The sequence below is a fragment of the Nicotiana tomentosiformis genome, chromosome 8 (genome assembly GCF_000390325.3).
Source record: "Nicotiana tomentosiformis chromosome 8, ASM39032v3, whole genome shotgun sequence".
Lineage (NCBI taxonomy): Eukaryota > Viridiplantae > Streptophyta > Magnoliopsida > Solanales > Solanaceae > Nicotiana > Nicotiana tomentosiformis.
The window spans coordinates 34,234,086-34,306,174 of NC_090819.1; the positions used below are offsets into that span (position 1 = coordinate 34,234,086).

General features: G+C 38.5%; 1 protein-coding gene across 1 annotated transcript; it reads right to left on the reverse strand.

Annotated features, from left to right (window-relative positions):
* Nucleotides 1–12,895: 12,895 nt before the first annotated feature.
* On the reverse strand, nucleotides 12,896–50,740 carry LOC138897299 (uncharacterized). The gene is made up of 3 exons (XM_070183262.1): nucleotides 50,390–50,740; nucleotides 13,662–13,997; nucleotides 12,896–13,486 (listed from the first exon to the last, which is right to left on the reverse strand). The coding sequence occupies exons 1-3, from the start codon at nucleotides 50,738–50,740 to the stop codon at nucleotides 12,896–12,898; spliced, it is 1,278 nt and encodes a 425-aa protein (XP_070039363.1).
* Nucleotides 50,741–72,089: the final 21,349 nt, after the last annotated feature.

Sequence of the window (72,089 nt, forward strand, 5' to 3'; positions counted from 1 at the left end):
CTCAAGAGGATTGGAGAGGTGGCTTACAAGCTTGCACTGCCACCTAGTCTAGCTGTAGTTCATCCAGTATTCCATGTTTCTATGCTCCGGAAGTATCACAGTGATTCGTCTCATGTGTTGGATTTTAGCTCAGTCCAGTTGGACAATGATTTGTCTTATGTTGAGGAGCCGGTGGCCATTTTTGACAGGCATGTCCGAAAGTTGAGGTCGAAGAACATTGCTTCAGTGATGGTTCAGTGGAGGGGTCAACCAGTTGATGAGGCGACTTGGGAGACCGAGCATGATATACATAGCCATTATCCTCATCTTTTCACCACTTCAGGTATGTGTCTATACTCGTTCAAGGACGAATGTTTGTTGTAAAAAGGGGAGGATGTAACAACCCGGCCAATCATTTTGAGTATTTTAGCCACAATTCCCTTTTTATTGTATCCTCTATGTTGTATTATGGTTATGTGACTTGCTGGGGGTATTTGGTTTTGGTTCGGCTGCGTTTCAGAGTGAAATGGGATACATAGTCCCTAAATTGGAGCTTTAAGGTGAAAGAGTTGACCGTAATTTGACTTTTGTGTAGACGACTCCGGAATGGAGTTTTAACGATTCTAATAGCTCTGTATGGTGATTTAAGACATGGAGTGTGTCCGGATGTTGATTTCGAGGTCCGTAGGTCGTTTTGGCGTAAATTGGAGAAAGTTGGAAAGTTGAAGGTTTGGAAGGTTGGAAAGTTTGACCGAGAGTTGACTTTATTGATATCGTGGTTGGATCCCGATTCCGGAAGTTGGAAGGTCTATTATGTAATTTATGACTTGTGTGAAAAATTTGAAGTCAATCGGAGTTATTTTGGTATGAATCGACATTAATTTTGGAATTCGGAAGTTCATATTTTTCTACGCTTGTATTGGGTTGAGATTCGTAGAATCGATTTTGTTTTATTTGATTTTTGTCCTCGAGTAGGTCCATTATGTGTTTTGGGACTTGGTGGAATATTCAGACGGGGTCCTGGGGGGCCCGGGTGTGATTCAGATTGAATTTGGATCAATTTTGGACATAGCCTCATTGCTGAAGTCCCAGGCCTGCTGGTGTCATCGCACCTATAGAGGGATTGACCGGAGGTGTGGAATCGCGGGTGCGGAAGGTGAAGTGCAAAAGCGAAAAGGAGAGCCCAGGGCTAGGCTCGCAGGTGCGCCTACGCAGGCGCGGACCAGCATACGCAGAAGCAGAATTGGAGGAGGAGGCTTTGGGTAGGACCGCATGTGCCCTTCTCCGCAAAAGTGGGCTCGTAGGTGCGAGCCATGGTCCGCATAAGCAAAATTTCTAGAGTTAAGTGGAATCCGCACCTGTGATGGATTTTTCGCAGGTGCGGCATCGCAGGTGCTACCCCAGGCCTGCAGAAGTGAGGATCGCTAGGCAGAACGGTATTGTTCGAGGGTTTGATCTTCATAATCTATTATTGGACTTAGAGAGCTCGGTGTGAGGCAATGTTTAGGGAGATTTTCCAGAAAAACATTGGGGTAAGGTGTTGTTGTTTTCATCATTAAATTAGTGTTTTGGAGTTGGAATTTGAGAAAGATTTGTGAAACTTCTTAGGCTAAAATTTGGGGATTTGAAAGGCGAATTTAGGTCGGATTTGAGTAATTCTTGTATGGTTAGACTCGTTATCGAATGGGTGTTCGAATTTTGTAATTTTGGTCGGTTTTTGAGGCGCGGATCTGGGTTGACCTTTTGGGTTGACTTTTTATTTCTTTGTAAAGATCATAATTTTATTATTCAAATTAGTTTCCTATAGTTTATATTTATAGTATGAAGTTGTTTTGGCTAGATTCGGGCTGTTCGGAGTTGGATAATTGAGGGAAAGGCCTACTAGTGGATTGAGTTAGCGTGATTTGAGGTAAGTAACTTGCCTAACCCTGTGTGGGGGAATTTTCCCATATGATTTGTGTTGGTTGTGATAATTGTGATAAGTGAAAGTCGTGTACGCAAGGTGACGAGTGTGTACATGGGATAAATGTGGAAATTGCCGGTTTTAGCTATGTAGATTCCTTTTATGCCTTAATTGAATTACCTTAACATGTTATAGTCATCATTTCTAGCCTATGTTCACATGTCTACTTGTCTTATCTCTACATGTTTAGTTTAAGTTCTTGTTTCCTTTATTCCGTATTCATTATTTAACCGTTGAACTCTTTACTTGAAGTTGTTATTCTTGGAATATCTTGTTGTTGAAATTGGTGTTGAGTTATAAAGGCAGTGATTTGTTTTGAGGCAAAGTGTTCAGTTGTGAAATACTATTCTTGTTGAGTTATTCACTACCGGTTATTGTTGTTGAGACTCTTGGGTACATTATGGTTGAGCCATGGGCTCTTTATTGTGAAAACATTGTTATTGTTAATTTCTGTGGCAAGTTGTGATATTGGGCAATTGAGGTGCGATTTGTGATACTTTGTGATATTGATACATATGCGGTGCTATAATGTTTTGGGGTTGAAACGCATGCGGTGAGATAAGGTGAGCTTGATACGTGGGGATAGTAGGGGAACTACTAGAAGTCATGCCGTGTGATAAGGTGGGCTAAAACGCCGGATTTTATTTTGGGAAAATAATTTTCAAAACTAAATTGCAAGGCTCCCGCGGTAATATAAGGAAATATTGTGACTTATTTTTGTGATTTGAGACTACGAGGCGGCACCTCGGTAGTAACTCTTGTTGGTATTTCACCATTGTTGCTCTTGTCTTTGGTTGTTGTTTTCTTAGCATATTATTATTTATTTCTCTCCTTGTTGCACTAATTGCTTTAGTTCCGTGTATCTAACCTTGATATGCTATTTGTTGCTTCAATTTCATTACTGTCATTATTTCACTACCTTACATATGTTCAGTTTTCTTATTTATTCCAGTAGGGCCTTGACCTGACCTCGTCACTACTCTACCGATGTTACTATTGGAAATTATTTTTACCATTATGATTTACTCATGCTACCCTTCTACATATCATTTTGTGTAGATCCAGGTACCTCCTACCGGTCCAGGCAATAGCGAGAGATCAATTTTTGGAGATTTCAAGGTACACCTGCCGGCGTCCGCAGGCCTCGGAGTCTCCCCCCTCCACCTGGATTGTTTTATTTCCTTATCCCTATTTAGACACTAGTGTGTAGAGATATTCAGTATCACTTCATAGAGCTTGTGAGTTGTATATATACTGAGTTGTGGAGATTTTCTTTATATTAGTTATCGAGTTTTGAGACTTTAATTATTATTTTCGTTATTTCCGTATGTTTGATAGGCTTACCTAGTCTTAGAGACTAGGTGCCGTCATGACATTCTACAGAGGAAAATTGGGGTCGTGACATGGGTTGGAAAGTGAAACACATGCAGCTGTAATGACCCGACCGGTTATTTTGAGCTTTAGCGCGTCGTTCGGCGGTTTGAGGCCTTGAGTAGGTTCACTTCATGTATTATGACTTGTATGCGTGGTCGGGGTTGAATTTTGAGAAGTTCAGAGTTGATTCGGAAGGAAAATTCTCAATTCGGAAGCTTTAAGTTGGAAGAGTTGACCAATGTTTGACTTTTGAGTAAACGCCTCAGAATCGGGATTTGACGATTCCAATAAGCTCGTGTGATGATTTCAGACTTGGGCGTATGTTCGGGTTGAGTATCAGGTGGTCCGAAGGCATCTCAACGCTTATTGTGGAATATTGGTATTTTGAAGGTTTTAGAATTTTCTAAGATTGATTTGAAGTGAGCTTTGATTTTATTGATGTCCGTTTTTGAATCCGAGCCTTAGAATAGGTTCGTATCGTGATTTGTGACTTGGACGAAAAGTTTAGCATCATTCTTAATGTTTAAGTGTAATTCGGACGCGTTTGGCGAAGTTTGAAAGTTGAAATAGGTGTTTTGATTGTCGATTCGTAGTTTGGATGTTGTTTTGTGTGATTTGAGGCCTCTAGCAAGTTTTCATGAAGTTTTGGGAATGATTGGTATGATTGGACGGGGTCCCGGGGGGCTTCGGGTGTGTTTCGGATGGGCTACGGGTCTTTTCGCCATGTTTGAGCTGATGTTTTTAAGATCTATGGCATCCTTCTTCGCGATCGCGAAGAAAGGACCACAATCGCGAAGAGCAAAGTGTTGTTCCAGGCCTTGTGAATCGCGATCGCGGAAAAAAATTCGCGATCGCGTAGAAGGATTTTCTGCTGTCAGTGGTCTAACTACGGAAGCTTATAGCTTGCAATCTATAAGTAATTTGGAGATGATCTAAAAATGAAAGTTGTAGATCTTGGTGTCTAGTTTTCAGAAAGTCAAACCACTTGTCATTTAGAGTTTTGTACAAATAGGTATGGCCATTATACTAGAGGCTGCCTGGAGGAGTTGTGCAGCTTGTTCTTCGCGATAGCGAAGGGCAATTTTGAGCTGAGAAAAGTTGTGCTTCGCGATCGCAAAGAATTTTTCTCCATCACAAAGGGTAAATACCTAGACAGAAGCTATATTTCAGGGGTTTGACTCATTTTTACCTCATTCCTTCCACGGGAGCTGACTTTGGGCGATTTTGGAGTGCCATTTTCATCATCAAACTTTGGGTTAAGTGATTTCTACACCTTGTGAGTTAAATACAAGGCTTATATATGGATTTAAACATGAAAATTAGTAGAAATTGTGGGATTTTTGGAAGAAAACCTAGAAATGGTATTTTTAGATTTTGACTACGAAATTCGACATAAAATTAGGAATAAATTATATATTTGAGTTCGTAATATTATGGGTAATGATTATCTTCGAAATTTTTTGGAATCCGGGTACGTGGGCCTGAAGGTTGACTTTATTGACTTTTCGAGCGGAGTTGAGAATTGTTATAAATTGATTAATTATGGGTAATAGAGTATATATTTATGGATTTGCACATTTGTTTGACTAGTTTTGGAGAGACAGGTATCAGTTTGAGGTGTTTAAGTGGCGTTGGAGCTAGTTTTGGAACTTTGGAGCGAGGTAAGTTTCGTGTCTAACTCTGTGAGGGGGAAACTACCCATAGGTGATGTATTTGTTATGTGCTACTTGTTACGGGGGCTACGTACGCATGAGGTGACGAGAGTCCGTAAGTTGCTAGATTCATGTTATGTCCGAGTAGACTTAGGTTCCCGCCATGCTATAACTGTACTATTTTAGTTTTCTCTTGCCTATTAAATTCCTTTATTTTACGTTACCACTTGAGACTAGACTTGTGTAGAGTGATAGACTTTCTATTGTAGAGATTCGACGGGCTTCATGATTAGTCGCAAAATAATTGTACTCCTCTTATGAAGTTCTCCCGCGTTATGCGTTTTCATCAAAAGGTTTTCCTTAAAATTTATAACTCACATGTCTATTCGTGAGTGGGGTCAAAGATCCATTAAATCTTCTTATTCTAATGGGATCGATCTGTTCGCCTCGAAAGTATAATAGATATATCTATGATTCGTGTCATTCGACCCTCGGCAGTGCGCACATTATAATGGGATCGGGTCGTTCGCCTCGGCAGGATTATGTATCACACTCTCATGCAAGCAGGCCGTTCGCCTCGGTAATATAATAGATGTATCTATGGTTCGTGCCATTTGACCCTCGGTAGTGCACATATTATGACGGGATCGGGTCGTATACCTCGGCATTTCTATAAAATACTCTTATAAAATCGTGCGTAATAATTGACAAGAAGCTAATATATCTGTGAATTTTCCTAATTTAAACTGTGACGACCTATCTGGTGAGGTCCATTATATATATACTCCAATTGAGGAGGTAACTACTAGCTGAGAGCTTGAGTTATTGCTGAGAGGAGAATTGTACCACGTATTTATACTTGTTATTTTGTTTATTTACTCTGACTCACATCTATTTACTTCTATTGTATATGTCTTATTGGACCACTAGTAAGTGTCGATGTTGACCCCTCGTCACTACTTCTCTGGGGTTAGGCTAGATACTTACTGGGTACGCGTTGATTTACGTACTCATGCTACACTTGCTACACTTATTGTGCAGGTACATATATGCCTGGTGGCCTTTTGGGTGCAAAGGCACAGCTATTACAGAGACTTCACCGTGAGATGCATTCAATGTTACGATCCGTAGCCTGCAGAGTCTCCATCATAGTTATTTATATTCTCCTCTCTAATTTGTATTCCAGACAGATGTTGTATTTTATTATATTTCCTAGTTGATGCGCATGCACTTGTTACACCGGATTTTTAGGGTTCCTACGAGTTGTTCATTATTGTAGTTCGTGTAAATATTATCATTTACCTGTAAATTCTATTTCATACTATTTAATTAATAAAAAATATGATTTCAAAGTAATAAAATGAGTAATTAAATTGATAAATCACTGTTGGCTTGCTTAACGGCGGCGTTAAGCGCCATCACGACCTATAGTAGATTTTGGGTCGTGACAACAACAGTTGAAGGTGACCAGGATGCTCTGTAGATTCCTGTATTTGTAAAGGCGATCGACGCATCTAAATACAAATTCAGGACTTTTCTATGAAAGCATAGACGTTTCCCGGCTAAAATTAATTTGAGGTCTGGGATCAATGTATTCCATGAGTTCAAAGATAAACTTAGAATAATCATATTGATGGAAAAGTTTAATAGTAGTTGTTTTGGGCAGTTTGCAAAACTTTCAGAGCATTGGACACAGTTCAATGGACAGCTGGTCCATTCCCTATTGACTCGCTGAATTTATTGTACGAAGAAGCGCGAGTTGTGGTTTTTAGTTGGAGACAAGCCTATTCAATTTGGATTGAAAGGAGTTTTACATGATGACTGGATTGAACTGTGGTGCCAAAACCAGTAAAGAAGAAATGAAGAACATGATGGATAATGGCGAAGCATTCTGCGACAAAGTTTGCCAGTCTAGCACGAATGGGGTGGGTGCAGAGCTGCTTTTGAAACAGTTGAAGTCCAAGAGGTTTGACACAGTCGATAGGTTTAAAATTGCATTGGTGTGGTTGTCCATTCAGTCTTGCTTTCAAGGGATAACATAGCGCTCGTCGATAAGAAGTGGATTCGTATGGCTAACAATTTAGACGTTTTCATGAAATATCCATGGGGCAAGGAGTGTTTTGAGCTTACAATTGAGTAATTGAAGAAGGACATGTTTCCAATGTATAAATCATATGTGTGCAAGAGGAAGGAAAACAAAATCTCTGGTAAAAAGTCCAAATCGGCTAGTTTTGCCCTATACGGCTTCCCATGGACATTCATGGTAAGTATTAAAAAAACCTTCTCAAAATTTATTTGTTGTTGAGTACTATTATTTTATTTACTGCAGACGTTGTGCCGAGAAATCAAAGGTCGTAGTGCCGAGAAATCAAAGGTCGTACCTATCACAGACCTCGTGTCTATTTTTTTGTATTTCTTGTCTATTGACTTCTATCTATGCTATATATAAGGAGGTGCACCCTTACCTTATTCCTACCCTACATGAGATGGATATGGACTACATTAAGAATTTGATACCATACGACTATGAGTTAGTGGATCCTATAATCGACAGCTAGCGGTTGATTCGGAATGGGTGACTACCATTAAAAAGGCACATGGTGTAGTGATCTTAGAGACTAATGATGAAGCTGACATTGCTGATGATGAACCTTTGGGTGGGAGTATTCAAGATTCACCACTTGTTGGTGGTTGTTTTAATATTGGTAGAGGAAGACCATGCAGGATGTGCAATGCTCAGCCAAGTGATACGGACGTGCGCAAAGAGTTGAAGGTTGTGAATGAGAAATTAGATAAGTTGTTGAAGATCCTTGGGGAGATGCAAAATCATAATGAGAGCCCTTCTAAAGTAGTTGAGTCACCTTGGTACAGAGTTACAAGATTGCAAAGAAGATTGAGGAATGCTCTAATTTCTGCAAGCATGATGAGGAAGCTAAAACAGATCAAGAAGAAAAAACCAATGGTAGATGTACTCAAATCAGTCTCGGAGGAAGATAAGAAACTATTATGTGAATGGTTTGACAAGAAGGAGAAGTTTCCCAAAAACTTATTGACTGCATCTATGGTTGGAGGTTTTTTGAGCAATTGTGCGGTGCTAACACATCCGTTTTAATTTTTGTAAGTACCTTAATCACTATATGTATTTATTTTTAGTAGCTCCATATTTAACGTACAATCTCTTTAAATATTTATCACGTGGAGGAACTTTTGGCACTGATGCGTGTACGAAACATAAAACGTCCATGCCTTTATGCCCGACATCATTCATTTATGGATGCTTCATTATGCAACAACATGTGCACTGCATGGCATAAGATCAATGAGGCTGCCAGTAAAGAGGGAAAGGATTTGGACTTCTATGAGACAGTTGATGGTTGCCAAGGCTTGTGACTTACACCCCTGATGCTATATCCTCAAAGAAGTATGCCAAAACTTGTGGCTGTGGAGTGGTGCAAGGCTAAGGTGTTGTACTTTGTGTGGCAAATTAATAACAAGTATTTTGTTTTGTTGTTTTCCATTTGGCAGAGGGTTTGATTCGAATTTATGATAGCATTGTCAGTTTGTATGATGATGGTAAACTAGAAGAACTGGTACCACCCCTCGTACTCATGATGCCTAGGATTTTGATGAAAGCTAGCCAGTTTACAAACTTAGGCCAAGATGTACTTACGAAGAAATGGTCCTGGGAGTGTATTATGGATGTGTCATCCATTCACCAAAGGTAAATTAAATGTGCTATCCGTTATGTTTTACTCATTCTTCTTATTTTTTTAATAACTAATTGTGTCTTTGATTATTGTAGTGAAAGTAGTGGAGCATATGCAGTGAAGGTAATTGACTTCCTCCTAACTGATACGCCGTTGGATCAACTTAATGACAAGCGAATGGAGTTGTCCCCTTCAGGGGAAGGATAGACCCTTCTTAGTTTTATAATTGTAATTTAAATTTGTGTTGGTCATGGGACAAATTTATTTTGGGTGAACTTGTAGTAATTTATTATATTTGCATCTACCTCTATGTAATGAAACTACCTTTTTGCTTATTAACTGTTGATGCTGTAATTTTTGTTTCCTTAGTACTTTCTTATTGTATTACAACATGCAGCTACTTTGTTGCGTAACAGACAATGTGTCTAGTAATAAACTAGCTACTTGGTTGCGTAGTAGACAATGTGTCTAGTGCTAATAACTTCATCAAATATAATATTGCATCAGGCATAACCCATAGGTTGCATAATAGACACTGGGTCGATCAATAAACTAGCTACTTGATTACGTAATAGACTCCAAATTGCGTCTAATAACTTCAACAAATTTAACATTAAACCGTACAATATTACTTGATCCAAAATACTTCCCACAAAATAAACTTACAGTAATTAAACTATTCCAACCAACAACAAACCAATATTCCTTCTCACTTCATCATCTAAGCTGCCACAAATAATGATGCACAAGAGCATAACCCACTTATTCAGCCTCATTTCATTCAACTTAACCATCCCTCCGACTATACAATTTATAGAAATATGCCCTCCCTCCACTTCAATTCCCCCACCATCATCATCTTCCTTGTAAACATCCATTGCTAATATATTTTCAAGTTCAGTCACCTTCATCTGCAGAACAATCTTTTCACCTTAAGAGCGTCCTTTTCACACTTCAAACTACTGATAACGCCAGCAATCCTTGGATCTAGCAGATCATCGTCCCATTTCCAAATTAACATCTTTTAGCCTATCGAATCAAATGGGAAAAATAATTTATTTGTAAAATTAAATTCCTAAAATTAAAAATAGGCGAATATGTGGAATTTACCTTACCTTAGTTTTGTAACATTTTGAGAATCGCCGACCAACATTTACAGGAGTTGTAGCTGTAAATTGACGGACAACCATGTCGTAGTGACAATTCTTTCTCTACCCAAAGGATGTACTCGACCCTTGACTCATTTTTCTTCAATTGTTTGAGTAATATTTTTCGGAAGTAAAAATTCGGGTTGAAATGTGATCAATTTTGTTTTGAGAAGGCAGGTGAAATGGGTAATTTAAAATGGGTCAAATGGGTTAATTTGAACGGGTCAAAATAATATTGTTGAAATGTGATCAATTTTATTTTGATCACATGGCCGGTCAAATGGGTAATTTTAAATGGGTCAAATGGGCAATTTTAACGGGTCAAAAAATGTATGGTTAGGGATAGGCCACGTGGACATATTTTAATTTACTGAACAACACGAGTTGTCTTCCATCAACCACTAGTCACTTATAAACTTCTTTAATAGTCTATAAACCCTGAACCCTGACCCCAACCCTGGATATTCAGCATAAATCAATAGACTTTCTTAATGGATGAGTATCAATTTGAGGTTTCGTCCTCAACTCTTATTGCGGTCGAGGGTAAACTAATGGTCGGTAATTCACTAAAATAAGGATTACACCACGTTCGACCTTGGCTTTTTTGATTTTATAATGTTTAAACATCTTATTAAACATCATGGAACATTTAAAGTTATTATACTTGGCGGTGTATTTTATACCATTAAGAGTTGGTCATTCTATAACATGTTACAACTCAAGAAGCAAGACCTCTAAGTATAAGAGTGTTGTCTAGTGAAGTGTTGTCAACAAGTAATGCCTCGAAGTATGAATATTGTATATTGAATATTGGGCTGTAATATCAACATGTGTTGATATTAAGTAATGTTGTGATCGATTATAATAGGTAATTATTCTTCAAATTGCATACACTGCCTTAACATTATGTTTTCATAATAGTCATTGGCTATATAATGAAAGTTGTGTTCACCAATTATAGGCTTAGGTTGATACCGATATAATTGATACGTTATAGTAATCCATTTCATCCCATTCAAAGTTTGCAATTTGTTGAATTAGATGTTTACAACTTTAAGTTATTCACAAATAATTGTCATTTTATGATTTAAGGTAACTAATTGAATACTTTACACTAACGGACAACTAATAATCGAGGGTCTACCCCTATGCATATCCAATTTATGTTTGATATATAATTTTTAATTCTTTACTATGAAATTCTATTGGTTTACATTTACAATGGATCTATAGACCACCAGTAGAGTAGACTGTATACTGTAGGTTTATTCAACAACTCTTGTGAAATTTTCGATTCATTGGCGGGAAATTCAAATATTTAGAAAGCTGAAATTTATATCCCCTGAGTTGTATGTTTCTATTGGAACCTCTTTATTTTGTTTTGAAGCCTTTTTACACTTAAGTGTCGTCAAATGAAAAAAAAACAACCAAAGCATAAAAATAAAAAAATAGGGCAACAAAATTAAAAAAAATAGGGCATAAAAATAAATAGACAAAATCTTAAGTTAAATATTTTTATTAAATAACTCCCATCAGAACATCATACATTATTTTTTATTAACTAAAGAAAAATAAATTAAACTGTAGGGGGAGAAGGATCACGGGGAGGAGAATTTTATGGGCTAGCATAGTGGTGAATGTTCATAGGAAGGAGAATCTGCAACATGTGTGCGATACGATGAATGTTCCTCTTTTACCTCACCCTGTCTTCTTGAATCTCTCGGATGAGCCTATCCAGTGATTCCCTGATGAAAATGACACCCATGCTCGGCCTTGGGCTCGTAGGCATTTCTCTGTTAAGTGATTGGGCTATTTGAAAGATTGATAAATACATATTTCCATCAGATCTAGTGTAGAATTTGACACTAAATGGTGCCTTTCCATATGACTTCTCATAAATGATGTGACTGTTGAGCGTTTTGAGAAACGACTTGATGCTTTGAATCAACATATTCGATGTATTTTAATTAATTAGACAAGTTCCTTTCATACTGGTTGCTAGCGCTTATTAATATTAGACATTAAATTAACTACCTAAATCAGTGATTGTCAATAGACTATCTAAACCAAGGCAACAAGCCTTGGTTAAATTGAAAATATTGATGGGGGTTGACAATAAAACATTGGTTGATTACAAGTGGTTGATTCTAAAACAGTAGTCTAAAACACTAGTATATGACATAGGGTCACATGACTCCTTAAAATAAGGGGGTTGATTATAGATCACAGGTCTACAATAGACAATGTGGCTGATTGACCATAAAACAGTAATCTATGACACAACTTGGTCACATGACTCCTTAAAATAAAGGAGGGTTGACTCTAGATCATTGGTCTGCAATAGACAATGCTGGCGGTTGACCATAAAATAATATTCTATGATGTACAATGCAGCAGTTGATAGTAGAAACAACAAGTGATTACAAACAACTAGTCTAGAATATTAAAAGAGTTAATTATCTTTATTACAACACCAGTAGCTAAAAGATCAAGAATGCTGCAACAATACTTTACAAGTCATTTTCTTGTGGTCTAGTACTTTGCAAATGGAACATTTATTTTTGCCTTTTTTCCTACTGCTAGAAGAACTAGGTTCTAAAATACTTGGACATCTCTTAAACTTCCTCTACCATTTGTAGGATCAACATCGGGTGGAAGAATTTTTGTGTATTGAATCTCGTCCGACACCATATATTTCTCTTCTGTAGGGATTGTGTGAATGGTTCCTTCATATATAGCCAAATATGTTGAAACCTTATAGAACGGAGATGAGTGATCATAAATGGAGGAACCATATCCATCCCCAAAGCTCAATCTCAAAGCTGCCATTGCATGTGGGCAATGTATTTTTTTCAAATCCAGCTGACAACAAGAACATGTGTTCAAATTCAGATCAACTACTGCATCCCTGCCGTGACCGATGATGCTAAATTGGTTTTTCTCTAATTGATGCACCCGGAGCGCGTAGCCGAGAACCATATTATTCCTAATCTTCTTTTCAACAGAAGGAACAAAGAGGGTCAAAATAGTTTTTATTTCATTGCGTTCCTCCTCTAATGTTTCTTCAAACTTTCAAACAATATGATTGAATAGGCCAATGATCGGCATGTCTCTTTGATCCTTAAGCATCACGTTAAGCGATTCTGCAATGTTTGTTGTCAACACGACGTATCGGTTTTCTGGAAAGAAGGTCTTGGTCCAGTTTTGGAACCCAATTTCATTCGCGAGGCAGTTAGCTACTTCCCTACTTTTATCACGCAATTGCTGAAAATGGTCAAAGAATTCCTCAGTATTGTATAAATGTGTGGCAGAAAAGAAATGCTTAATAAAAATTCCACAATGAAACCTCTTGCACATATTTTTAGCAATGTGACGCGTGCAAAAACCATGATGAGCGGCAGTAAAAACATTTTTGAAGTCATTCCCAATAAACAGATGCCGATCAGAGATAATGTACAATTCATCACTGTCGTCAACAATATGCCACAATTGTTCAAAAAAGTAGGTCCAAGAATCATCGCACTCTTTATCAAGTACACATAACGCAATTGGAAAGACGTGATTATCTGTATCTTGTGCTGCAGTAGACAACAAGCAACCTCCATACCTACCACTACGAAATATCCGATCAACAGCACTAACCTTTCTCATATGCGCGAATCCCTTAATAAAAGCTCCAACAGATAAGAAAAAAATATTTAAAATGCAATTTATCATAAACCTTCAAATTAATAATATTTCTTTCATTATAGGACAACATGACATGGTGATATGCTTCCAACAAAGCATACCCCTCTTCCTGAGTACCCCTGATCATAGCCTTAGCTATATCACCTACCTTCCAACTCCTCCAATAAGTAAGATTTTGATAAAAATCTGCAAAATTAGCATCATTCGGATCAGACGGGGATGAGCCTTTACCATTAACGTACCGTTCCTGGTAATATGCACCCAAAGTCTTTGACGTTGCATTAGGATGACATCTTGATATGTGTTGTACCCCGCATGTGTGCCAACCATGGTACTTGGTAATATAAAACCTATTAGAACTCTCATACTTTAAAGCGTGTAACTTCCACGGGCAACTCATATCTCGGTATGCCACTGAAGTTAATGTATTGCTACTCTTCCTCATACAAAATGTAAAATGAATTTTCATAGAAGCAATCTCCAACTGTTTCATTAGATCCAATTTGTAGTCAAAACATTTCCCAAGGAAAAAACCTGTACTATCAGGATGGTTGTGTTGTGTAGCTAACGAGTCCACTAAGCCTTCATGTCACGATCCAAAACCAACCGTCGTGATGGCGCCTATCGTGGAATTAGGAAAGCCAACTACTCAACCAGTTCAACCAAATAAAAGCTTTGAAAATTAAACAGAAGCAGTTAATATTTAAGAAATCATTTAAAAACTGAAATAAAACCACAACGCAATACGAACAACTCCCAAAAATCAGGGTGTCACCGAGTACATGAGCATCTACGTCAGAATATAGTCTATTACGATGTCTAAAGAGTAAATACTGAAGTAGAAATAAAGATAATGAGGAAGAGTCAAGGCCTGTGAATGCCATGCAGCTACCTCGATAGTGTAAGAGATCCTGTCTCCTCAATCAGCAGTCGCCGTAACCAGAAGTACCTGGATCTGCACACGAGGTGCAGGGTGTAGCATGAGTACAACCAACTCAGTAAGTAACAAACCCAATCTGTGGGCTGAAAGTAGTGACGAACTCAACTGGCACAACTCAATACATAAAATAACAGTGCAGAAATGTAGATATGCTTTCAAGTTCGATAGACATCTTAAAACAGTAAAATGGATCGATCTGAATGATATGAAAAATATAACTCCTCTACTTCTACCATGCCAATGCACATGCTGTATATGATGCACCATGCTGACAGCCTCATGTGCTCACACTCTCTCAATCACTCGGTATTGTATATGGCCCAAACGGCCTAGGGAAGATCCATCCTGGAATATATACATCACTGACCCTCAGTCACCCAGTACCGAGTAGGGAAAATCCAGCCCGTGGAGAAGATCCATCTCCAGGTATAAAATGCTTCGGACAAGATCCATGTCCAGGGAAGATCCATCACTCAATAATATCAACCGCGCTCACTGGGGGTGTGTGCAGACTCCGGAGGGGCCCCTTCAGCCTAAGCGCTATCATAAATCAGTTTAACCTCTACGACGTACAACCCGATCCCATAAATGTCACTCATAATCAGGCCCTCGGCCTCACTCAGTCATAAATCTCTCCAATCTCTCTTTTACGGGCTCACAATGTCATGATACTAGCCCAAAAAAAATGATATGATGTATCAATAATTAACCACAGAGACTGAGATATAATATGAAATGAATGAATATGACTGAGTATGAAATATCAATGAAATCAGTAAGACAACAACAAGAAACGACCACTATGGGTCCCAACAGTATCTTCATAAAGCCTAAACATGATATTTAGCAAGAGTGACAACTCAATTACTTTATCACATGATGAAATCACGGATATCAACAAGATAGAACCACTAGACAGTGCCGTGGAATCGACCAGATCACAATTCTCACGGTGCACGCCCTCACGCCCGTCACTTGGCATGTGCATCACCTTAATACCAATTACATAACTTATAATTCGGGGTTTCAAACCCTTAGAACAAAGTTTGAAAGTGTTACTTACCTCAAACCGAGCAAAACTCTACTCTTTGCCTCTCAAATCGGTCTCCAAACGTCGCAAATCTAGCCACAAGTAGTACAAAACAATCAATATAGGCTAAAGGGACTAATTCCACAAAAAAGGAATATATTATAGCCAAAAATCCAAAATCGGCCCGAACCCGGCCCACGGGCCCACATATCGAAATCCGACAAAAGTAACAAAACCCGAAAGCCCATTCACTCACGAGTCTAACCATACCAAATTTATTCAAATCCGATAAAAAATTCCATTCAAAACCTCAAAAATCTAACTCAAGAACACTTCCTCTTTTTCCCAATTTTCCACCCCAAATCACAAATTAGATGATGGAATTAAAGACATAATCATGGAATTTAGCAAAAACCAAGTAAGAATCACTTATCCCAATCAACTCCACGAAAATACCTTCAGGAATCGCCCAGATCAGCGGTCTCTATAAGAAGAATGGGTTCAAACCCTCATTTTTGAAATTAAATATTGTTGCCTAGATTTCCTTCTTCGCGAACGCGACCATCCTCTCACGTTCGTGTAGACCAATTTGACTGCCTCTCAGTTTAACTCTTCACGAACGCGATGCTTTCAACTCTGACCTTCGCGAACGTGACCAATGCCTCGCGAACGCGTAGACCAAAAGGTTGGGGGTCCCTAACTGCCTCACTCCTCTTCGCGAACGCGACACTACTCCCGCGTTCGCGATGCACACATAGACCACACCTTCGTGTTCGCGTCATCTTCTTCACGAACGCGAAGAAAAAAAATTCCCAGATCACAAACACCCTTCACGAATGCGAGGCTCCTCTCGTGAATGCGTAAGAGGAAACTAGAAAAACACAGCACCGGACATCAACCATCAACAAAGGTCCAAAAATGATCCGTTAACCCCCCGAAACTCACTCAAGGCCCCCGGGACCTCAACCAAACATACCATCAAGTCCCAAAACATCATACGAACTTAGTCGAACCCTCAAATCACCTCAAACACCATCAAAACACGAATTACACTCGGATTCAAGTCTAATGAACTTTGAAATTTCCAAATTCTACAAACAACGCCGAAACATATCAAATCACGTCCGATTGACCTCAAATATTTCTCACAAGTCATAAATGACACCACGAACCTACTCCAACTTCCATAAATCCAATCCGACCCTGATATCAAAAAGTCCACTCCCGGTCAAACGTTCCAAAATTCCAACTTTTGGCATTTCAAGCCTAATTCTACTTCGGACCTTCAAATCACAATCCGAACGCATTCCTAAGTCCAAACTCACCTAATAGAGCTAACGGAACCATCAAAATTTAAATCCGAGGTCTTTTACACATGAGTCGACATCTGGTCGACTTTTACAACTTAAGCTTTCAATTAAGAGACTAAGTGTCTCAATTCACCCTGAGTTCTCTCCGGACCCGAACCAACTTACCCGATAAGTCATAATACAACTGTAGAACACAAAAGAAGCAGAAAATGGTGGAACGACGATACAACTCTCGAAATTACCGGCTGGGTCGTTACATCCCCCTCCTCTTAAACAAACGTTCATCCTCGAACGGGTCTAGAAACATACCTGGAGTGTCAAATAGGCATGGATATCTGCTCCGTATCTCCGCCCAGTCTCCCAAGTAGCCTCCTCCACGGGCTGACCTCTCCACTGCACCGTCACTGAGGCTATATCCTTTGACCTCAACTTCCAAACTTACCGATCAAAAATGGCCACCGGCTCCACATCATAAGTCAAATCACCATCCAACTGAACCACGCTGAAATCCAAAACGTGAGACGGACCGCCGATATACTTCCGGAGCATAGAAACATGAAATACTGGATGCACACTTGACAAGCTAGGTGGAAAAGAAAGCTTCTAAGCCACCTACCCAGTACTCTGAAGTACCTCAAAAGGCCCAATGAATCGAGGGCTCAACTTGATCTTATTCCCGAGCCTCATAACACCCTTCATGGGTGAAACCTTTAGCAGAACCTTCTCCCCAACTCAGTACTCTAAAAGCATCCTCAACACTCCAAAAAGTGTCCCTCGCGCAACTGAAACTGCAGAATATCATCAAAGTGCTGAAGTGCTCAAACTTGTTCTAAACTCACCCGAGCCTCCTGACCTCATCCACTAATTCCAACTAGTCTTTTACAAAGGCTCAAAACACCTACAAGAATATTATAACAAAGAATCGAGGCTCAAACTAAATAGAATTTCTCTTAAGTTCTTAAATCTTCATTCTTTTAAAAGAGTATCCAAATCGCACATAGACACTTCAGATTACTTCTAAACTTTTTACACAAGTTCAATTCAATTATATAGAGTTATTCAAAGCCTCAGAACACCAATTTGTCACGATTCAAAATTCACTTAGTCGTAATGGCACATAACCCAACCTTCTAGGTAAGTCACATAATAGCCAACACTATTCTAATGAAGTAAAAGTGGTCAACAAATGAAATAACTGAAATTTCATATAATATCTCAAGGACTGGTAGTACAAGTCACGAGCCACTAAGACTTAGATTTACAAAGCTAGTATAAAATAAATACATTATCTGTTTGAAAAATACATAACAGATTACAAATCTAAAACAACCAAGGAAAAGTGAGAGCTATATCCGGAAAGCAAGTACATCTTCAATGCCACCTCTCGTCATCCACAACGTCTCAGCTCCAAGATCTGCACACAAGGTGCAGAAGTGTAGTATGAGTAGTATCGACCCCATGTACTCAGCAAGTATCATAACTAACCTCGGCGAGGTAATAAAAGAAAGAATTATAAATGATACTCGCCAATCACATGTACAAGTTTATAAATCCTAAAAAGTATAGAACAAATTTATGATCAAATCATGAAATCACAAATAAAACCACCTTTGGTGCTCACATAGTTTTCTTAACGTATTCTGCTCAGTCAACAAGTATAATGACCCGAACGATTGTTTTACTTAATAGATCCCCGTTCCCCTATTTAAGACTTCCCCTATGTGCTTTTACTACTTTATGATTTGCGGGGATGGTTGATTTGGTTTTGGAAGGGTTCGGGTTGAATTCGAAACACTTAGTTCCATAATAATGGCCTAAGGTGTCCAAGTTTGACTTGAGTCAACATTTTTAGTAAACGACCTAGGAACCAGGATTTGAAGGTTCTAATAGGTTTGTATGATGATTTTGGGCTTGGGCATATATTCGTATCGAGTTTCGGGTGGGCAGGAAGCGTTTTAACGCTTATTGTTGAAGGTTGGTATTTTGAAGGTTTTAGAATTTTCTAAGTTTAACTAGAAGTGGACTTTGGTGTTAATGATATCTATTTGGGATTTCGAGCCTTGAAATAGGTTTGTATCGTGATTTATGATTTATGCGTAAAATTTGGTGTCATTTCGAGTTATCTAAGTGTATTTCGTCGTGTCCGAAGTTGGTTGAAATGAGTTTGAAGCTTAGAAGTTGATTAATTGGGGTTTGAGGTACGATTCATAGTTCCATCATTATATTATGTGTTTTGAGGCTTCGAGTAAGTCCGTATTATGTTTACGGACCTTTTGGTACATTTGGACGGGGTTCCGGGTGGCTTGGGTGTGTTTCGGACCACCCGGAGCAAGTTAAAGTTGGCTGAATATTGCTAGTGTGCTGGTGTCCTTCGCGATCGTGAAGAGTATCCCGCGATCATGAAGAAAGAATTTTTGAGGGGCAGCTGATTGCCCTACGCGAACGTGAAGAATGGTCCGCGAATGCGAAAGAAGACCTGGCTGCTCTTCGCGAACGTGGAGGCCCAATCGTGAATATGAAGAAGGCAGGAGAGCCGGCAACTGGTAGGCTATTAGCCTTCGCAGACGCGGCTGTTGGAGCACGAACGCAAAGGGAAGGGTCATTTGGTCATCGCGAACGTGATCATGAGGCCGCGAACGCAAAGAGTATCTGGGCAGAAATTGGCCTTCGCGATCGCGAAGAAGAACAAGCCTAGGCAGACTTGATTTTTAATACGGGACTTCACTCATTTTCACTTGGGTTGGAGTCTCCCTCTACCTTAGTGGTGAGATGCTTTCCTTGCTTCGATCTGCAGCACCAGAGTCTCCCTCTACCGTATTTATTATTTTTGTCTATTTTACTTCAGACAGTAGCTGTAGTAGTTTTGTGTATTCCCTAGATTGCTCATGCACTTGTGGCACCGGGTTTTGGGGCTGCTAGCGGTTATTCACCGTTGTACTTATTATTATTATTATCATTGTGATTTATGTATTATTCACACTTGGCATTTTTGGAAAAGAAGTATGTATGTTGCCATGAGATTTTACTTTTATTCGATATATTTAAGGAAATTTTCGTTTTTAAAAGTCAAAAAGGAATAATTAAATTGGAGGTTCAAGTATTGGCTTGCCTAATGGCGGCGTTGGGTGCCATCGCAACCTATTATGGATTTTGAGTCGTGACAACAACCTAGCATATAAAGAAGATATGTAAATAAATTGGATAAACAACCAAGGAAATTGCAAGTAAAGATGAAATGCAACAACCAAATATCAATCCGTTGCGGCGCGCAACCCGATCTAAATAGAAATTTACATCACGTCTCTCAAGCCCATATTAGAATCTCAGTAACCAAACCAAACCAATAACAAGCTCTCCCAGAGCTCATATCAACCAGGAACCCGTCAGTTTCTCACAATCCGCGTGTACACCTTCAAGAAGGCACATGAGAGGGTAACCCTAGAGGGATGGATCCATATCCACATGCCGCATGGAAAACTCACATGCTATCATCCCGACATTGTCACATGCTCAATATCATAATCTGCCTGGCGTGGTCACATGCTCAATATCACGAATCTGTCCGACGTGGTCACATGCTATATCAAAATCTGCCTCACGTGGTCACATGCACAATATCACAATACCACCTGACGTGGTCATATACATAATATCACAATCTGCCCGGCATGGTCACAGGTACAATATCACAATCAGCCCGGCATGGTCACAGGTACAATATTGCAATTCGTCCGGCATGGTCACATGCATAACACCACAATCAGCCCAGCGTGGTCACATGCATCCAATCCAAATTACATTACATAGAATCAAATATACAAGAATACATGTATATGATCAATGAATATCAGATTTCATACTCCTGGACTTGTATAAATGACTTGCCAAGGTGTATGCATGTGCAAAGTGTGCTATCATATATCAAATCGGTAATTTCATCACGCAAAAAGCAATTATCAAGTTCATTCAGGGGATTAGCCTCTATGTAACCTCAAACATGGATAAAATAGTTCACAACAGGGTTGTAAATATGAGAAACATCACATCATAAAGCTTAACAATCGATTTAAGGCATGTCATAGCCTAAGCACTACCATGAGTATGGATAAATACCCTGGTGCTCGCACATGGGCTCAAACCCCACACATATACACACCCATAGCATGTAGCTATCACAAATAACTCAGGAAACTAGCGCCTCAACTAAGTTAAGGTAAGATACTTATCCTAAGCAAGCCAAAATAATACTCTAGAAATTCCATCATGCGTGAATTGACCTCCGAACGAATCGAAACTAGCCAAAATCAACTCAAAAACATCAAATAATGCTTAAGGAATCAAACCCAAATGATAAAGGATGAATTTTTAATTAAATACTCAAACTCAACCAAAAATTCAACCAGGGGCCGCACCTCGAAACCCGACAAAACTCATTTCGACAACCCATTCGAATACGAGTCCAACCATACTAATTTCACTCAAATCCGACTCCGTATCGATTTTCAAATCTCAAATATTCAATTTAGAAAAGTTTTAAAAAATCCCCCAATTTCTCTTTTAGATTCATCAATCAATTCCAAAATCGAAGATAGAATCATGTGATATAACCAAAACCGAGTAAAAAATACTTACCCTAATCCTAATTGAGAAAATAGCCTCCAAGATTGCCCAAATCCGAGCTCTACAACTCAAAATATGATAAAATGAGTTCAAAGTCCGAAATAGAGAACTTATAAGTACTGCCTAGTTATATGCATCGCGATCGCGGTATGTACCTCATTGAACAAATGCCAGCCAAACATCGCGATCATGACATCCATACGCGACAGCGAAGAACTAATCACAAGCATCCCGAACACGCCCCGACTCTGCGAATGCGTCAAGCTAGAGACTAAACCTCCGTAAATGCGGAGCTCATACCATGCACGTGTAGAGTAAAAACACCTAGATCCCACATACACACCAAAATCGCGATAAAACCTTCACGATCGCTAAGAATACCTGGAGCATCAGAAAACCAGCAACTCATTCAACCTCCGAAATGGTCCGAAATTAATCCGAAAACACCTGAACCCCTCGGGACCCCGTCCGAACATGCCAACAAGTTCTAAAACATAACACTGACCTACTCGAGGCCTCAAATCACACATAACAACATCAAATGATGAATAACACCTCAATCTAAGCTTAATGAACTATTCCAAATTTCCAATTTTCAAACTTACGCCGAACACATCTATATAACTTGGAATCAGCTCAAATTTTGCACACAAGTCCAAAATGACATAATGAACCTATTCCAACTCTCGGAACAACAATTGGAACCCAATAACTTCAAAGTCAACTCATGACAAACCTATGAACTTTCCAAACCTTCAAATTGCCAACTTTCGTCAATTAGACCAAAAAATTTCTAGTAACATCCAAATGTGACAGGCATATTCTCAAGTCCAAAATCACCATTTGGACCTAACAAAATCATCAAAACTCAATCCGAGGTCAAATACACAAAATTCAAACTTGTTCAACTCTTCCAACTTAAAGCTTCTAAAAATGAGAATCATTCTTCCAAATCAATCCCGAACCACTTGAAAATGAAAACCGATGACACACGCAAGTAATAATACACCATATGAAGTTACTCATGACCTCAAACCACCAAACTGAATGAAGGTGCTCAAAACGGTCGGTTGGGTCGTTATATTTCCCCCACTTAAACACATGTTCGTCCTTGAACATGCCAAGGGTCATTTTAAAGCCATCAATTACTGTAAAACTCACCATGCACATACTCATGGGTGATCCCACATCACCCCAATATAGATAAGCCTGACAACACAACCTAGCTGAAGATCTTTACTTCAACCTTAGTCTATAACCTTAGAACCCAAACTCCAACATCCAGAACTCATTATAAGACCCGATTCTTGCATCTATATACTGTATTAGTGTGAACAGGATGATTCAAGCCATAACCATCTTCCAAATATAATCACATGATATTCCACATAATTCAGATACTCATAGCAATTTCTTCTGACCATAACAACTGCCCAATAACAAACCCGATACCGGTAGCAAATCTCATATAAAATGAACCATTGTTCTAACCCTTTATACACTGCCAATGATGAAATAAATATGCAGAAACTCATAATCACCCATCAGACCAACAAGTCGTGGATCTATCTCGCCCGACAAGAACCATAGCCAAATTCTAAGCTGAATAATAACATTACTCTTCCAAACATACCTTAATCAAACCCGATAACACTCATCCTAAGTAAAATAACCTTGTTTTATCCAGTACAAGCTACTCGACCGACACGCCATACCAGCACCACCGCGAGCCCCATATCGTGCAATCCGTGCACCAAACAAACAGCAACTCGAATGTACCAAATGATGAAAAGAGAATCAAATGAGAGAACCGTTCCGCAAGCTCAACAGATACCACCAAGATGTGCAATTCTATGAACCCATCACACAAGGAGAAATAAAACATATGAAATAAGCACAAAAGATCATATCCCAACATAACTCCGCTGCGATGCGTGACCCAACCCGAATACCGATCCCCACGAGACATCTCGAGCCATGATGCTCAAAATCCACAATCATGCATATCAACAACAAACACGCAACGTGTAAGACCATAGACATGGAAAACTGGAGAACATAATGTACCACAAACAGAAAAACCATAGCCAATGCGCAGTCAACTATACAATACCCCAAGAGCCATCTCGCTCGAATTCCATTACAAGGCCCAAACAAGGTACCACACGATCATGATAGTAAGATATATGAAATATATTAGTATTTAAGTGAATCGAGACCTAGAAATTATTGTGTGAATAATTGGTTAAATGTTGGTATAAAGTCATGGAATATGGAATTAGTTATAAGTGGATAAGTGTTATTTGTATGAATCCACGTGGAATCATGGGGATAAGGGGGGTTCATGACTAATCAACTTTATAAGGATTAAGGTGGCAGCAAGTAGGGAATTCAACATTAACTAGGCAAGTCTTGGAGCTAGGTGGCAAGACTAGGGAGTTTTGGTGTCCTAGTCATCAAATTATTGAGGTGGATAAGTAATGAAAATGTTTGGATAGGCTTGACTTGATAAGCCTCCCAACGTGGCAACCAAGGAAAGCCCAATAAATGACTCTTAAGTCATAGAGCAAGATGGAACATTTACGAAATTTGTGGATAAGTTAGGTGAGAACATCATCCCCCATTTGGCAAGTGAAAATGACTCAAACATCTAAATGGTGACTCTTTGGTTTATGGGATTAGGTGGCGTTTTAGGGGAAATTATGGGCTGCCACATGGCATTTAGTTGGCAAAAGGTGGCACCAATGTGCACATGAGTCATAGCACTTGGTGTGCCTTGCTTACACGTGAAATGGAAGCCTTAAGCCTTCATGTTATAATTCTTTTGTAAATTTGGGATATAGAAAGGAGGTGGAAATATTTCCTTCCATTGTTAGGGAGTATCTTACTTTAGAAACATAGCAAAAACATACATCCATGATAATCCATATGTCCAGCAACGTGTGATGAAATTCTAAGAGAGCACGGTACAATCTTTCTCAAGAATATCATATGGTGTTTTCCCTACTTCGATCCGCCGTTACGTGTTTTTTCGCAAAAGACGTGTGTTAGAGGGATTGTTAAAAGAATCGACTCAGGTATGTTAAGGCTAATCCTTTCTTGGCATGATCCAAGTAATGATACGTAAATGTAATGCTATTCCGTAAGTGGTCCTACGCTTAGCAGTTAAGGATGTTTATGTCATTTATTCCTGTAAAGTTATATTCAAGTATGTCTAAGTACGTTCCTAGGTCTCTATTGAGGTATATGATAAAGATGTTAATGTTTATAAGATAGTGATACATGTATCTTTATGCATTACGGCCGGTCGGGCAGTCATGCATACCGAGCTACGACTGGTTGGGTAGTTACACATTTACCACCGAGCTACGGCCGGTTGGGCAGTAATGCATTTAACACCGAGCTACGGCCTATTGGGCAGTTACACATTTACTACTGAGCTACGGCCGGTCGGACAGTCATGCATTTACCACCGCACTACGAGTGGTCGGGCAGTTACCACTGATCAGTTTGATAGTCATGCATCATACAATATGGATAATAGTCTCAAAGAGAAGCATTATATATATATATATATATATATAAGTATAGTAAGTATGCATATACAGAGATTCAGGTTGATTCTTATATTTCTTTAATTAATGTTGACTTATGGATATGTTTCAGTTCTGCCTTACATACTCAGTACATTATTCGTACTGACGTCCTTTTGTAGGGGAACCTTCATTCATGCCTGCAGGTATAGATAATTAGTTTGACAAGACCTTATAGTAGACGAGGTTAGAATTCAGTGAAGGATCGGTAAGACTCTACCTCATTCGGAGTGTAGCCGAGTCTATAAGTTATCGTGTCAGAGTTTTGCTACAGACTTATGGGTAGGCCGGTACCCTGTCCCATTTGATGTCGAATAATCTTAGAGGTTTTGTAGACACAGGTTCATTATGTACAGTATATTAGATACCTTGACGGCCCGTATGTATTCATGTTTTAAGAACGATGGTTCATTGATACAACGTTTTTCCACTTATAGTTTTACATTACGAGTAGTGGTCATGTTGGCCCATGATAGTAGTAGAAGACAAAAAGTGAGTTACAAAGTGGTTCTCTCGGGCCGGTACGTCACCGGGTGCCATCCACGCCTTCCCAGGTTTGGGGCGTGACAAAAGTGGCATCAGAGCGGGTCGTGTCCTAGGAAGTCTACAAAGCCGTGCCTAGTAGAGTTTCACTTATTGGTGTGTTGCGCGTTATATTTATAATTGAGAGGCTATAGGGATTTAGGAAATGTTATCCTTCTTTTGTTTCCAGATCGTGCCATAGATCTAAGTCGTAAGAAGTGAGTATGAAGCTTCCACCGGATTTTGTATGCACCAAAGGTGCAGGTATCATAGTAGAGCTTTAAGGTGTAGATGTAATTTCTACCTATGTGGAAGGGAGGTTATGAAAGCAACAGAAGGTACGATGCGAGATTGAAAGGTAAGTAAGGTAAAGGTTAAGAAGATATGAGATACTCAGGTACAAAAGGTTGTGATTAGTCCAGACTTCAGATACAGGTTGGGTTTTAGATTAGTTTACAGAGTAACATTTTGTAAATCTCTAAGAGTTAACATTCGAGGACGAATGTTTCTAAAGGGGGGAAGTATGTTACATCCCGTACTTTTCTACATTAGATTTGTCATAAAATAATTGACATAAGTTCAATGACAAGACTATTTTTGAGGTTATAAGTGCTTATGATATTTATATCAAGTTATAAGTAAGTGTTGTGAAGGTCATTGGGTAAACAAATAGAAGAAAGCGAGTTTCGTTGATGTTTGATATTTTGGGATAAAATACAGTCCAAACTACTCCGTATTTATGAACTAGTACCATACAAGGTACCATACTATCATGATAGTAAGGTATATGAAATATATTAGTATTTAAGTGAATCGAGACCTAGAAATTATTTTGTGAATACTTGGCTAAATGTTGGTATAAAGTCATGGAATGTGGAATTAGTTATAAGTGGATAATTGTTATTTGTATGAATCCACGTGGAATCATGGAGATAAGGGGGGGTTCATGACTAATCAACTTTATAAGGATTAAGGTGGCAACAAGTAGGGAATTCAATATTGACAAGGCAAGTCTTGGATCTAGGTGGCAAGACTAGGGAGTTTTGGTGGCTTAGTCATCAAATTATTGGGGTGGATAAGTAATTAAAGTGTTTGGATAGGCTTCACTTGATAAGCCTCACACCGTGGCAGCCAAGGAAATCCCAATAAATGACTCTTAAGTCATCGACCAAGATATTACATTTAGGAAATTGGTGGATAAGTTAGGTGGGAACATCACCCCCACGTGGCAACAAGTGAAAATGACTCAAACATCCAAATGGTGACTCTTTGGTTTATGGGATTATGTGGCATTTTAGGAGAAATTGTGGGCTGCCACATGACATTGAGTTGGCAAAATGTGGCACCAATGTGCACATGAGTCATAGCACTTGGTGTGCCTTGCTTACACGTGAAATGGAAGCCTTAAGCCTTCATGTTATAATTCTTTTGTAAATTTGAGATATAGAAAGAAGGTGGAAATCTTTCCTTCCATTGTTGGGGAGTCTCTTACTTTAGAAACATAGCAAAAACATACATCCATGATACTCCATATGTCCAGCAACGTGTGATGAAATTCTAAGAGAGCACGGTACAATCTTTCTCAAGAATATCATACAGATTTTTCCCTACTTCGATCTGCCATTACGTGTTTTTCGCAAAAGACGTGTGTTAGAGGGATTGTCAAGAGATTCAACTCAGGTATGTTAAGGCTAATCCTTTCTTCTTTTTGCATGATCCAAGTTACGATACGTAAATGTAATGCTATTCCACAAGTGGTTCTACTCCTAGCAGTTAAGGATGTCTATGTTATTCATTCCTGTAAAGTTATATTCAAGTATGTCTAAGTACGTTCCTAGGTCTCTATTGAGGTATATGATAAAGATGTTAATGTTTATAATATAGTGATACATATGTCTTTATGCATTTACCACCGAGCTACGGCCGGTGGGGCAGTTACACATTTACCACCGAGCTACGGCCGGTCGGGCAGTCATGCATTTACCACCATGCTACGGCCGGTCGGGCAGTTACCACTGATCAGTTGGGTAGTCATGCATCATACGATATGGATAATAGTCTCACAGAGAAGCATTAAATATATAAGTATAGGAAGTATGCATATACAGAGATTCAGGTTGATTCTTATATTTGTTTAAGTAATGTTGACTTAATGATATGTTTCAATTCTGCCTTACATACTCAGTATATTATTTATACTGACGTCCTTTTTTTAGGGACACTGCATTCATGCCTGCAAGTATTGATAATCAGTTTGACAAGCCCTCATAGTAAATGAGGTTAGCGTTCAACGAAGGATCGGTAAGACTCACTTCATTCGGAGTGTAGCCGAGTCTATAAGTCATCGTGTCAGAGTTTTACTACAGAATTATGGGTAGGCCGGTACCTTGTCCCATTTGATGTCGAATAATCTTAGAGGCTTTGTAGACACAGGTTCATTATGTACTGTATGTCAGAGGCCTTGACGGCCAGTATGTATTCATGTTTTAAGAACGATGGTTCATTGATACAACATTTTCCCACTTATAGTTATACATTATGAGTTGTGGTTATGTTGGCCCATGATAGTTGCAGAAGAAAAAAGTGAGTTACAGAGTGGTTCGCTCAGGCCGATAAGCCACCGGGTGCCATCCACGCCTCCCCAGGTTTGGGGCGTGACACCTAGAGCTCACATCAACCTCAAAACCCATCGGTTTCTTACAATTCTCGTATACATCATCAATAAGGCACATGAGAGGGTGACCCTAGGGGAATGGATTCATATCTACACGCAAAACGAACAACTCACGTACTTTTAGCCCAGCGTCGTCATAGGTTATAACACAATCCACCTGACATGGTCATATGCTATATCACAATCTACCCGGCGTGGTCACAGGCACAATATTACAATCCGCTTGGTGGGGTCACAAGCACAATATCACAATCCTTCCGGCATGGTTACATGCACAATATCTTAATACTCCCGGACTTTTCACAAGCACAATATCACAATCCGCCTGGCATGGTCACATGCACAATATCACAATCCGCCCAGGATGGTTACAGGTACAATATCACAATCTGCCCGGCGTGATCAAATTCATAACATTAAAATCCGCCTTGCGTGGTCACATGCATCCAGTCCAAATCATATCACACATAAGCAAATATAAAAGAATGCATGTATATGATCAATGAATATCAGACCCAGACTGGTATAAATGAAATGCTAAGGTGTATGCATGTTCAAAGTGTGCTATCATAGCTCAAATAAAAATTTCATCACGGGAATAGAAATTATCAAGTTCATTCAGGGGATTATCCTCTATGTAACCTCAAACATGGATCAAATAGTTCATAACAAGGTTATAAATATGAGAAACATCATAGCATAAAGCTTAACAATCGATTCTAGGCATGTCATAGCCTAAGCATTACCCCGAGCATTGATAAATACCCCGGTGCTCGCGCATGGGCTAAAACCCCACACATATGCGCACCCATAACACGTAGATATCACAAATAACTCAGGAAAATAGAGGCTCAACAAATTTTAGGTAAGATACTTAACTCAAACAAGCCAAAATAATACTCTCGAAATGATATACTGCGTGAATTGACCTTCGAACGGCTCAAAACTAGCCAAAAGCAACTCAAAAACATCAAATATTGCCTAAGGAATCAAATCCAGACGAAAAGGTTGAATATTTAGTCAAATACTCAAGTCAAACAAAAGGTCACCTGGGCCCGTAGCTTGGAAAATGACAAAACTCACAAAATTTGACAACCTATTTAAATACGGGTCCGACCATTCTAATTTCACTCAAATCCGACTCCTAATCGACGTTTAAATCTCAAATATTCTATTTAGAAGGTTTTGACAAAAATCCCCAATTTCTCTTTTAGATTCATCAATAAAACCAAAATCGAAGGTAGAATCATCTGATTATAATCAAAATCGAGTCAAAAATCGCCTCCAAGATCGCCAAATTCGAGCTCTAGAACTCAAAATATGATAAAATGAGCTCAAGGTCCGAAATAGAGTATTTATAAGCACTGCCCAGTTATATGCATCGTGATCGCGGTATGTACCTTGCCATCGCGTAGAAGAAAAATCACACCGCACTGAATAAGCCTTCACGTTTGCGGCAACACCCACGCGAACGCGTTGAACAAACGCTAACCAAGCCTGTCAAGTATCACGATCGCGATATCCATATGCGATCACGAAGAAATAATCACCCAAGCATCGCGAACGCGCCCCAACTCTACGAACAGTACATGCTAGATGCTAAACCTCCACGAATGCGTTGAGTAAAAAAACCCAGCTCCCACATACACACCGTGATCGCGAAGAACACCTGTAGCATCAGAAAACCAACAACTCATTCAACCTTCGAAATGGTCCAAAATCAATCCTAAATACATCCGAGCCCCTCGGGACCCCGTCCGAATATGCCAAGAAGCCCCAAAGAATAACAAACCTACTTGATGCCTCAAATCACTCATAACAATATCAAAACTATGAATCGCACCTCAATCCAAGCTTAATGAACTATTTCGAATTTCCAAATTCTAAACTTAGGCCGAACACCTCTAAATAAGTTGGAATCACCTCAAATTTTGCACACAATTCCCAAATGACATAATGAACCTATTGCAACCCCCGGAAAAACAATACGAACCTGACAACTTTGAAGTCAACTCACGGACAAACCTATAAACTTTCCAAACCTTTAAATTGCCAAGTTTCGCCAATTAGAGTCAAAATCTTCTAGAAATATCCAAATGCAAATATGGAAATACGCCCAAGTCGAAAATCACCATACAAACCTAACAGAATCATCAAAACTCTGATCCAAGGCCGAATACACAAAAGTCAAACTTGGTCAACTCTTCCAACTTAAAGCTTCTAAAATGAGAATCATTCTTCCAAATCAGTTTTGAATTACTTGAAAACCAAAACTGACGATACACACAATTCATAATACACTATATGAAGCTACTCATGACCCCAAACCACCGAACTGAATGCAGGTGCTCAAAATGGTTGGTTGGGTCATTACACAATCGGAGTCCAATAACATCAAAGTCAACTCTAGGTCAAACTTATGAACTCATATGTTTTTGAATTGCCAACTCTCGATGAATGGTATCTAATCCTTCTAAGGATATCCAAAACCCAATCCGAACATATGTACAAGTCCAAGATCATCATAAGAACCTTTTGGAACCATCAAAACTTGATTCCGAGTCTGTTTACCGAAAAATCAAACTTAGGATCAATTCTTCCAACTTAAAGCTTTCATTTAGGATTAAGTGTTCTAAATCACTCCCAAACCTCTTGGAACCAAAATCACTCATACTTTCAAGTTAGAAAATATCATATGAACCTACTCAAGGTCTCAAATCATAGAACGGGATGCTAGAACTCTAAACAATCAGATTGGATCGTTACATTCTCCCCCACTTAAACATACATTCGTCCTCGAGACGTGCTAAGAGCCATTCCTAGTCTGTCACTAGCTATATGAACTCATCATACACATTCTCATGGGTGATGTCATGAGACCTCTATCTCTATAAATCCTTGAACACATCCTGACTGAAGATTCCTCCTTCAACCTTAGCTTATAATCTTTAAACCCAACATCAATACCTTGAACTTCTTCTAAGATCCGAGTCTTGTATATATTCACTTATCAATCCTAATAACCATTATCGAGTCATATATTTACTTCCGAGATGTAACTTTATGATATATCCTATATCTCATATACTCATAGTAATATGTTCTGACCGTAATAACTGCTCATTGCCAAATTCGGTACCAGTAAATTACTATATCTCAGATTGATCCTTGTTTTAAGCCTCACAATACTGCAAATCTTAAAATAAACCTGTAGAAACTCATAACCCCCATCATATCAACAAGTCATAGATGGTGTACCCACTCGTCATCTTGCGTACACGACTTTCACATAGCACAAATAACAACAAACAATCCCAAATCCTATGGGGTAGTTCCCTCACACAAAGTTAGCCAAGATACTTACCTCAACTAGGCCAACTCAACACTCGGAAATAGCTTTTCCCCTAAAATATGCCTCCACGCATCTCAAATCTAACCAAAATTGACTTAATATCATCAAACAATACAAGGAAAAACAATTACAATAGATAAAGCAATGATCTTTACACTTTCCCAAAAAGTCAACAAATGTCAACTTGGGGCTCGCCCGGTCGAAACCTGGGTCCAAGGGTAGATTCCGACTACCCATAACCCACGAGTCCATATATGTTATTAGTTTCAAAATCAGAGTGCAAATCGACTCTCAAAACTCAAATTCTTATTTTTCAAAAACTTGACAAAGTTTCACAAATTTTTAATTTGATTCACATGATTTTGATATTAAATCTAAGATATATTGATGAAATATAGTCGGAAATATATTAGAATCACTTACTCAAGGTTTGTAAGTAAAAATCCCCTCTCCAAATCGCCTCCTACCGAGTCTAGGGTTCTAAAATAAGAGAATATGAGATGAAATCCCGACTCCAAACCCTTTTGGTCAGTTGTAGATGTCGCAATTACGACATTGGTTTGCAATTACAAACACTCGCAACTATGAAGAAAAGCTCACAATTGCGGCACTGACAGGATTAGGAAAATTCTCGCAAATGCAAAGATGGGTTTGCAAATGCGAAACCTGCTCCCCTCGCAAAAGCGACAAAGTTATCGCAAATGAAAACCTAGCCCAGCCCAAGTCACCTTTGCAATTGTGACCCAAGCATCGTAATTGCGATACCTGTGATCCCCTGCTAAGGTCACAACTGTGACCCTGGTGTTTGCAAATGCGACACTAGAGGCTGATGCACACCAGATTTCTGGTTTTCAATCCAAAACACTCTGATACATGTTTGAAACTCATCCGAGCTCTCGGGTGTAACGATCCGGCCGACCTTTTTAAGTATTACAATCCCGTTTCCCTATTTGCTGATCAATTTATGTTTTACAGTTGTTTTATGACTTACCGGGTTAGTTGATTTGGGTCCGGAAGGATGTCAGGGTGAAATGAGACACTTAGTCTTATAATTGAAAACTTAGGTTGGAAAAATTAATCGGATGTTGATTTAGGTGTAAACGACCTCGGATTTGAATTCTGATGATTCCAATAGCTCCGTATGGTAATTTTGGACTTAGGAGCGCATCCGAAAACTTATTTGGAGGTCCTTAGCTAAATTAACCTTGAAGTGGCTAAAATAGAAATTTAAGTTTGGAAGTTTGACCGGGTAGTTGACTTTTGGATATTAGGGCCGGAATTCGATTCTGAAAAATGGAATACCTTCGTTATGTCATTTATGACTTGTGTGTAAAATTTGAAGTTATTCCGGATTGGTTTGCTATGTTTCGGCACGAGTTATTGAAGTTGAAAAGTTCAAAGTTCATAGATTTCGATTTGAGGTGCGATTCATCATTTCGATGTTGTTATGCATGATTTGAGGCCTCGAGTAAGTCCGTATTGTGTTATGGAACTTGTTGATATATTCAGATGGGGTCCTGAGGGGCGTGTTTCGGATGGTATTCGGATTATTTTCCTTCATTTTGGCACTGCTGGTAGCTGCTGTTTGCTGGTGTTTCAAACCTTCTTTGCGATCGCGAAGATTGGGACGTGATCGCGTAGTGTATTAGAGGAGTTGAACTTTTTCCTTCATCGCGTTTGCTCTAGTGGCATCGCGTTCACGAACCTTTGTAAGGTCTGGGCATTGCGTTCGCGCCCTTATGACCGTGTTTGCATAGAGGAAATGGAGCAGAAGTTGAGGTCACGCATTTGTGCTTCGCGATCGCGTGGACGAGTCCACGATCGCAAAGGTCTGTGAAGTTGTGAATTGCGATTGCGTGGTCAGGTCTGCGATCGCGTAAGGTTAAATCTGGTTAGGGGCAAACTGTGCTTCGCGATCGCATGAGATTGTCCGCGATCGCGTAGAGCAAATGACTGGGCAGAGAGTTTAAGTTCTGAAAATAGGACTTTGTCCCATTTTCTATTTTTAACGGATTGGAGCTCGGGAAGAGGCAATGTTCGGGAGTGTTTCAAGGAAAATAATGGGGTAAGTGTTCTTAACTCAATATTGGTTAAATTACTCGAATCCATGGTTATTTTTAACATTTAATTGGTGAATTAAGTTGGAAAACTATGAAAACACTCTTGGTTTAATATGTAGATTTGAGGATCGAGTTGATGTCAGATTTGAGTAAAATTTATATGGTTGGACTCGTGATTGAATGGGCATTCATATTTTGTAAATTTTGTTAGGTTTCGAGACGTGGGCCCCACAGGCAAATTTTGAGTGTAATTTTGGATATTTTGAGAAAATATTATTATTTTGATATGGAATTAATTCCTATAATATTTGTGGGTTGAATCAAATTTATTGTGGCTAGATTCGAGCCGTTCAGAAGTTGATACGTGCAGAATGGAATTTCTGGAGCATTGTTTAGCTTGCTCGACATTGGATTCGGCTTGTTCGAGATAAGTAACTCTTCTAATCTTGGAGCTGAGGGTATGAAACCCCGAATTATGTGTTATGTGATTGGTTTTGGAGGTGACGCACATGCTAGGTGACGAGCATGTGGGCGTGCACCGTAGGAATTGTGACTTGGTCAAATTTCATGGAACTGTGTAGTTGAATAATCTGTTGATATTCATACATTCTTTATGTGTTAAAGAAATTGAGCTGAGAATCATATTAAAAATCATACCGAGGCTATGTGCCAGTATTATTGAGACCCACAGAGGTCATATTGCTGTTGAATTATTTGTTTAAAATAAATTTTCATACTCAGTCATGTTCATTCATTTCATATCATCTCTCAGTCTCTGTTGCTATTTATTGATTCATCATATCATCATTTGGGCTAGTTTCATGACATTGTGAGCCCGAGATACTGGAGAGATTGATGACAGAGTGAGGCCGAGGGCCTGATTGTGAGGATAATTATGGGATCAGGCTGCATGCCGTAGCAGGCCATATTTGCTTTATATACTTTAGTATTATATGGATCGGGGCTGCCAGCCTACAACAGGCCTTATAGGCTTTATTGTAGCACGTGAGTTATCCGTGCGGATACATATATTGATACTATAGTACGTGAGTTGTCCATGCAGCACGTGAGTTGTCCGTGCAGATTATAGCGCTTGGGCTGAAAGAGCCCCTTCGTAGTCTGTACACACCCCCAGTGAGCGCAGGTACATGGTGAGTGCGAGTGCCGAGCGACTGTGAGGACTGAGTGACTGTGAGGACTGAGTGATTGGGAGGACGGAGTGAAATGATACTCTGAGAGTATGCATATGATTTTATCACTGAGTTGCATCGCATTGATATGAACATTTGACATACAAGAATAAAGATGTATTTTCCTCATGCTGTATAGTATCACATCATTCATGATTTCTCACACATGTTGACAGACATGCATAGTGATGCATTTGTTTTATACGGGTTATCTGGAAAGAAATTGAAACATCTCATTTATTATTGAAAGGATTTAGGGAAAATTATTATTTTCAAACTTATTCATATTTTGGAAACTTCGGTAAACGATTTTTTCACTGATGTACTTGAAATGAAGAACTATTTTTAGAAATCATGATTTAGCTGAGCATTTTATCTCTGAGTTACTTCTTGTATTATTTGCTTTGCGTTGTTATGGACGGTTTTGGACTATTGGTTTTGGATCCGACCTCAGTAAAAGCTCGTCACTACTTTCAATCTAAGGTTAGGTTTGTTACTTATTGAGTACATGGGGTCGGTTGTACTCATACTACACTTCTGCACCTTGCGTGCAGATGTTGGTTGCTGATGTTGCTGTGTTCGTTGGGAGCTAGATCTGAAGATGTACCTGCATTCTGGTTGTAGCTGCCTCTTATTCATGGTAGCCTTAGATTTATAACAGTCTATTCATGTACATTTCGAACAGATGATGTATTTTTTCATACCAGTTTTGTAAATTCTATTCTTAGAAGCTCATGATTTGTACTACCTGTTCTTGGAAAAATGTATTGGTTTTATCTATTTTCTTTTAATTAATTGCCTTATTAATTTCATTGGAATTGGATAGTTGGTAATTGGCTTACCTAGCGGGTTGGATCAGGTGCCATCACGACTAGTTGAATTTTGGGTCGTAACATCGGGGCTCTAAACCAAACATTCATACAAGTCTTTAAACATCATACGAACTCACTCACACGATCAAAACACAAAGATAACATCTAGAACTACGAATCGAATACTAAAACACATGAATTTTTAAAGTCAAGTTCAAGAACTACTAGAATTGCAACTAAGTGTCCGAATCCTATCAATTCAACTCCAAATGATTCCAAATTTTTCAGACAAGTTCTAAATAGCATAACAGACCTATTACAAGTCCCAAAATTATATTTCAAGCTCAATAGAAAAAAGTCAACCTACGGTCAAACTTTTCAACTTCAAATTGTCAAATTTTGGTAAAATAACACAAATCAATCTACGGACTTCTGAATTCAATTCTCGGCATACGCCCAACTCTAAAATTATGATATGAAGCTATCGGAGCCATCAAAATACCGTTCCGGGGTCTTTTTCATAAAAGTCAATCTTTGGTCAACATTTTCAACTTAAGCTTCTAAGTCAAGAATCAAAGGGTCCAAATCAATCCAAAATCTTTCCGGAATGAAACTAATCAATCCCATAAGTCATATAACCATAGACACACATGTGTGAAGCATAAAAAGAGAAAACGTGGCGCAATTACGCAAAATAACTGGTGGAATTGTCAACGCCAAATCATGTCGCCCCGGTTATTCTAACTGTTAGTGTGACTCCTCAGGCCAATTCTGAGTAAGGTTCTTAGCCTGGATTGTTCATCATGCAATGAAATCTTCAATTATGTGCTTTCTTGTTGTTGAAGGACTATTCTGAGGCGTTCTTGGTGTTCTATACCTTTGCTCCAATAATCTAAACCTTCTTAAAAGGAACTCTATATGATTAAATCCTTATGAAGCATTAGACCTCTGATGAAATTCAGTAAATCTGTGTTTGTGTTTTTCTTTTGCTAACTGTTGATGCCTTAAACCACTTAGAGTGACATTCTTGAAGTTGAAGTTTTTTGTAACATAACAAGCATGCCTATAGAAGTATATAGTTAACTATTTGTGCTTTGTAACTCTGTTTTGCTTATGCTTGTTCATAGTAGTGATTCATAAGAAGATTGTGTAGATGTCATGACATATGGAATGGTTTTAAATATACCTTTAAGCCTTTGAAACTGCTAAAACTTTTTAAGAACTTACATGTGGTGATCTATTCTTATATCATGTATTTTGACAATAATCATAATTTTAAACTCAAACATGTGTTAGTCCCTGACTATTTATGGCATTTTACTCAAGTGATTATTTCAATTCCTAGAATGATTGATTATCTTAAAATTATTGGTGCCTCTATTTGACTGAGTTCTCAAAATATGTCATGCTTAGATCGTTTGAGTTATTATATTGGACCTTTTGTACTGTTGCTAGTTTGTCTCATGTTGACTGTATGAGGCTGCCTAGGCACTTGTTTGGTTAAATTCTAAGTGAGGATTTCTTTTGTACCTAAACCTCTATAGACCAATGAGGTTCAATATCTAAGGGTGTTTGGTGTGGGCTTGACTTTACTATTAATGAACCCCTCCCAGGCACAAATATTGCTCTGGGTCCAAGAGACCCTCATGAACTTTGAAGTGTAAGGGGTCTATAGGGGAACCTTGTAAGTAAATATGGTTCGCTCTAAGCTTATAAATCTTGACCTTAATTAATCTTCAGGGGATTATCATAAACGAAATTTGGCTCTGCTATATTTCTTTATTTCAGGTTTATGTTTATTGTATTTATTTTTTTGCCTTACTCCTTATCTGCATGTGCTAATTGATCTTTATATTTTCTTTTGCATGACCACTAGGCCCGTGGAGTTCATGATAGACTCAGGCTCAAGTTCGGAGAACTAAGCCACTTCCCTTCATGTCTATTAAAGTCTGTTGCTTGAATTTGGTTGGGCCTGACTAGTGTTCAGCCCAACACGAGAGTCCAGCCCTTTCCCTCACTTAAAATTATTGTTATTTATATCATGTTCTTTGTATATGCCACTGTGGAATTAACAATGATATTGTATATTTGTTTTTGCCGTGTCCACTTAGGGAGGTTAAATCCAATAAGGTAAAATATAACCTTGACCAAGAAGATTACTTAGTTTAATAGTCTTAATAATTTCTCTGGAATCTAAATGCTTTTAACTAATTGTTTATCAACTAAGTTTTCTTCTGTTTGCTTACCCTTTTCTAATGAGCTCTCATTAGTTTTATGCATTTACAAAATTTGAATAGTTTAGACGGAAACAACCTTTAGAAAAAGTGTTCAAACAGATAACTTAGGCAACTTAACATCTGAATTGTTTTGAACAAAAGAACCAGTTGTGTAGTACAAAGCTGGACTTGATTTTACTATAGCTAAATAAACGGCCTCTTGGAAAACATCCTGATTTATCCCAAACAACCTTCAAATAAAACAACAAGGTATAGTTATTTTGATATAAATAGAATGTTAATATGGATTTATGTTTTCAAATAATCCCTTATTATACAAACCTTATCATATAGTTTTGAAACAAATGTTGCCATTTCTAAGGTTACAAATCTTTTTCTCAAAAAAATGAATTAAAATATTTGCTCACTTATTTAAGACTTTCACATAGACCCGTTCAGTAACTTTAATTAATAATCAACTAGGATATAAGTATTTCTCTCCCTGCATCTAGCCTAAATTTAAGAAACTACGTTATGTAGATTTTAAGGGAGACCTAACACCTTCCCCTTAGAATAACTAGGACCCTTATCCGATTCTCACTAGTTTAGTAGACTATTAAGGTAATGATCTTTAAACTTATAAATACCCTAGTATACCTTTAAATATTAGGTGACGGCTCTTCTTTTATCAATTTTAGGGAAACTACGAGTTGTATTTTGTTTTAAACTATGCAAAATAGGGTGCAACAGGTGTGGTAGGACTTTTATGTTTGGCAGTATATGTGACTTGGTTGACTTAGAGAGTTCAGTTCCAATGGCTGACTATTGTGTAAATGGTTTTCAAGAGCTTAAGATGGTGTTGACCATGACTTTGAAGTTAATGTTTCTTACATGCTTGGAGTATTTGTTTTATGACAATGATTGACTCATGGGTTGAGCTATGTTGTATGCTTCTACACAAAAGAGTGTGCATGAGGAGGACCATCCTACTTGTGACTTATAGTTGATAATGGGATTATTGTACTTAGATATAGCATCATGATGAATGTGGTGGGCCATGTGAGGTTTGGATTACTTTACGAGGTTGTGGTTCATATTCGAGCAGAAGGATTTTGGATCAGAGATAGCACAAATAATTCGAGTTGCTTGAGAAGTATAGTTGCACTAATTTCAGTATCACCAAGAAAGGAATGTGTTGTAGAGGATGCTTGTTGATGCAGCCTATGGACAATTCGACTACGCGTTATAGTAATTATGTGATTGTCAGTCATTGAGGTTCAGATCATGGAAGGATTGATGTAATTTTACATTTCTAGATGCTTGCAAATGTGACTTCATAGTTGTGTTTGAGTAGGTAGGAAGAAGATACTAGGACGAGGAATCTTGCACTTTTGAGATACGAAGATAAAATATCTAGAGGTGGAACTATCTCTTTTATTGTGGACAGTGAAAGTATGTTAATAGTTAGATAGCTGGTCATATGTGTCTTTGATGGGTGTCTTGAGAAGATTTGTGCTTGACGAAGCTCGGGGTTCGCGGTATTTGATGTGTTCTGATCTTCCAGAGTATAGTAAGATTATCCTTCTGGAGGTCTTAGTTTGAGGAGTAGGGCTCAAGAGATTATTGACATTATTTTTGTGTATTGGGACGATGAAAAGTTTAAGTAAGGACTTTAGAGACTGTATATTCGATGCATTGGATGTCACAGAATTATATGTCACGCCCCGACCTCGTGAGCGCGACTGACGCTCAACCGAGATACCCCGGCCGAGCAAGGCTGCTAGATGCCTTCTACCCAACCTTACCCATTAACAATATAAGAATTAATACAAGTGATAGACATGAGAAAAATTAAGTACTCCTCATTCTTTTTTCATTACTCAAAGGATATTCATTTATGATTCCCAAAATATTATAAGTTTATAGATGTAAAGAAAAATATATTTTCCAAATACCAACATTTCTAATTCAATTCCCAACATCGAATACCACCCACAACCTATCTACGGAGCCTCTAAGTACAACATATAATATCAAATGACATAAAGCCTGGAATAGAGTAGGAATCACCAAAACTTGCTGAATAGAGAGTGACTACTAATGATGATCAAAGATGCCCGCTGATGAACCACCCGCATCCATTGAAGATGCAGCGTCCCCAGCAAAAGGGACATTAGTACATGTGGAATAGTACTAGTATGTAAATCTAAATTTTCTCTTTTAAAATAGAACGCCAATAACAGAGGGGAAACACCATGGAGCAACAAGTAACAATAAATTATATCCAAATGCCAAGTTAAAACATAACAATTTCAACATAAGAATAATATTATATATTTTTGGTTGGGAGATCATTAGCATCGATATACCACCGTGTTTTTAGCACGAAGTCCGATCACGCCCGATCGGCTAGTCCATATACCATGAATAATGTGGTTTGACATGTGGTACGAAAGAAAAGTGTTACTGAGAGTAGTACCACCATATGCGCAACATGGCGTCTGATCTCCACCCGATCGGCTAGGCCGCCTTCCCACATATGCCATGTGGGTTGACTTTCTAATTCACAGCTAATATCAATCTCATCCCAATTAAGGAGAATAACCACAATCACATCAATACTTCAATCTCATCCCAAACAAGGAGAATAATCACAATCCACCCCATACACCGGTACATGTAGTTTCGGGTATGGGCCTTATGACCCACCCTTCCTCGGTTTGCTAATAATACTCTCAAAAATATTTTTTGTTTGCACATAAGGGAAACAAAAGCACAAATATATTTTATATTTTTCTCATTACCTTTCACACTATATATAGACTCGTTAGTAACTTCAACCATTCACAATATCATTATAATTCCATTGGCTCTCTTAGCTATACTTATGATTCCTCATCCTAAGGCACGGTGGCCGTATCTTATATTCCACATTTTCATTTCTTTACTTTCAAGGATCATCAACATAAACATCAACATATAGAATATTCCGAAAATCACAACTTTAAGTTCATTAGTAATGAAGACTTTAAACACAATGAATTTCTTTCCAAGAAATGGGATAAAATGGTTGGCAATATAAGCACAAATCAAAATCATAAACGAGTAACACATCATTTAATCTTGTAATACTTTTTTCCAAAAGAGGCAATACACAATTTCAACTTATGAATATATATATATATATATATATATATATATATATATATATATATATATATATATATATATATATATATATATATAAAAGAGCTAAAGACACATTGGAAATACTCTCATTATTGGCACAGAGACCACACTTTTCATCTCTAACCCCATTATTTCACTTTCAAGCATCCTTATAGATTGTCAACAACAAGGTATTTCTACTCAAGACTTTAAATACACATTTGAGCAACTAACCAAATTAAGGGTCTTAGGCACATATGATTTATTACACAATTCGACATGCTAGTTTTCATTTGAATAATGTTTTCAAATCACAACGTATTCACACATAACCCATGCTTAATCACCTTCTCAAATAGTAACTCAACATACAAGAATGTTTGGAATACAAATTGAACGCATATGTCTTTTAACACAAGGCTTATTCAGAATAATCAATTTATAATGAGCAACACAGGACTTACAAGGCCATTGTGGGGGTCCAATTCTAAAAGAGAAGTTTAGCCAACATACCTTATTTGAGCTTTTCTTAAATTACTACAATGTCCCAAGACTTCTAGCAATAATAATCTATAGGAAGATAGCAAAAATCGGATAATAGTTAGAAGTATTCACATGGTGTAACTCTCTTAGGAATTTTGTCAAATACCTAGTATGCAAAATAGACTACAAAGCTCTACAATGGTAATACCTTCCTCCCTCAACCAATTTCAACAAGAACTAATCAAAATGGTTCATTAATCCCACATACTACAACCTATTGTCACATGCATGGCCTATTTCCAACCCCCACAATATACTAGAACTCATAACCTCTTGCATAAAAGCTTAGAAGTAGGACTTACCCAGATAAATGATAATCTAGTGATTGGTTTCCTTGATTCTTGAAGGTTGGTGCAAGATTGGATTATTAAAGTGTTAGGTTTCCTCCTTCTCTCTCTAAAATGCTCTTACCTCTCTCTAAAATCATCAGGTAATCGCTCCAAAACAAGTCCCAAAGGATATTTATCAAAAGAGGATTGGGTTATAAAAATAGAAAAATGCACCCTCCGAACTTAGGTCTGCGGTCGCAGAATTGACCGCAGAATAGATATGCGGTCCGCAAAATAGACTGCTAAAGTGATGCCCAAAAACTGGGATGGTCTGGACAGGTCTGCAACCAGCCTACAGCCCGCATACCACTTATGCGGCCGCATATATATATATATATATATATATATATATATATATATATATATATATAAAGAGCTAAAGACACATTGGAAATACTTAAAGCATAGCATTAGCTAAAACAACCACGTTTGGGCACAAGTATAACTTTTATTATTGGCACAGTGACCACACTTTTCATCTCTAACCCCATTATTTCACTTTCAAGCATCCTTATAGATTGTCAACAATAAGGCATTTCTACTCAAGACTTTAAATACACATTTGAGCAACTAACCAAATTAAGGGTCTTAGGCACATATGATTTATTACACAATTCGACATGCTAGTTTTCATTTGAATAACGTTTTCAAATCACAACGTATTCACACATAACCCATGCTTAATCACCTTCTCAAATAGTAACTCAACATACAAGAATGTTTGGAATACAAATTGAACGCATATGTCTTTTAACACAAGGCTTATTCAGAATAATCAATTTATAATGAGCAACACAGGACTTACAAGGCCATTGTGGGGGTCTAATTCTAAAAGAGAAGTTTAGCCAACATACCTTGTTTCAGCTTTTCTTAAATTACTACAACGTCCCAAGACTTCTAGCAATAACAATCTATAGGAAGATAGCGAAAATCGGATAATAGTTAGAAGTATTCACATGGTGTAACTCTCTTAGGAATTTTGTCAAATACCTAGTGTGCAAAATAGACTACAAAGCTCTACAATGGTAATACCTTCCTTCCTCAACCAATTTCAACAAGAACTAATCAAAATGGTACATTAATCCCACATACTACAACCTATTGTCACATGCATGGCCTATTTCCAACCCCCACAATATACTAGAACTCATAACCTCTTGCATAAAAGCTTAAAAGTAGGACTTACCCAGATAGATGATACTGTAGTGATTAGTTTCCTTAATTCTTGAAGGTTGGTGCAAGATTGGATTATTAAAGTGTTAGGTTTCCTCCTTCTCTCTCTAAAATGCTCTTACCTCTCTCTAAAATCATCAGGTAATCCGCTCCAAAACAAGTCCCAAAGGCTATTTATCAAAAGAGGGTTGGGTTATAAAAATAAAAAAATGCACCCTCCGAACTCAAGTCTGCGGTCGCAGAATTGACCGCAGAATAGATATGCGGTCCACAAAATAGACTGCTAAAGTGATGCCCAAAAACTGGGATAGTCTGGACAGGTCTGCAACCAGCCTACAGTCCGCATACCACTTATGCGGCCGCAGAATGTACCGCAAAATGATCCAACAAAATTCTTGATACCAAATCTACGACGGAAAATGCGGACCGCAAAATGGATATGCGATTGCAGAATGGACCGTAAAATGACCTTCAAAATTAAATAATTTTCTGCTCAACTCCGCGACGATTATGCCGTTCGCAAAACGGTTCTGTGATCGTGAAACAGACTGCATAATTGCCTTCTTCTGCCAAAAATTTCCATCCAACATCTCGATGTATTCTTCAACCCAAAAAGTCTGTACCGTGGCTACTACATTCGTACTCATTATCCGACCTCGGCACCACAAAACTAGAATTTATTGGCAAAATTTTACGAGGCCTTACATTATAGCAGATCACGAGTGAATGGCACGGATGGAGGAAAATAAAGTAAAAGGGTTCGAGATGTAGTTTCTTGATAAAATTAGATTAATAACGATTTGCGTGAATATATTCTCAATTGAGACTAGTGGTTTAGAAATTACTAATATGTCCATTAATGAAAGTTAAAATATGTTTGTATTAGCTTATGGAAGGCTTATTGCCTACTTTAGAAGAATTTAGAATTAGTTTGGGTGTCTAATGGTAGGACTGTTGAGGATGTGTACTCTACGATGGTTCAGATTTGCTTATACGACGCTAGGTATCATACGGATGTGTCATTTATAAAGGTTTTAGTTATATGGGATACTATATACCATCGGATTTGATAGAGTGATACTCACCATGAGATTATGGCAGTTATGACAGGTAGTTTGGGTGAACGGGTTAAGTTGTGATGAGTTCTTTAATTGTGGCATAACAAATAGAAGTAAGTTGTATAGATATGCATAGACATGTTGAGAAAGAAAAACACAGGTACAGGGAGTCATTGGGTGATAAGTTTCTTTTTCACAAATTGGTTATATTTGGGTTATTACTTCAATGGAGCATAAAGAATGACGACTGAGGATCCACGTGGAGTTTGGAGTAACTTGTTGATCGGGGAGCTTGTACTACATGAGGTGAATCGAAAGGACCGGGAATTAGCATGATCGGATTTGGATAAGGTATATTTGAAAGAAGAATTAAGGCAGCCTAGAACAAGCAATGGTTCTTAATGGATGGGTATTTGACTAGTTTAGGATACTTAGACTCTTTCCATGCTTTAAGTGAATTATCATATCATGTTCTAAATTCTCATAGTCAATCTACTCTTACTTGTGTTAGTCTATCCTTACATGCCTTAAATGACTTTGTTAACACTTGTTGTACATCTTACTGGATATTTTTCTCTTATGTTTTAGTTGAAGTTTTTACCTATTTCATTATTACATGTTATCTCTTCCATTGTTGATTTATCATTATTTGAAGCCATTGTTACATGTTATCTCTTCCATTGTTGATTTGTCATTATTGCAAGTCATTGTTAGATGTTATCTCTTCCCTTGTGAGTTGTTCTTAGTTGATATAGTAGTTACACATTATCTCTCTTATTGTATAGTTATTGGTGTTGAAGTTGTGAAAGTCATTATCACGTTGAGGCGAAGTTGTTTATTGTTGAGATATCCTTCTTGTTGAGAAATTTACATCCATTGTTATTGTTGACATTCTTGTACACATTGTGGTTGAGCCATGAGCTATTGTTATGGAAACATTGATACTATTGATTATTGGCAAGTTGTGGCATATGGGAACTTGTGGTGTGAGTTGTTATTGTGATGCGTTATTAATGTGCATGCGGCGGTATAAGGATTGGGGTTAATGTGTATACGGCGGCATAAGGGGGTTTTATGTGCGTGTTGCTTGTAAGGGAATTACTTGAAGCCATGCAACGTCATAAGGTGGGCTAAAGTGCATGTAGCTATTTTGAGAAAAATATTTTCAAAACTATTTAAATATAAGGCTCACGCGGCGGTATAAGGAAAGATTGTGATTGAAATTGAGATATGTGGATACGAGGTGGTACCTCGGTTGTGATTCTTGTTGTATACGAGGCAGTATCTCTATTGTGATTCTTGTTGTGTACGAGGCAGTACCTCGTTGGTGATTCTTGTTGTTTATCTCATGTTGTAAAGAGTTATTAGTGAAACACATCTTGTTGCTTTCATTCTTCCTTGCCTTATCAGTTTGGATCCGTATTTGACTACGGTGGTTCTCTTTAATTGCTTCCCTTATGTTTTTCTATGCTTACAATTCAGGTATTAGTCTATGTTATTGACTTGTTTCGTATCAGTTATTTTTTTGCCTTCCATTACTTCTCTTTATTATGTTCTAATTCTGTTTATTATGTCCTAGTAGGTGTATTGACCTGGACTCATCACTACTTTACTGAGGTTAGGCTTGATACTTACTGGGTACCATTATTTTGTACTCATACTACGCTTCTGCACATATTTTGTGCAGATCCAGGTACGTCTGACTATGCCGGATGCTAGAGGTTGATTGACTAGTTGCTTTTGGAAACTTCAAGGTATACCTGCTCGACGTCCGCAGGCCTGGAAGTCACCTTCTATTTTAGACATTCTACTGTTTATTTCTTGTGTTTAAATAGTATTGTATATCGAGACTATTAATACTTTCTTGTAGAGCTTATGACTCCGTTCCTCCAGGTTTTGGGGAAAGTGTTGTCTATTGTACTGTTGAGTTTATGATAATAGCGTGAAGGTTTAATCTGACCTTTTAGTAATATTTATGCTATTTTTCTATACATGTTAGGCTTACCTAGTCGTATAGACTAGGTGCCATCATGACATCCTACGGTGGAAAATTGGGGCCGTGATAAGTTGGTATGAGAGCTTTAGGTTCATAGGTGCTACGAGTCATAAGCAGGTTTAATAGAGACTTGCGGATCAGTATGGATACTTCTATACTTATCTTCGAGAGGCTACGAAACTGTTAGTAAAACTCCACTTCTTTGATTCCTTATCATGCGAATTGGTTGACTTCGAAATCCAAATCTTTGACTTTCTATTCTCTCACAGATGGTGAGGACACGCAATGCTGGATCCGATGATCAGATACCTACGCCCCCTGCTAGAGCTGTAAGAGGCTGGAGCTAGGGCAGAGCCAAGTAGTGACAAGTGGTACAGCTAGAGCACCTGCCCGAGCTGCGACAAATGAGCCACCAGTAGCTCCAGTTTGGGGACAAGCACCCGAGGCGCCTGTTGCCACCCCTGCACTTCAGGATACCCTTACACAGTTCTTGAGCATGTTTGGTACTCTAGATCAGGCGAGGTTGTTTCCACTTGCACCAGCCACATCTCAGGCTGGGGAGGATCTCAGACTCCCCTGGTTCGTACTCTAGAGCAACGGGTCCATGTTGATCAGGTCAAGAGGCTATAGCAGTGCAGCCTGTTGTTCTGGTTCTGCCCAAGGTTAGGGTAGTGTCATCTGAGGATAAGCATCTTAGACTTGGCAGGTTCAAGAAGTATCATACTCCTACTTTCAGTGGCTTAGCTTCAGAGGATGCACATAATTTTCTAGAGAAATGCCACCGTATTTTGCGCACCATGGCAGAGTTGCTTTTACTACTTTCCAGCTGTCAGGAGCAACATATCAGTGGTGGCATGTTTACGAGGATGGTAGCCAAGTCGATGCAACTTTACTTACATGAACTTAGTTTTCAGAGATGTTATTGAGAGAGTTTGTTCCTAGACCCTTCGGGATACATGGCATGCAGAGTTTGAGCAGTTGTGCCAGGGTACTATGTCAGTGTCAGAGTATGCTGTCAGATTCAGTGATTTGTCAAGATATGCACCTGCCTTGGTTTCTATAGTCATAGAGCGAGCCTGTCGATTTATTGAGGTTCTCAATTATGGTATTAGATATAGAATGGCTCGCGAATTGGAGACATATACCCCATATCAGCAGGCAGTGAGATTGTACGGAGGTTGGAGGGTATGCAGGGCCGCGAGTGAGAGGATAGGGAGGCCAAAAGTCCTCGACGTACTGGAGGATTTAGTGGTGGCCACACTACAGGTACAACCCGTAACGGTAGAGGCTATGTGAGACATTCAGTTCACTCATCAGTACTTGCAGCTTCTATGGTGCTCCGGTTATTCCGAGATCTCACATTGAACACTTTGCTCTGCCACTTTCTAGTGCACCTCCTGCACGGGATGCCTTCAGTGGTTAGTCCAATCGACCAGGACCGAGCCAGTCCTAGCAGCCATGCCCACCGAGAGCTTGCTTTGAGTTTGGTGATACCCGTTATATGGTTAGAGATCAGGCGGTTTGCTCTAAAGACTTGAGATTCTCGGGTGGAAGTGGGAGCATGTCACCATGGATTTCGTTGTTGGGTTCCCACGGGCTCAGAAAAATTTTGATATTGTTTGGGTGATTGTGGATAGGTTGACAAAATCAACTCATTTCATTCTGGTGGTGACCACCTATTCTTCAGAGCATCTAGCTCGGATCTACATCTACGAGATTGTCTTATTTCATGGCGTGCCGGTATCTATGATCTCTGACTGGGCCACACAGTTCACATTATATTTCTTGAGATCTGTGCAGCGTGAGTTAGACACATGAGTTGAGTTGAGTATAACATTTTACCCCCACACTGATGGATAGTTCTAGAGCACCATTCAAACATTAGAGGATATGCTTCATCCCTATTTTATGGATTTCAGGGGTTCTTAGGATCAGTTTTTGCAGCTTGCGGAATTTGCCTACAACAACAACTACCAATCGAGTATTCAGATGGCTCATTATGAGGCCCTATATGAGAGATAGTGTCGTTCTCTACTTGGTTGGTTGGAGCCAGGAAAGGCTAAGTTATTGGGCATGGATTTAGTTCGGGATGCCTTAGAGAAGGTCAAGTTGATTTAGGATCGGCTTTGTACAACCCAGCCCAGGTAGAAGAGTTATGCTGATCGGAAGGTTTATAATATAACATTTATGGTTGGAGAGCGAGTTTTAATCCAGGTTTGACCCATGAAAGGTGTGATGAGGTTCGGAAAGAAGGGCATGTTGAGCCCTAGGTATATCCGACCTTTAGCGATCCTTGAGAGGATTGTTGAGGTGGCCTACAAGTTTGCATTGCCACCTAGCTTTTCTGCAGTTCATCCGGTGTTCCATGTTTCTATTCTTCAAAAGTATTATGGTGGGCCATCTCATGTTTTAGACTCAGCACAGTCTAGTTGGACAAGGATTGGACTTATATTGAGGAGCCTTGGACAGACAGGTCCAGAAGTTGAGATCAAAGAACATCGCTTTAGTGAAGGTTCAATGGAAGGGTCTCTAGTCGAGGATGCGACCTGGGAGATCGAGCACGACTTGCAGAGTCGTTATACTCATCTATTAATCACTTCAGGTATGTCCTTATGCACGTTCAAGGATGAACGTTTGTTTTAAAGGGCGATAGTGTGATGACCCGACCAGTCATTTTGTGTAATTGAACCCTGTTTTCCCTATTCATGCTTCACACATGTGTGTCTACGATTTTTTGACTTACGGGGTTGATTAGTTTTGTTCCGAAAATATTTTGGGTTAATTTAGACCCTTTGATTCTTTATTAATAGCTTAAGTTAGAAATGTTGACCGTTGACCAAACTCTGACTTTTGTGAAAATGACACTGAAACGGTGTTTTAATGGCTTTGATAGCTTCGTATCCTGATTTTGTACTTGGGCGTATGCCCGAAAATGAATTCGGAAGTCCGTAGGTTGATTTGTGTTGTTTTGCCGAAATTTTCCAATTTAAAGTCGAAAAGTTTGACTGTAGATTGACTTTAAGCTATCAAGCCCGAAATGTGATTTCGCTATTTCTCTATGCATGTTAGGCTTACCTAGTCGTAGAGACTAGGTACCATCCTAACATCCTACGATGGAAAATTGGGATCGTGACAAGCTAGAATCAGAGCTCTAGGTTCATAGGTGCTACGAGTCATAAGTAGGTTTGGTAGAGTCTTGCGGATAGGTACAAAGATGTCTATACTTATCTTCAAGAGGCTACAAAACTATTAGGAAAACTCTACTTCTTTGATTCCTTATCACGCGAATTGGTTGTCTTCGAAATCTAAATCTTTGACTTTCTATTATTTCACAGATGGTGAGGATATGCACTGTTAGATTCGACGATCAGACACTGTCACCCCCTGCTAGAGCCGCAAGAGGCTAGGGCCATGTCAGAGGCCAAGGAAGGGCATGTGGTGCAGCTAGCGCACCTGCCCGAGCTGCGATAGAGGCGCCACCAGTAGCTCTAGTTAGGGGACAGGCACCCTTGGCGCCTATTGCCACCCCTGCACTTTAGGAGACCCTCGTACAGTTCTTGAGAATGTTTGGTACTCTAGCTCAGGTGGTGTTGTTTCCACTTGCACCAGCCACATCTTAGGCTGGGGGAGGAGCTCAGACTCCCGCGAGCCATACACCACAAATAGACCTTTCAGTCCCTAGCCCAGAACATGCTCTGGCACAAAAACCATCTTCACAGGGTCAATATTATGAACTCTTCCAATTTGTAGGCTAATACCCCAAGCCGGTAGTACCCTTTTGTTGCTTTAGTTGAATTGGCTCATTTATCCCGTTTGACCTAGATCCCAGCCCAGATCCCAACTTATACCCATATTTCATCATCTCCTTGATCGCCAACCCTGACCCATGTGGTGATTGCATGTTGTTGAACCATTCGTTCTTCTCCGTTTTCACTGTGTTCATAATCTCGACCGCATGGAAGGTGACCCCATCAAGTCCTTCTATGAAAGGAATTACTTGTTCTAAATAGGCGGGTTGACTCCATTCTCCATGAATCACTATTTCATGGAAATCCCACTCAAACTTCCTACAATGATGTAGGGTGGAAGGAACTACTACTGACATACGTATCCACGTCCTCCCTAGAAGCAAGTTGTAGGAGGATGAGATATCCATTACTTGAAATAACACCGGGAACTCAACGGGTCTAACTTGCAAGGCTAGGTAGATTTCCCCAATGATATCCTTCTGCGAACCGTTGATAGCCCTGACTCTCACATAGCTTTCTTTTGCCTATCCTATGTGGATACCCAGTTCTCGCAATGTGGAGAATAGGCAGATGTCACTCTGGATCCTATGATGACCATCACTCTAGATATGACCTTGTCGCCACACTTGAAGGTGATATGTAGAGCTTTGTTGTGATCCACTCCATCTGAAGGAAGCTCATCCTTTAAAAACAAAACCTTATTGGCCTCCACCATCTTCCCAATGGTCACAGCCAGTGCCTCACTAGTAGTGTTGTTCAGCATGCTCAACCCACTCAGTACCTTTACTAAAGCATCCCTATGGCTTTCAAAACTCATCAGTAAATCCATAATAGATATGTGTGCAAGGGTCTTTTTCAGCTGTTCCTCAACAGAGTACTCTTTAGCTGGCATCTTTCTCTAGAATTATGCCGCTTCTACATTTGTTATGTTCCTCCTTTGGTTTTGTTCTCTATTTGGATTTCCCCAGTTCAAATCCTTAGAATTGTAGCATCATTCGGATCGAGTCATTACATGTGTTGTCACAGTTTCTATCATTTTCCCTTTTCTCTTCAACTGATAAGCCCATGGGACTGCCTTGTAATCATGATTAAAATTCTCTCTAACGGTTGTGGCATGCCATGGCTGATATATTTGGACAACTACTGGTGGCTTTAATTGCACTGTGATTAATGGAGCTGCCCGAGGGGTTGTCCTTGCTGCTCCAATATTTCTGATGGTAACGATGATTCCTTTCAAATTATAGTCTTCTTCTAGGGTGATCATGTTTACCCCTTGGTTTATGTGGTTTGGTAGTGGGTTAAGGTTCACATTCTGCAGGGCTGGGGTACACTAGATTTCTCCACTCTTGATCAACATTTCAATCTCGTGTATCATACCGTAGCAATCTTGGGAGTCATGTCCTTAGACACTTGAATGATATGCGTAGTGCTTACTTGCATCAAAGTATTTGGTAGGTTGGTCTTGGATTTTTCCTTCAATCGGGTGTATCAGACCGTATCTTCTCAACCTCTTGAATAGTTAGGCCATAGGTTCGGCAATTAGGGAGTAATTCTTGGGATTCCGTATTTTGAGGTTAGGGCATAGTCTTGGGGCATAAACTGGCCTGTTTTGATGAGTGGTGGTTTTAACAAGGGCATATAGTCGTGGTGTATTTGGGTATGTGTTGGCTCAGGGTAGGTTATAATATGGTTGGGTATTGTAGAGTAGAGCATAAGCAGGGTGGTCTTGAGTGTGAGTGCTTATGGTACATTGGTTGGCTCGAGGAGGCAGACCTGGTTGATAAAAAGGGACAATTCCCGACACCTTTTCTTTCCTATTCTTTGCATTGGCAATGGTACCAGATTGTATGGCTTTGCTAGTAACTTGTAATGCAGCCATGGATTGTATTTTCCAAGACTTGATGCCATCTTCTAAGAAATCTCCCATCTTGACCAATTCGGGGACCTTCTGGCTCATCATTCGCATAATGTTTTCAAAGTAAATTCCTTTCTGGGCACGAATGAAGTATTTTGTCAGTTCATTATCATCTAGCGGGGGTTGTGCTCTAGCTGGTTCAGTTCTCTAAACTGGGCATATTCCCAAAATGACTCAGAAGGTTTATTATATATGTTCACTAAGGCAAATCTGTAGGTGTAATCTCAGTGTTGAATCAGAAGCGATTCATTAAGTGTTTAGCCATATCCTGCCATTTTCTCCAATTTCAGGGATCCTGTATGGTATACTAGGTGAGTGCCTCTCCGGTCAAACTCCTGATGAATAATTTTTTTCTTAATTTCTCGTTCCTCCCTACTCCCACCAGCTTGTCACAATAGACTCTCAAATGGGCATAGGGATCGCCTATTCATCGAAAATATCAAATGTCGGAGGCTTGTATCCTACTAGCATCTCGACATCTGGATGTATGCATAAATCCTCATAGTCTAAACTCTCGCTCCCTCGAGCGATCTGCAGGTTCTTTATCTACTTTCTCAAGACCCGTAGTTGATCTGAAATGATTCATCTTCTTTATATCTTGTTTCCTTTTCCATCTCAGCATACTGATCAATCTTGTAAGGCACCTTGACCGTGATATGAGCAATGAAAGTTGGTTCTCCTGTAGTATATACGGGTGGAACATACTGCTGGGCCGCAATGTGTTCCGCAAGTATATATTGTGTATGGATATTTGCAAGGTTGACATTATCACGAGGGAGAGTTTGGACCAAGTTGATTGTTGTTGGGGGATTTTGCGGAGTTTTGGACGTAATCAGGGACGTAAAGGGTATGTATGGGAAGGTTTGGTGGATTAGCGGGAGTAACTGGTGGTATAGCTTGAGATGTGGCGGGGATTGTGGTGAAAGTAGCAGTAGTCGGGGTACTGGCAGGTTTCCTGGTTGATGAAGGATAATGGTCAAGGATAGAATCTAGTTATAGGAAGCGTGGTGGTTCTAGGAGCGTTGTCACGGCCAGGTGTTCCAGGTCTCGGATCTGTTGTACTTACCCTCTCACCAATTATATTTCTTGTTCTAACTGGGCAACATATTCATCATTATGTGTTTCATCTTTTTCTTTGAACCACTTGGGACATCAATTACTGCCAGAGCATTTTCGGACAGAGTATCTGCGGCGACCATCTTTCCTTATGACCTCAGGTTATAGAGTGGCTCGGCAAGTTTAATTGTCAACACAAATCAACCTCTATTCGGGGAATAAATAATAAAGTAGACAAGAAAGAAAGCAAAACAAAACAAAACAAGATAGAATTTAGCTTAGGAATGGAACATATATAATTATGCAGAGCAATTAGTTCATATATCATACAAACGCGTACCTAACACATTGGGGGGAACTCTCTTTGCCAGAGGTAGGCCTATTCCGTAAGTATTAACATCGATATCGCTAGGTGCTTAGAGTAGGTTCGCAAGCTTGAGCACGAGCGGGAGGGAAAGAGGCCCCATGGTTCAGGTGGTTTCAGTGGTACATACTTCGGAGGTCAGTCACATCACAACAAAGGTCGTCCTTTCAGGCCCACTCAGATGGCTCGTTTGGTTCATCGTGGTGCATCAGTTAGCCATGGTTCATACAATACTTATCTAGTTTAGTGATCTTTCAGTGAACTCTTAGCTCAGTGTTCAAATCGTGCTCCATCAGTTCAGGGTTTGTTAGTACCGGGTTCATCTAGTGGCTATTCTAGTTCTCGGGGTCCAATTCAGGCCCCACAATCATCCCTAGATAGAGGTTACTGTAAGTGTGCGGAGTTGGGTGGTCATGTGAGACGGTTTTTCCCCCATTTTATTTGAGGTCCTGTTCATCAGAGAGATCAGGCTACGACTTCCGCACCAGTTGCTACACCGCCCGCTCAGCCAGATCGGGATAGGATTCAGGCAGTTTGAGGTCACCCTAGAGGGGGAGGTCGATTGGGTGGTGGTTTGGCTACCAATTTTGACACGCTCAGATTCAGAGCGAAGCTGGATTTCATTGATAAGAGATTCTAACGGATACACCATATCGGTATGGGATTACAAAGTTTCTACTAAATAGTACAAAAGGTAGAAGATATGTTGTCAAATCCTACAATCTGGCCCCTAGACTTTTACAAAGATACATGAAGATGGTCTTATAAATCTCCCTTAGGGAATTCAGAAAGTACAAGATGGAAACCAACTAGCAACTCAGTTGTCTTCTGCTAAATCCTCTCCTAGGCATTTTTCCTCCGGGTCTTCCTTAGGATCTTCTTCAAACTCCTCCTTGATATCCTCTCCTTAATATTCAGGCTCTTCCTGCAGGTCCTCTTCTGGCTCATCTTCGGACTCAACCTGCACATACTACACTACGTCGTCATCAATGTCTGGTGGTGGCGGTATATACTCGACTTATCCTGGTACCACTTGCTGGTACACGGTGGGGGGTGACGAGGTAATGGGGGTAAGATCTCATGATATACTGGCAGAGCTACACTTGAATCTTCCAATCCTACTAACCCCTCTCGTCTGGGCCTAGTCAACTACATGCAAAGTATTCTGGGGTGCACCATGCATTCTGTCCCATGCTCATTGTGACCAAATTTCTCCATCCTGGAGTCGTCTCATTCTCGGGATTGGGATCTATCCATTGTAATTATTCCTCAAACAGGACCATCCATGACCATAAGGGTACATCTTGTACTAGACCAAACTGTCTCAAAATTCTCAATGGTGCGTAGGGCTGGATCCCTTCTAGTCCCATCAACTCAATAAAGTACTTCTCTAGTCCCCTAACTATAGCTCTACCACTCATCCAAGAGAGTTTCCAATTGACAAAGTTTCCAGTAAGGTGGGTTAAACGATCGCGCCATTCTTCATGGTCATGGGGTGCTCCCCAATGCTTCATCCATTCTTCATGGGTCTGATTCATATTGCTAGTGCCGACGAAGTAGTGTATGGTCGGCTCTTTGTGAAAGAAGTTCTCTATCGCTCATACCTGCAGCACCAGGTTGCAACCCTTGAAGAAGTCATAACCTCTGGAACATTCTGACAAAGCCCTAAATATTTCTACTAGTAGCATCGGGACGAGGATGACTCTCAGGTTTCCCCGAAATGTGGCCAAAACCAAAGGTTACACTATAACATTGATATGTTCTTTCCGCTGCGGAAAAACCAAAAGTCCCAAAAATGCAAGAGAGAAGGTCAAGGGGCAGAGGCTCTCCTATGTCTCCCTGTCGAATTGAAACTCCTCGTGATGTAGGTCATAACTCTCCAGATGTCCAAACCTCTCGAACAATTGATCCAAACCTATCCATCCATCCTCGACATTCCTTAGGTTTTAGCTGCTCTTTAATCATAATACATATAGGAACCTGTGACCCACATGATGACTGGTAGTATGGTTCTTCATCCAGCAAATGTTAGTTCTATAAAGCTAGTGATCTTCTCAAGTATAGATGTTATCTCACAATCCACAAATTTAAAGAATGCCTTGGCAGGATCCAAAAATTCGACCAATAACCTTGTAAGCACCATGTAAGTCCGGACATTCATCGACACAATTAGTTCTCTCAGGTGTGTCCTAATCCCGTCTCCATGCAGCCATCAGATATTCTTCCACCATTGCTTCAATTTTTGAGGTGCTCCCATGATCATGCTAATGTTAGGATCATTGCAGTTGATTTCCATCTAAAAAGAAAGAAGATGGCTAGGTAAATGTGTTGCTCCGAATCCTTAGTGACTTAATTTGGATTAATTTGTTACTTCACAGAAAGCATGTCGATAGGTGCATAACCATTTGACAATAGGGAGGTCTTTTTATTTGTGAGTCAATGTCAGGGATCAACTCACCAAAGGTATATGCATCATGACCTATATTTTCTAAGAGTAGAATGATCTCAAAACATTTGGAGTGGGACTGAACAACTACGAGACGACATGTGAGGTCACCTCATATGTTGTTCTCTGAGACTTAAGAGTTTTGAAAGAAGTTTCGCAGGGGTGAAAACATAACCCTCGCGTGACTTGTGTGTGATTGTGTACGTCCAAGACTCAATAGGAAAGTGCAATGATAGTGTATAAAAGCAGTAACAGGTAATCACGATAGGCTAGAGATAATATTGGTGATAAATCAAGTAAACACATAGTCTCAAGTTATGGAAACACATAAACATAAAATGAAGTGTTAAGAAACTAAACAGACATCCCCTAGGGTTAGAATATTTTAGAATAAGTCTGCTTAGGTCAAAACTGTAAGGCCCCATAAACTTTTACCTAAAATTCAGGGTTTCGTAGTACCGAAGTAGACTTACAGGGCATTTCTGCGGTCCATTATGCGGTCGTAGAACTGATCTGTGGGCCGCATATCTGCTGCAGACCGAGGCAAAAATTTGGGGGAAAAATTTTGGACCATTATGCGACCACATAATAATTTTGCAGGCCGCATAACCCCTCGCAGACCCATGACAAAAACAATTCCGGAGGAAAGTTTTGCGGCGTATTATGCAACCGCAGAATAGGTCTGCGGACCGCAGAACAGGTCTGCGGACCACAGAGTGAGGCGGGGTTGCCCAGTTCCGGAAGGCCATTATGCGGTCCATTTCGCGGACCGCCGAAGCATTATATGGTCGCACATGCAATCGCAGATCTGCATCGGGGCTTCATTTTTTCTAATTTTTATAACCTGACCCTATCTCGATAATTAGATGTAAGAGACCATTTTGAAGGGAATATCTGATATTTTTAGAGAGAGAAAGTTCCCTAAAGTGAGAGGTGAAATCGGTAATCTAATTTTTCATCCAAAATCTTGCTCAAGCCTTGAAATTCAACAAGAAAGCTCACAAGGTCTTCAACCAAGAGGTAAGATTCTAGCCCTAACCCTCATTTTCGAAATTAATTTGGGAATAGGTAATGGGGAGGAAGGTTTTGAGGATGAGGGTTGTTGTTTATGCATGCATGTACATTCATGAGTTGTGGGAAGGTTGTTGAACTCAAATGGGTAGACTTTGAGTTGAGGGGTGAAGAAATCCTCCATAGGAGAAGCTAGTAATAATAATGCTCACTTAGTGTTTGATAAAATTCTCAAATGAACTGGAAACATGAACTCCTCCCTAATTTTTGTTTAATATGGTCATATCTCTAAATAGATCAACGTTGCTAGGATTTCCGAAACGGTGTAGTGAATTAAGAAAAGCTCAAAGCGAGGTATATTGGCTAAACTCATCTCTTAGAATTAAACCCCACGACATCCTTGTAAGTCCCGTGTTGCTCATTACAAATCGATTATTTCGAATAAGCCTTGTGTCCAAAATATATATGCTCAATATGTATTCCAAATGTTCATGTTATGTTGTGTGCTATTTGAAAATGTGCTCGAAGCATGGGTTGCATATCTAATTATTATAACTTTAAGTCGTGATCCAAATGAAAACTATTATGCCAAATTGTATAAGAAATCTCAATGTGCTTAACATTCTTATTTGCTCACATGTGGACTTAAAGTCTTGAATAGAATTCCTTTGTTGTTGATGATCTGTGATGTTGTTTGAAAGTGAAAGAAGTGAGTATGAGATGTAGAAATGTGGCCATCGTGCCAAGAATGAGAATTACATTTGTGGCCAATAGTGCCAATGAAATGAAAGAATGTGTGAAATATTATTAGATGAGTTTTGACTCCTTTATATGATAATGTCATTAATGTCCTATGATCACCCATGGCTAGTACAAGTAAGTGATAGTATGAACATGAACTGTTGTCGTTTGCCAAAATAAGAATCATGAGGCATTGTATGTTCCAATGATTTCAACTATAGCTGTATGCTTCTGAATTAATGAATGTAAATGACCTCGATATTAAGTCACCGAGAATCATAAACTTAGCTAGTGACCTTAAGATGACAATGAGGTATATAATGAGGTGGAATAGAGACGTCCTAGGCTAAATGATGATGAACCTTAAGAAAAGAAATTGGGTCCATGCACCATTAAAATCTACTTAGTGATTTGCCATGCGTGTGTTAATGTAATAAGCTGTGTTTCTTCATAATGAACATGAACATGAAGTATTCCATTGATTATGACCTTAACTGTAATGTTAATCATATCGCTTGAGTGTAAATATGGTCGTGTGCATGATGGTATAATATGTGAATCCTATGGACGGTCTATGAAACGCATGGTTGTATAATATGAATGAGTCCCTATGGACGGTCTATGAAACGCATATGTGTATAATATGAATGAATCCCTATGGATGGTCTATGAAACGCATGCATAGGTGTATAATATGAATGAATCCCTATGGACGGTATATGAAATGCATAGGTGTGTAATACGAATGAAACCCTATGGACGGTCTATGAAACGCATAGATGCATACTATAATATGTGAACCCTATGGACGGTCTGGTGAGACGCATAGGCAACACGAGCAATAAGTTCCACTTTCATTGCCCTTGTTTGTGCATGTTGGTACTTTTATATTATATTTTGCATCCCACGCATAGTTCATGGGGCACGCTTGATCCTAAAAAAAGTTCAGAATGATGTAAGTATAATAAGACTTGACATGTGGTGCTATGGGTCATTTCGTAGTTTCTCGACTTAATTTATTTGCCTCTTATTTGAGTTACCGTATTTTCATATGTTGTTATGTATGCCTTACATACGAGTACTATTCCACATGTATTCACATCCCTTTTGTCGGGGGCGCTGCATCTTTTAATGCATGTAGGTGGTTCCATAGCAGGCAGTATCGATCAGTGATAGCAATACTTCCTCCTCTCAGCTGATTTGGTGAGCCACACTTCATATCAGGGTCATGTATCTTTTGTTTCTCATGTACTGTATTTTGAGGTATAGCCGGGGCCTTGTCATCGACACTATCCTAGTACTCTTTTGTACCTGTTAGAGGCTCCGTATACCTGATGTGAGTTGTACGTTGGTATTGGGAAGGTCAAACTAATGATGTTGTAATTATATCACATCTTTCACTTCTAAACTACAGATGTGTAATGTAATATTTTGGGACTTATAAATGAAGTAGCTAATAGTAATGGATTGGTGTTGTATACATGATCTCCGTATTGTCTAATTAATGAAAATACATCTTCTCGTTATTTATGGGTGAGTTTGGGTAGAAGAAAATCTAGCAAGCTTGCTCGGCAAGGTTATCCCAGTAGAGCGCCGGTTTACTCTCCCTGAGGTCGGGGCATGACAAGAACCTAAGATTTTCCCAACAAAGTCATGTTGTTGGACCCTATTTTGCACAGGTCAAAACAAAACACAACTTATGATTCTTTTGAGGTTAATAAAAATAAAGAGTCGCCACTTAATATTTAAAGATATATTAGGGTACTTATAAGTTGGATAAAGATCAACATCTTAATGGTCTGCAGAACCAGTAAAAATCTAGGTAAGGGTTGTTCAAGCTATTCTATAGGGAAGGTGTTAGGCATCCTTTAAAATCTATACCAAGGCAGTTCTTTAAACTTTGTCTAAAACATGGAGGAGGGAGGGGGGGGGGGGGGGATTATTTATATTCTAATCTATCTATGGCTTAAGGTTGTTAAGTGAGTTTGTGTGAAAACTTAAATGATTAGGTACTTAAGTGTTAGTCTTGTTTAAAATACTTTGGGAAAAAAATAAGTTGACAGTGTTTGCATAAAAGAGTATGCAATTAGGGACTATATTATAAATTGTTTCTGAAATAGTAAAAGTTTTTTATGATATATAGAGCTAGTCAAAACTATGAGTTTGTAACAATACTTGACCCTAAGATTCATGTAAAATATACACCTCGTACGTATTTAAAGTAGTAGTTTGGGCCAGACCATTTGACTTCCAAAATAACTGTATCTTTGTGAAAATCGGGTTCAAGCCTATGTTCTTCATCGCGTCTTTCTTCCAAAATATTTTGTTTCTAGTTTTCCTAAGCGATCAATTGAAATCTTAACTAGTTATCTCAATTATTTTGATCTAATTCTGCAAATACCTCTTAACAAAATTCATTAGAAAAAACAACGGGTGAAAAGAGAACTTCATTGTTAATCAGTTAACATGTACTCAAGTTTTAGTGGTTGCAGAAAAATGTACAATAAATAATACAAATCTTAAACAAACAAGGAAAGTTAGATTAATATTTGTGATAATCCTCGAAAGATTAATCAAATTCAACATCTATTGACCTCTTGAGTAAATTATACCTCCTCACAAGGTTTTCCTTTGATCCCCCGACACTTCAAGGTTCACAAGGGTATCAAGGGTTCCTAGCGGTGCTTGTGCCAGGAGGGACCCCTTGTAGTTAGGTTAACTGCACAATAAATACGAATAGCTATTAATCCTTGTTCCTCCATGGAGGTTTAAACACAAATATCGTTGACTTATAAGCTTAACAGACAAATTGACCAACCAAACTCAATCACTCATCACAACTTGTAAGTTTCTATTTTAAGGTACAGGGAATTAAAAGTAATGCCTCAAATCATGTCAACAGAATAGTATTTGAAACTAAAGAATTCATTTAAGCAAAAAAACACAGAACATGCAGATCCTTTTCAAGAAACAAAACAATAGACATAGCTCACTTAACTTCAAATTTCTATTGTTATCAACAAGCCAAACATAGTCAAAGGCACATGGTATAGAACAATGCTACCAGACAAGGTCATGGGATCTCATGAACTCTTCAAAGGGCTTTTAAAGTCCAGAATATAACTTACAACCATTTGCATGTAGTGACACATACAATTCCGTTGAAGATTGCTGTCTTTAAACATGTTTGATCAAATGGAGTTTACACTGGGACGACTCATCACAATTTGCCCTTATTAGGCATGCTTTCTATTTTAGCGATGATTTCCAGCTGAGTCTTCAATACTGACCTAAGTTATCTAAGCACATGCTTAAGCAGAGCATTGAACCCTCTTAAAAGCTTTAGCAGAGATCCCTCCCTCAACCAGTAGATACATAACCATGTAGTTCATTCATTAAGATTCAACTGGGATATGGTATATTATTAAGGCCAGTCAAGTGTATCGAACAACATAACAATGACCTTCATCACATAAACATGGCTTTACACATGATAAGTCTAAGTTACAAAGCTGGGGAACTAGAAAAATATTATGCCAGGTTAAGACACTCACTTAAATGATAGCAACATATTACTCAGAAAGTTGTGATTCATGTTTAAGCCTCACGGGATGTTCAATAGCAAAAACCAATGATCCTCAGGCTTATACTTGGTTTTATAAAGAGTCATGCTAAACAGTGAACAAGTAAGCTAATGAAAACAGGACTGGGGATGAACTTCATCAAGTCGTTTGAAGCCTAAACAAGTAAGGCCCTTATAAACATAGTATCTACTCACATCAACAAAAAAACTTCATGATGATAGAGGATAACATTTACAACAAATACTAATTGAGAAGCAAACACCTCGCATCAACAAAAGTTTAATAGCCAAGCAAGATCATTTTTAAAGTCATGATGTCTAATATGATAAATAAACAGATTCTACAACATGCTTCACAATTAAACTCAACTAATATAGATCTGAAAACAACTCTATTGACATGGAATCACATGAGTTTTAAACCAATAAGCATTATTCCAGTCGATTATGAGAACCGTTCTATTTATTTACATGCACTAAGGGTAGCAAGTGGGCCGGTCCACGACCGGGACCGGCCCGGGACCGCGGACCAAACGGTCTTATGGGTCTGAACCGGTTAAAACCAGCTAAGTGGGCCTGGTCCGGCCTTCTGGGCCGGTTCTTCACTTTAGGACCGCTAGGCCCAGGACCATTTAGGACCGGACCGGTCTTGGCGGGCCCAAACGGTCCCAAAGGTCAAAAAAAAAAAAATCTGCCCGTTTGGGCATTTCGTTGGGTCTGCCAAAATAGCCATTTAACTCCCCCCCTCCCCCCTCCCAAACTTTATTTTAACCCCAAACTTTTTATAATTATACTTTTTCCCTATTTTCAACTATAAATATCTCCTCATTCTTTCATTTTTCTCACAAAATCATCAATCTCTCTCTAATTTTCTTCTGTAATTGCTACTATTACTTACTTTATTGTTACAATTTGTGAAAATATTATGAAGTTGGTGAATTGAAGTCTTCAAGTCTACAACGATAATCAATTTTCAACAAGTTGTTCGTCAATTCGGTAAACTCCTTCCAACTCTTAATTTTCAATATTATAGTTTTGTTTGTTTTATTTATTTTCTATTATTTGATTAATTAAGATGACTTCCTTAAAAAAATAATTTGGTAAAAATAAGGGAAAATACAAGAGTGACGAATCTAGTGGCCAATCTGTTCCTCCTCCATTACTCCCGGCTCCCGACCTAAACCCCATATCCGTCCTACACCTGCTATTCTTGATAGTGATAATAGTTTATTATAATTTACTAAGAGTCAATTTTGCCATAATGTTGGAGCTAGTGAACAATTAGACCATGAATTAATGAATGCTTTTTATTCTAATCCAACTATTGATGAAAATGATGATGAGGAAATTGATGTTGATGAAACTCAACTGGATGATGATACACCCACTAGTCTTGCTCCTGAAGTTAACCCAACTAGGGATAATCCAAATAGTGCTCTATCTGATACTCTTGTTACTGCCTCTACTTTTTCTAGACAACGTACCAAACGGACAGAAATATCTATTATTTGGCCATTTTTTACTCAATTAATTTCACAAAATAAGGCTAAGTGTAAAACTTGTGGCAAGGAATTAGCTTTTAAGTATTTTAGAGGTCATTTTAGAGGTCGGGGGAGGACGAAAACTTTGGCTAGACACATATTGATACACCCTCAAGATAAAGTCAAATATCTTCTTGTCAAAGCTTTGGCCGAGGGGACAAGTGTACCTACTCCTAGTCAGGCTGACCCTAGTACCGAGTCAAATCAATTTCAACCGGAAATTAACATTATTACCGATAGTATTTTATATTATGATCCAAAAAACGATCGGGAAGAATTGGCAAAATTGATTACTATTATGTGCTTACCCTATAGTTTTCCTTCTCACCCTAACTTTGTGCATTATATTAGAAATTGTTTTAATCCTACTTATAAAGGTTTTTCTTGCACAACCGTAAAGAGCTATATTTATAAATATAAACATGAATATGAACAATATTTGCGCTATTTATTTACTCATATAAATTATCGTGTTGCTATTACAACTGATATTGGTAGAAGTGGTAACGATTGTGATTACTTTACTGTTATCAGTCAGTGAATTGATGAGGATTGGATAATGCAAAAGCTAATTATTTTTTATAGAATAATTAATTCACATCACACATGTCAGTTTATTGCTAGCATAGTTACAAATATTTGTAGATATTTTTGTATTTGTGATAAAATAATGTATGTTTCAATGGATAAAGCTACTAGTAATACAAATGTTGTAGCCTTACTTACTACTACACTAAGTCCTGCATTTATGTCGGGACGAAAACTTTGGCTAGACACATATTGTTACACCCTCAAGATAAAGTCAAATATCTTCGTGTCAAAGCTTTGGTCGAGGGGACAAGTGTACCTACTCCTAGTTAGGCTGACCCTAGTACCAGGTCAAATCAATTTCAACCGGAAATTAATATTGTTACCGGTGGTATTTTATATTATGATCCAAAATAAGAACGGGAAGAATTGGCAAAACTGGTTACTGTTATGTACTTATCCTATAGTTTTCCTTCTGACCCTAACTTTGTGCATTATATTAGAAATATTTTTAATCCTACTTATAAAGGTTTTCCTTGCACAACCGTAAAGAGCAATATTTATAAATATAAACATGAATATGAACAATATTTGCACTATTTATTTACTCATATAAATTATCGTGTTGCTATTACAACTGATATTGGTAGAAGTGGTAATGACTGTAATTACCTTACTGTTACCAGTCATTAGATTGATGAGGATTGGATAATGCAAAAGCTAATTATTGCTTATAGAATAATTAATTCACGTCACACAAGGCAGTTTATTGCTAGCACAGTTACAGATATTTGTAGATATTTTTGTATTTGTGATAAAATAATGTCAGTTTCAATGGATAATGCTACTAGTAATACAAATATTGTAGCCTTGCTTACCACTACACTAAGTCCTGCATTTAGTAACATTTTTCATGTTAGATGTATTTGTCATATTTACCAATTAATTGTGGGTGATGGTATTAGAATTTTATATATTAAAATTGAAAAGGTTAAAATGGTCTTAACTGGCTTTTTTTTATTCAAACTGTAAAAGTAGACTTAGAGAATATTTTAAAAGATGCGATGAATTTGGCCTAAGAGAAAGAAAGGTTCCTAAACCTTGTCCAACTAGATAGAATTACATGTATAAAAGTTTAGTTGTTGCATATGAATATAGAAACCCCATAAACTCAACGTTTAATGCTCATGTAAGTGATGATGATGAGCACCTTACAAATGCGGATTGGGCCAATGTTAAAATGCTTGTAATTTTTTTAGAAAACTTTTATATTGCTACAAATAAATTTTGTGGGCAATATTATCCTACTAGTTCTAACTGTTTAGTTAATATTGGAGAACTTACAAATTTATTTGCTCATTTTTCAGAGGGTGAAAAAATTTATAAACTTGCTATTGATTCTATCAGAAAAAAGTTTTAAAAATATTTTTTCCTTATTCTCCCTATTTATGGTGTTGCTTCTTTGTTAAATCCTTGTATGAAATTAGGAGGTCCTCAATTTTGGTATGAAACTGTTTATAAAGGTTTAACACTTGAAGATGAGGAGTTGTCTAAACTTCCGGAACCAATAGCCTCAATTAGAATAAATGCACAAAGTATTTATAATGCTTATCAAGTTGCATTAGATCATACTAGACAAAATATTCCAACTCCTTCTTCTTCTAATTCTCAATCATCTAAAAGAACTGCGGGAGTAAGAGCACTTAGTGCTTGGACGGAGTTTAGGGGTTCTCAAGGTTCCAGTAGTAGTAATTTTTCACAACTAAATGAGTTTGAAGTTTATTTGTCACAGGGAATTGAGGAACTGAATCCTGACGCCTCCTTTAATCTTTTGGAATGGTGGAAGGACAAAGAAAAATACTTTCCAGTTCTTTCAAGGATGGCCCGAGATATTTTAATTATTCAAGTTTCAACAGTGGCATCGGAGAGCGCTTTCAGTCAATCAAGACTTCAACTCGGTGATTATAGAGCGTCTATGAGGGAGAGCTTGGAAAAATCAGTACTTTCAGAGATTGGATCCGTTCGAAAAGAAGAAATTTTGGACTTGCTGAATCACAACTAGAGGTAGATGAAGCTTACGAAGAAATGCTAGCTGAACTTGCGAAGGATTCTCCTTTGTCCGGAAGCGGTGATGACCAAGCTTCTTTTCCGCCACCACCAACGGAAATTCCTGCAGACCTTAATGGATTTATGAAGTTTGTAAGAGATACCATATAACTTATATGAATAAAAATTAGTATGTATTATGTAACTTGTATTTTGGCACATCTTGATTAGTTTCTTTTTCTTCTCAATGGTGGCATTAGCTCCTTGTTGTGCTCATTCCATAAGGGGGAGGAAGACTAAGAAAGATATTGCCATATTTTTTTAATGCTATAATAAAATTATAACACATTGCTTTGAATATCACTTTACAATATTTTTGTCTTTAAATTTGAATTAAAAAATTTAGGTCACAATTCTATAATAAATTTTACAAGGAATTGCCTTAGATATTTTTATTAACATCTTTTTTTTCTCTAATTTCTATAAAATTTCAAAAAGAAAAGTATCCGTTGGGCCCACTTAGGCCCACTTAGCCCGCAGGCCGGGACCGTTTAGCGCGGAACCATTAGTTCATGGGCCCGGTCCCGGGCCGGTTCCTACAAAAAGATCACCGGAACCAGGATCATGAGGTCTGTTTAAACTAGGACTGGCCTGGAACCGGGACCGTTTGGACTGGCCCACTTAGCCCACTTAGGTCCGGGATCGGCCCACATGCCACCCTTAACATGCACATATATTTGAACATTGAAGTGATCAAAATGAAACATACTGACCTTCTCAGAGGCAGGAAACCAAAGTATTTAACTGAGTCGTCAAAGAGTTATACCCGAAATCTGCTAAAAATATCAACTCGCAGCGAATGAAAGAAGAAAAATAGAAAGACTGTTGACTCTAGTGTATTTACTAAGCTATTAATTCGTGGTTGTTGAGGGTATTAAAACCCATTATTTATAGCCAAATTTTAGGGATTCTAAGGTTTGAGATTTGGATTTCAGGTTCAAACAAAGATGACATAATAAGTGACAAAATTGATGATGAAATTAGAGGAACAGAGTAAAAATGAAGGAGAAAAAGATGAAGAAATTATCATTCCAGAAATGATAAAGAACTAGCCGTTTTGAAACATTGTTTGACTTTGATCCTTTGGATATGAGTTTTACCCGATGGGTTATGCATGTGACCTCTAATCTCCACAGGTTAGGATGAGGTCAAGGATTCCCGAAATCTCTAAGAATTTATCTCGATCTTAGGATGCATGTGAAGTTTTAATGGAGATTATATGGTGAGAATCTGAATGACGAGGGGTTTTTGGATCTTTAGGGGGGTGTGATAATGATGAGTCTGAAATTATCATTTTGGGATCTAGGGCTTCAGAAGTGGGTCAGGGATGGAGAAGAGAGAAAAAGGGAAAGTCAGCGAGATTCCCGGCCAATGAGAGGAGTGAGAGATGACGAGGGAGATGTAGAATTGGCGTAGAACCAATTTGTGCTAGGGTTTGGAGGTGTTAATAGGGTGAATGAGACGAGAGAGATGAGAGAAAAATGAAAGGGGGCGGCTGGTGTGTTGAGAGAATGATTTGGGTTTGGGGAGGTTAGATGAGTTAAAGGGGTGAGATGGATCTGAGCAGTTGGATGGATTTGATTAGTGGCTCAGAGATTTTCGGGCAAGATTAAACGAAAAACAAGATATAAAAGATCCATTGGACTATGTTGATCTGATGGTCGGGATTAAACCTAGAAGAATTAAATTAAAAGGAAAATGAGTGACTAATCTGGGCCGTTGATGAATTTGATCAACAACTACTGATGAATGTGTTTTGTTCTGTGAGTGTGTTTGAGTGCATGATGTGGCAGAACGTGATTAGCAAAGGTGAGGTGGTGAGGATTGCCATATAGACAGGGAGCTGGGTTGATGGGTCTTAATGGACTGGCTTAGGGCATTGGGCCGCTTCTCTTGGTCCTTTTAGAGGTGGTTTAGCTGAAGTGTAGCTGTTGTATATATAGCCACTTTTAATAAAATTGCCAATTGCAATCATAGCCTATTTAAGATTTAATCACCTTTTGAAATTAATTTAATTGAATTCCCTTGACCTTGATAATACATAATAAAGTGTTATTAACAGATTACCACATGTATACATATTTATAAGCTGAATTTATATTTTCAAGAGTGTTAATAATTTATAATATATTAGAAATTACACAAATAGCCAAATGATTAAATGATTTTTGAAATAAAAATGGTATAACCATTCTTCTTTAAAAAAAATTGTTTTACCACTATAAATATATGTATATAACCAATATTAGTTATCAGTATTTTTATATATATATATATATATATATATATATATATGTAAAGAGAGAGAGAGAGAGAGAGAGAGAGAGAGAGAGAGAGAGAGAGAGAATAAGTAATAAGTAATTTGAATAATTTCTTTAGAAACAATTTAAAATATACTTTATTATGTTATTGTTGACCAGGGAACGCAGTAAATTAATTTTAAAAGAAAGGGCCAAAATCGATCATGAACAATTGCCTCTCTTTGACCGGAGACGGTAAAAGAGTCTATGTATAAAGAAATTTACTCAATGACCAATTTTGCTCCAAGTTTAGGCATATGAAGAAGGCATACGTAGCTACAAAGTAAGGGAGTTATGAAGTTATGGTCTACATACCTCGGATATGCTAAAAATCAGGCTATATGTAGTTCTGGAATGATGATTTGAGGAGAATTATGTTTGCAGGGATTGTCCCGGTGTCGTTTTATGACGATACTGTAAGATGGAGAGATTTTGAGATATAAGCCGACTTCTTAGTCAGAGCGAGTTGGAGTTTTTATAGAGATTTTGACGGTTTGGGATTTTACTGGCCGAGTTGAGCTGGAGACCGGATCTTGGACTTGCTTATCAGTTAGAGGTCCCTAATTAGCGATGTACCCTGGTTTGTTTCTTATAGACAGTTCCACGTTGTAGCGTTTGACATGTAGAAGAAAATTACAAACATATCCATATATTGTGATGTGAATATGTTAGGACATAATGTAAGTACGCAAAATTAAAATGTCTGGCTGCCGGCAATCCTTTATTTGGTAATTTTCTGGGTGTTGGGATGTTCGACTTTGAAGTCTCCAAGCTAAGGAGAATTATTTGGGATTCTCCAGGGACGGGGTATTTGAATTTAAAGCCTCTAAATGTTGGAGTGTTTGACTTTGAATCTCCGAGTAATAGAGTGCTTGACTTTGGATCTCCGAGTAACAGGGGGTTTTACTTTGAAGCTTCAAGTAACTATAATAATCCAACCGATCATTTTGTGTATTAGAACTCCATTTCCCCTTTTGAAGCTTCACGTATGTGTATTTGTAGTTTTATAGCCTGCGGAGATGGTTAGTTTTGTTTCAGGAAGGTTTTGGGTTGATTTGGACCCTTTGGTTCTTGGTTTACAAGCTTAAGTTGGAAATGTTGACATAGGTTTGACTTTTGTGACAATAACCCTGAAACGGTATTTTGATGACTCCGATAGGTTCGTATCGTGATTTTGGACTTGGGCGTACGCCCGAAAATAAATTCAGAGGTCCCTAGGTTCATTTGACTTGTTTTGCCGAAAGTTGGCAATTTGAGGTTTAGAAATTTCCATAACGTTGACCGTAGGTTGACATTATGGTTATCGGGTTCGAATATTGATTTTGGGACTTGTAATAGGTCTGTTTTGCTATTTCAAACTTGTCTGCAAAATTTGGTATGATTCGGAGTTGGTTTGATAGGATTCACACGCTTAGTTGCAATTCTAGAGATTCTTGAGTTTTCTTTTGAATTTCATGCATTTTGGTGTCCGATTCGTGATTTCTGATGTTAATTTAATATAATAATTATGCGAGCGAGTTCTTATAATATTTCTAGACTTGTGTGGATATTTGGTGTGGAGTCCCGAGGGCTCAGTGAGTTTTAGATGTGTTTCGTAATGGTTTGAGTTGTTTTCAGGTTTGTTGGTGTGCTGGTGCTCCAGCTATCGCAATTGCGAGCACCAACATCGCAATTGCGATCATAGCAGAGGGGTCTTAGGTATTGCGTTTTCGATACCTTGATCGCATTTGCGAAGTGTAGGCTTAAGCTGGGTAGGTCGCATTTGCGAAGGGGGCTGATTTCTCAATTGCGAAGTCAGTGTCACATTTGCACCATTCCTCTAGGCTGTCTGGCGCCGCATTTGCGAGTCCTTTTCCGAATTTGAAAAGGTTCGCAATTGCTAACCCAGGGTCGCAATTGCCACTTCTGCACCTGATCAAAAGGACTAGCAAGACGGGATTTAGTCTCATTTTCATATTTTTGAACCCTAAACTCGGCATGGGGCAATTTGGAGTGGGAATTTTCACATACAACTATTGGGTAAGTGATTTTGATTAATTTTAATTACATTCAATGATTATTTATGAGATTTAATATCAAATTCATGAATTTCTCAGAGAAATTTTGGGAAATTTTGTCCATGTTTTGAAAAATATCAATTTGAGATTTTAGAGTCGAATTGGACTCGCATTTGGAAACAAATCACACATGTGGACTCGTGGGATTATGAGCAGTCGAGATCAACCCTTGGACTCGGATTTTGACCGGGCGGGCCCAGGATTAATTTTTGTTGATTTTTGGGAAATTGTATAAAGATCATTGTTTTATTAATCGTAATTGGTTTCTATTACATTGTTTGAAGATATTAAGTCATTTTTTGTTAGATTTGAGCAGTGCGGAGGCAAAATTTAAAGGATAACCTATTTTTGAGTATTGATTTGGCCTAGTTGAGCTAATTATCTTGCCTAACTTTGTGGGGGGAGGGAGGGGAACTACCCCTTAGGATTGGGTTTGAATTAACTATTTGGATTATGTGTGTCATGACCCAATTTTCATCATAGGCCGTGATGACGCCCAAGGTCGCCGCTAGGCAAGCCAACAACAGTGAACTACCCATTTAATTTCTCCTTTTTAATATTTTTAAAGTCTTTAATTTTCATTTAAGTGCGGAAACAAATAGTAAATGAGAGTGGTAATGTAAAGCACAAACTAAAAGGAGAAGTAAGGTAGTGAGTTAAATAATCAAAACCCATGAATATGTACTAGAATTCCCAAAACCCGGTGTCACAAGTGTACGAGCATATAGTAGAATATACAAAACTCTCTAAGAACTAATGTCTGAAATAAAATAGACAGGATTGATAAAAGCATGACAAGAGAAGGTTCCGGGTGCTGCATAACGGAGCATGAGAAAGCAGCTAACCACTAAGCCTCCGGATAATGCGGGTATGCGCCCGAACAAACTCCAGATGCACCTGCCTCAGAACCTGCACAATATGTGCAGAAGTATAGCGTGAGTATATAAACGACATGTACCTAGTAAGTATCTAGTCTAACCTCGAAGAAGTAGTGACGAGGGGTCGACTTCGACACTTACTAATGGGAAATATACATAATGTACAAGATTATTTAATAGGCATGAAATGCAACATTAATAATGAAATAAAAGGCAATAATTATATGGCCATTTATCAAAATAACAATTAAAAGTCCTCAAATATCACATATTAATCTCAACAAGTAAGGGCTTAACATGTATTATAAATCCTCAAGTCATGACAGATGTAAAAAGTGAAATCGGACTCTGAGTGACAAGATATATAAGTTATGCTGATGTCGTACGACCCGATCCATAATATTCGTGTACATACACTACCAAGGTCGTACGGTCTGATCCATGGAATTATTCCAATATATATATATATATATATATATATATATATATATATATATATATATATATATATATATATATATATATTGTCGAGGCATTCGGCCTGATCCACAGGAATAGGTAAACTTTTCGGATTTAGAATTTCATATTTACAACTCCGAGGTAAGCCCATGAAAGGAAATAATTTCCATCAATAATTAAATATTTTAGCCATCTCGCTAAGTAATGAAGCTTGATTTAACATAATCTTTAACCAAGTTTTACTTACTAAAATAAAGAAATTAAACTAACAAATTGAGTCCAAATAGTGCAAGTAATAGCATAATAAAGGCCTATGTCTACCCGGACATAACATGAATTCTAGCTACGCACAGACTCTCGTCACTTTGTATGTACGTAGTAACTACAATTAGTAGCAAATATCAATTTAAATACCTATTGAGTAAATTCCCTCTTACAAGGTTAGTCAAGAGACATACCTCGTTTTTAAGTTCACTTTCCGATCAACAAATCACTCTAAAAGCCTCAAGTCGGTGCCGAACAATCACTCGATCCGAACACACGCCCAAGTTAAAAATCATTATACGAACTTATTATAACTATCAAATATCCTTTCCAAGGTCGTTTACTCAAAATTTTGACGCAAGTCAAACTTGGCCATCTTAGGCCACTATTTAGGAACCAAGTGTTCCAGTTTCAACCCGAACCCTTTCAAACCCAAGTCAACCATCCTTGCAAGTCATAAAACATTAAAGGAACATACGGGGAGTCTTAATTAGGGGAACGGGGACCTAAGAAGCAGAACGACCGGTCAGGTCATTACAATGTGGAAGACGTGTAGATGAGGTGACGAGTGGTTACACGAGCTTATATGTGAAAATTGACTGGTTTAGACTCTTAGCTTACTTATACGCATTTCATTAAAGTTGTTATTAATTGTTTTATCTTTCGTTGTTAAGTTTATTCATACATGCTTTAATTGAAGTTGTTATTACATGTTCTAGTTTCCATTGTCGAGGTCACTCTTATATGCATTTATTAGTAGTTATTGTTACATGCTAGTCTTTCCATTGTTGAGTTCTAATAATGCATTTAGTCGTAGTTGCTATTTCTTGCTATCTCTTTCATTGTTAAGCTTAAGTTATGCATTAGAATTTGAAGTTGCCATTTTCATGAAAATACCTTAATTATTGAGTTATTGAAGTTGTAGTTGTTGAGAGCTATTAACACGTCTGTGGTTAAAATTATTAGTTATTGGAATTCCTTTCCTTGTTGAG

What these genes read in the sequence shown, in the direction of transcription:
- LOC138897299 (XM_070183262.1), bottom strand. Translation starts at nt 50,740, where the DNA reads ATGCCAGCTAAAGAGTACTCTGTTGAGGAACAGCTGAAAAAGACCCTT. An exon ending in CTCCACATTGCGAGAACTGG is followed by an intron (nt 13,998 to 50,389) that starts GTATCCACATAG and finishes CTAATGAAACAG; the next exon opens with TTGGAGATTGCTTCTATGAA. An exon ending in CTTATTGGAGGAGTTGGAAG is followed by an intron (nt 13,487 to 13,661) that starts GTAGGTGATATA and finishes GCTTTTATTAAG; the next exon opens with GGATTCGCGCATATGAGAAA.